This window comes from Ictidomys tridecemlineatus, chromosome 3 (assembly GCF_052094955.1).
Source record: "Ictidomys tridecemlineatus isolate mIctTri1 chromosome 3, mIctTri1.hap1, whole genome shotgun sequence".
Classification (NCBI taxonomy): domain Eukaryota; kingdom Metazoa; phylum Chordata; class Mammalia; order Rodentia; family Sciuridae; genus Ictidomys; species Ictidomys tridecemlineatus.
Window position 1 is genome coordinate 25,105,468 of NC_135479.1, and position 60,948 is coordinate 25,166,415.

Below are 60,948 nucleotides of genomic sequence, written 5' to 3' on the forward strand. Positions count from 1 at the left end.
CTTCCTCCCTTCCCCAGCAGATCTGGGCCAGGCCAGGCCATGCCACTGTCCAGTTCAGGGGGAGGAGGTGGGAGCAATGAGAAGTCAGAGACAGAGACGGGTGAAGGGATGATGGGCCCTGCTGGCAATCTCTCCCAGTCCTCTGGGGACTCCTCCCTCTCCGCACTGACATCAGGAGGTCCTTAAAAAGTCACTTGTGAATTGTAAACATAATAATCCAACATTAAAGGAGAGCTTTTTAAAAAGGAAAAACAATATACAATTGCTCCCTCCTGGTCCTCTGAGCACATGGCATAATGAGTTTAGATAGAGTTGCAATTTCACTTTCTTTTTTTTTTTTTTCCTTTCTGACTACTCTCTCCACACTGCCACTCGCTTCCCGATGGTAGTTTGTGGTTGCACCAAGTGCAGAGAGGGGTACACCATCTTTTGCATCCACAACTCTCCCTGGTGGCTGTTCAAGCTGCTCTTGGTTCATCAGCTCCTTTGCATCCCTTGATCCACACGTTCATCTACCCATAGCCACTGCGCACCAGCCCTGCCGGCCTGCGCCAGGCCAGGAGGACACCAGAGAACAGACACAACTGCCCCACTTCCCGGGTAGGTGTGTTGGGCGGCGGGGGGCTCCTAGCACCCAGGAAGAGAGGAAAGGAAAGCAGTGAGCATGCCACTGTGCTGGTGATAGGCACAAGCGCAGAGTTCTTGAGATTCACATGGGTCTTTCAAGTTGGAGAGCATGGAGGGCTTCCTGGAGGGGGTGAGCCCAGTGCAGCCTTGTGAGAGATGGAGGGAGCCAGCCTCCAGGGTGGCAAGTGAGTGGTATGGCTGGAGGAACAGATAGGGCTGGGAGTTTTCTATTTGGCAGAGTTCCCTCCCCCCGCAACTGACACGTCTTCGTCCATTGGTTTGCCTGGCTGTCCATCAGCTCATTCATTCCTCCCTGCCCTGTTCAGTTCAGTGCTGGGTGCTGTGGGTGCTGTGGGGAAGCTCTCCCTCGGGGTGTGTCTGAAAGTGGGGAAGGAAGACAGGAGGCCAAGGGGAATGCCAGGGTGAAGGGAGCGCTCTGGACCCTGGAGGAAAGGCGGCATTCTGGGTCTTGGGATGGAGTTGGGCTGAGACTGATGGTCTCACCATAGGCCCCCCCATCAAGCATGGGTGACTCCAAGGAGGAAGGGGATGGGACAAGGACCTCAAAAGGCTGAGGAAGGAGAGAAAAGCTGCTGGAGGAAATGACATGTTTCCGAAGCCGCCTGGGCTGCAGTAATGAGAACCAGAAAGGGGCTAATGGAGATCAGATTGCCCAGGGGCTGGCTCCCAGCAGCCCCTCTCCAACATGCTGAAAGGAGAGGCCAGGGACAGGATGTAGGTGGGAAAGAGCCACTCTCCTCACCTGGGCCATCCCTTAATCTCTGCTAGAGTCAAAGAGAGTTGAAGCTGGAGGAGGAGGAACAGGTGGACCTATGCACCCGGAGGAGGCTGGAGGTGGGGAGAGTTTTCTAGAAGCCCAATAGTCAGCCCCGCAGGCCTCAGGCCACACAGGTGGCCCCTCAGTCAGTCCATCGGCAGCCTGCCCCATGCACAGTCTCTGGTCATGGAAGGCTGGGGTCGGGGTACTTACAGGAAGAAGAAAACCTAGGCTGCATCCCCAGGGAATCCTCACCTGATGGAAGCCCCCATCCTGGGCTGGGGGACACACCCTGCCCTCAGGGATTTCCCCCTACCAGGCTAGTGAACAAAGGTCCACCTGACTGAGGGAGATGGGGGTGCCTTTCACCTGGAAGCACTCACAAGGAATGAGATTAAGAAGACAAACTGCCATTCTTACCGGGATTAGCACTCCTGCTACTAGTACTGCTAGTAACTAGCAGGACTGCCAGTAACAATGGCAATCTTGAACTGAGCGCTCATTTCATGCCAGACCCCTGGTTAAGAGTCTTGCACCCATTTAACCTCATTTAATCTTTACAACTGGCTCAGGAGGAGGGAAGAATCGACATTCCCCGTGCTCTGCAGAAGGGTCAGTCAAAGCTGCTACAGGGGAAGTCACTCGTCCAAGGTCATAGCCCTTGGGGAACCCACAGAAGACTGGCCTCCCAGGCCTGGGCAACAGCTGGGATCTGAATACAGAAGGACCAAGGACCAGTGAGCCAGAGCCATCTCTTCCCTCCCCTCCCTCCTTTCTCTGCTCACTCTGTCTTTCTGTCCTTCCTCCCTCCTGGACCACGGCCCCTTTCTTCTCTCTCCTTTCTCCTTCCCTGTCTCTTCCTCCTCCCTTTTTCTCTCACTCAGTCTCTGTCCCCTCCTCTCTTTCCCCCGAGCCCACACTCAGCAGGTCACTTTGTCCAGGAAGGTGAGGAGCTGACCCCTGGGAGACCCGTATGCTCTTGGCCTGAGGCCCTTCCTGCAGGGCTGGGAGCAGGAGCCAGGGCCTGCATGCTAGGGGCTGCCAGGGCACTAGGGTGGGGCACAGAGGCCACCCGGCTTTTCAAAGGACACCAACAGCCCAGGGAGGATCTGAATGGGGGCAGCTGGGCACAAGACAGGACACAAGACTGGAGCAGCCCAGGGGCCTCCTGGCAAGGGTCAGGTCCAAGGCAAGGCTGGGAATGGCTGCCCTCCCTTCTCCCAGTCATTCTTTTCTTCCTCTCCTCCCTCCCTTCTCACCTCCTTACCTCCTTTCTTTCTTCAATTCGATTTGTGGCCCCTCCCCATCCCTCCCCCACATTTATTCCAGAGCTTGCATTTTCTCTGTCTTTCTCTCTCCATCTCTTCTCCCCTGCCCCATCCCTCCTCCTCCTCCTCCTCCTCCTCTATCGATCAGTCTCCCCAGCCTGAGCCAACACCGAGGCCTTGGACAGTACTCACAGTCTTGCTTTAAAATTTATTGCCCAGTAAAGGAGGCAGCAGATGGAAGTCTCCGCCACCCCACCCCCACCCTCCACATCTCCTCATCCCCAACAAAAGCCAATCTAGACTCGAATGTCGTCCATCAAATGCACCAATATGTGGTTATTTATAGGCTACCCCCTTCTAAGAAGGCAGCCTGGTTTTTCCTCCTCTCTCTCTCTCTTTTCTCTGAGCTTTCACGGCTCAGGAGCAGCCAGGGGAACGGTGGGATTCGATATTTGAAAAGCTGCACAATGAGGTTCCCATCCCTCGGATTCTAGGGTAGGGGGGCGTAGAAGTGTCTTGATTGGAAATGAATTAATTAGAAGTGAGGCTCTTCAAGTCTCTGAGTTGAGTTATTTATAGTGTTCGGTTAATTTTGATAATTAACACTGGGAAGGAATAGCGAGTTCCGGGCAACGCAGTGCCCCGCCAACAGAGACAGCTTCCCGCCCCGACGGCTACCCCGCCCCGTGCTGTTCCATTTGGACTCTGTCAAAATAGGCTACTCCCCGAGTCCCTGGGATTTCCAAAAGTAGAACAAAAGAGGGAAGGCCAAAGGCATGGGGCCCGAGGGGACTCAGGCTTTGGGGGGTCTCATGTCTCAGGTCTCCCATCCTGTCTAGCATCAGGCTGATGCCTGTCTCCTCCCTTGGTCAAATGTCCTTTTGGAGAAGCAGGGACTAGGTTGCTGGTCTGGGTGAAAATTGTGCAGTGTAGCCCACTGAACTGGGGCGTGCTGGAGATGCTGTACCTGAGGTCTGGGCAGAGATGCCCTCTCTGTCAAAACAGCCAGGGAAAGAAAGGCCAAACTAACTAAGGTGACATGAACCAGAGATGGACCAGACAGCTACCAGGTTTGGAAAGAGAAAGAAAATAGAACAGGAGGGACTGCAGCAGGGTGGGGTGGGGGGTGGCTTTGATGCAGAACTTCCTGCCTACCTGGGATAGGGAGGGAGTCTTGCGGGGAAGGAGCGATCCATTACCTATAAGGGACAGGGATTTTCAGAGTTTGCCCCCAACATGTCTGTCCAGCTCATTCTTCTTTTGCTCCCCTCACCTCTAGGCTATTCCCTGTTCATGTTCCCGAACCAGAATGGCCTCCTCTGCTGGGGACATCTGCACTCCCTCCTTCTGAGGGCCACCCTTGCTCAAGGTCCAGTTTTCATGCTACCTCCTCTGGGCCCTGTGGAATTGGTGGCCTCTCTTTCTTAGTGTCCCCTAACTATGGCTGGCAGAATTCTTTGTGGTGTCGGGGGTAAAAAGTGCCTAGAAACATGGGCTGGATTCTGAAGGGTCCTGAAGACCTCTCTGTGGAGTTTGGCACCTTCCCTGGAGGGGAGCTGGGGGGTAGGTGGGGCTCAGGGCAGCCCTCTGACAGCAGGATGGTTCTCCACCCAAGTGAAGAGCAGGTGGGACCACCCAGCACAGGTACAGGAAGTGGTGGGAGGTCTTTCTCCCTGGGCAGCTTCTGATAATCCTACTGGAGCGCAGAGGTGGTCCGGAACGTGGAGAGGAACTTCAAACGCCAATGTCCTGTTTTACACTCTCAGAGGGAAGCTCCACTCCAGGGCCTGCCAAGGACTGGAGCCAGACCGGAAATGGGATCTATGACCAAGGGCCACAGGCTCCTGTTGTTCCTGCGGCTGGTGCCAGCTCCTCCACCTCCTCCACCTCCTCCTTCCCTCCTCTCCCTGCGGATGTTCTCAGGTGTCTCCACCAAATCCCGCCCTCCCCTGGCCTCTTCTCTCTCCTCTCCTAATTCCTGGGGGGAAAGGGGAGGAAGAATGGTGGGGCCTTCTGCTGCTGCTGGCTTCTGCCTGCTTTCCAGCTCCTCATCTTTTTAGCACAGTGTGCTGTGTCTGCACACTGCTCCCCCTGCCCCTAGCCTTCCCCGACCTGCCCTCCCAGGCACTTGGCCTCTTCCCCAGTTGCATCTAAAGTCCTTCTGAGGGACTCCTACTCTGCAGCCCCATGGCCCTCCCATTCTTCCAGCCACCCATCTCTACACGTTGGTACCCTGAGCCACCCCTGTGTTGGTGCAGGGGGTTACTTATCCATTTTCTGTCCTGAATTTTGTTAGTCTCAGGCCTCCTAAAGGAGAGTGACTTGATCCCTCCCTCCCCAAATAGGGGACTCCCCAATAGAGTCTATGAATGGCCTTCCTTCTTTTCCTCACCCCAGCCTGCCCTATGCCCCACCCACCTGTCTATGTCCTCTGGCCCTCGTGTCCAGTGGCCTCCAAGTCCCTGCTTCTTTCTCTGGCCAGGGCCTGTGGGTATGTGAATGCTCTAGACCAGGCCCCTTGACCCCAGGCCACCAGGGGACAACCCTCAGACACCTCGGAGTGTTTTCCCCCTGCTTTTTAGCCTAGCGACCTTGGGGAGCCGCTGTTCCGTCTCCAGCTTCCTTTGAAAGGAGAGCACATTTTTAATTAAAGTGGAAAAAGAGCTGAAAATCTGTTCGCATTTAATCATCTTGACGACCTTTTTGCTTAAGAGTTTCCAGCTGAGGGGGGAGCGCTGGGGAGGGGAGGCCAAGGCATTGCTGTTCTGGGCCTGGGTCCGGAAGGGGGAGGGGGAGCCTCTGCAGGGATGAATAATGGAGCAGGGGCGGAGGTGGCTGGGCTCAGAGTGCCGACACAGCACTTCCCCTGCGAGCAGGATCCTCCAGGAGGCGCCCCCCCCACCTCCCTCCTGGGCACCCAGTGGGCTGGACAAGTACCTGACTCAGACCCCAGAGAGCAGGTCAGGGCCAGTGTGGAAAAGATGGTTTTCTGGTTACAGGTGAAAAAAACAGGCCTGGAGGAGCCCAGGGAGTGGTCCCTGTCATATAGGGAGTTGGGGCAAGGCTGAGGGAGAACCCATCACCTGCCTCCTACTCAAGGCCATCTTGCCACACATAGCTGCAACTGCTCTACAAGCCCCTTTCCCTCATCTGCTCCTGTAAGAGAGCTGGAATATGCAGGGCACACTGCTGGCCTCAGTTTCCCCAACTCTAGATACCTCTGGGCTGTTGGTTTGTTTTTTTGTTTGTTTGTTTGTTTGTTTTTTGGTACTGGGGATTGAACCCAGGGGTACTCCCAGGGGCACTCAACCACAGGTTATTTCCCCAGCCCTTTTTTATATTTTATTTAGAGAGACAGGTTCTTGCTGAGTTGCTTAGGGCCTCACTAAATTGCTGAGGCTGGCTTTGAACTTTCTGTCCTCGTTCCTGTCTCAGCCTCCCAAGCCGCTGGGATTATAGGCATGCACCACCACTCCCAGCCTTCTGGGCTGTTCATTTCTGAAATCCAACCGGTGGCCTAGAATGTGTAACTGGGAACCTTATGTCCCCGCTCCAGATGTGAAACACCCTTGTTTGATTTAGGAACCCCTTAGACTAGGAGATCCCCAAGGCCATGGGCTCTGGTCCTGTCCAGCAGAGGAGAGAAGAGAGGAGAGTACAGTTGTAGTTTTCTCCATGTTCCAGACCACCTCTGTACTCCTATGAGCCTAGAGTTTGTGCCTTCCTCCTCAGAGCACCCAAGCAAGGGCTCTGGTTTTTTTTGTTTTGTTTTGTTGTTGTTTTTGTTTTTTTTTTGTTTTTTTTTTGGCAGTGTTGAGGATTGAACCCAGGGCCTTGTGCATGCAAAGCAAGCACTCTACCAACTGAGCTGTATCCCCAGCCCCCAGACTAAAGTTTCCCCCAAGCCAGGGCCACACATCTTCTTCCTTCTCCTAGAAGGTAGCCAGGCAGCATGTGCAGTAGTGATACCAAAAGAACTGATGCAAGAGAAACTGGTGCCTCAAATTTGCTGTTCTGCAGTTCCTAGCCCTGCCTCTCAGGTCTCCTGGAAGAACAGACCCTGCCTTGTGATGGGTGGGACTGGGAAGTGATTCTCCTCCTTCAGTTTCTCCCTTTCCGGCCGCCAAGGGCTCTTCCCTCCAATGGAGGCGGGTGAGATGACTTTGACCAGACTCTGCATCCATGCCCTCTGCCCTCCCCTGCTGGAAACCAACCCAGACAATTGCACTTGACCCCACTTTCCAGACACACTAGAGTGTGATAAGCTTGAGCCTGGGACATCTCCTCCCCCAGAAATTCCCGTGGGAAGCCCAAGGCCTGCCACAGCTCTGGTTCTTATCTGCAGCAGGAAGGACCCTGGCCCAGTCTCCAGTGATGAAATGTCATCTCACCCCTCATCCGGTCTCCAGCCTGCAGGCCAGAAGCCGCCAATCAGTAATAGCATCTAACACAATGAGACTAATTGACATCTCTCTAGCTTCCCTGACTTTCAAAACACATTTGTATTCAATGCTCACTTGACTCTTCAGAGTTATTCTGTGAAGCTCCTACCTTAGGCCCATTTTATGGATGGGGAACTGAGGCCCAGGGCAAGGAAGGGCCGAGCCCAAAACCATATAGCAAATAAATGAAAGGCTGAGTTTTCCAATGGTTCATCCTCTTGGGGGCCTGGTTCATCCTGTTCATCCACTCTGGGCTCACTTCCCACTTGCTGACTCAACCATGGGGCAGTCCTAGTTTGTCTTTAAAACATCTTGTCTGTCCTTGAATGTAGGGAAAAAAGTGAGGAAGAGGACTGAATCCTTCAGAACTCCAGGGCAATTCTGTGATCTCAGGGGCTGGGAAGGATCAGAGGTGAGAGTTGGGAGGAACACCTTAGTAAAGGGCTGTTATTGAAGAAATGAGTGCTCAGAGAAGAAAGAGTGTCTGGGCCACAGGGCCCCTGTATCCCTTACCTGAGCCCTTACCACAAGCCCTGGAACTTTCTATTCAAGGCCTCAGGATAGCACTGCCCACTCTGGGTACCCCCTCTCCAAGTCTGGGGAAAATTGAATCCCTCTCACCTATATTTGAGTGACTCAATCAGATCTTGCTGTTCCTTTGCAGTATGTAGGGGTACAGCAGGAGGCAGGAGGTGGCCTTTGAAGGAAAAACGGTGGAGGGGAAGACCTTGACTTATTCTACTGTTATGACACTGGAAGAGGGAGGGCAATTATTCAGAATGGATGTAGGACACGGTGTCGAGGAATGTGGGTTGGATGGGCTCCTTGCGGGACAGAATGGACCTAGGAAGGTGGCACTGACCTGAGACTGGAGCAGACAGTGCAGAAGGGCACTGTGCAGTTGGTCCACTTTGACACTCAAGTTAAATTAACTGAACTCCAAAATTGCTAACTCCTCCCACCCCTCTCACTACTAATTCAGCTCCAGAATTAAACCTGCTGATCCCAACCAACCCCGGCCCCACCATGGCCACTCATTGGACATCTGCCCCTGCATTGTAGCCTAGAAGGAGGCAGCTCAGAGCAATCTCTGCATCATGCTTCAAAGCCACCAAGCAGGCTCCTCATGGGGAGGACAGGGGGAGTGGGTTTCACTTACCTTGCCTGGCCGCCTGCCCAGGGCAGATGGAAGGCAGCTGGGGAGGCCCAGCACTTCCTCTGTCCCTCTCCTTCTCATTCTCCCTTAGAAATTCTTGTCACCTTGCCCCCCCGTCCCTTCACTCCCTCTCTGGTTGGACATGGGAATTGGGGGACTGGTAGTGATCCCCTCAAGGCAGGAGAAGGGAGAGCTGGCAAAGATCAGTCTCCTGCCTTGCTTCCGCCCATCCCACCAGGCCCCCAAGTGCAAATTCTATAAGGCACCTAGGAGGGAACCTGTGAGTGGCAGCTGGAGGTGGAGTTCAGTCCCTCTAAGATGAGCTTCTCTCTCTCCTGACCCACACAGTGACTGCTCATGGTCCAGTGGGGAGAAGGCTAAAGGAGCTGGGGTAGAGGGCAGGAGTCACTTGGGAATGGTGGGGTGCTGGTGAGAAGGGATACTGGAGGGCCATGCATAGAAGAGTGGGGCAGCAGCAGAAGCAGGGACCATGTTTTCCTTCTGGGCAGATGGCTAACCTTTTCAAGTTTCAGTCTCCTCATCTGTAAAATGGTGACCCCAATGCTGCCTTCATGGAATTGCAGTGGGGACGAGGGAGATAGCTGTGTGAATCTTGTGCTCACAGAATGGTCTAGAAGTAGGAGTTCTCTTGTCTCTTCTCCATTTCTGCTTGGAAGGTGGTTGCAGCTGTAGGCTGGTTCTCCAGTTGCTGCTGGGGATATGTGACAGGCACAGGGAGTTACAAGCTGTGTATTTCCTAGGGACTGAGGTGAGGCGGCTGGAATGGAATGGGAGGAGAGGGAGTGTGAGTTAGGGAGCTTCCCTTCCTGGAGTGCCAGGGTGACAGTGGGGTATGTAGACTAGGGAAGGTGTTGTGCCTCCTACTTGAACTGCTGTAGTTTAACCCACCATGGTCCCTCCCAGCTCCCTGCTAAACTGCACGGATATTCTCTTCCCTTTTCCCTTAAAGCCCCTGAAGGTCCAGGAAGACTGAGGGGCTCTATGTGGGGAGAGAGGGCCTCTCTGTGTGCAGCTCTGTTATAGGAGTCTGTTCTGGGGGACCCTCCAGGGAAACTAGGCTCCCTTGGTGTTCCTGCCTGGTCCCACTTGCTGGTTACCTCCTAAGAGGCTGCTTGCTCTGCCCTATCCCTTAGTTGTGGCTGCAAAAGCTGAAGATTAGAGGGGAAAGGGCTGAGGAGAGGGTCCTTTGTTGGGCCAGAGGAGACATTTTTGAAAACTACTTGTTTGGAGCCAGAAGTCGTGACACTGGGGAGTCAAGCTCCGTCAGGCAGAGGCTCCATGGGGCTCCAACATGCATCCCAAGAAAAAGGATGAGCCAAAACATCCAGTTTTCATTAGAAACAGGAGTCCCTGCAGTTTGTGGCGGTGCAGATGTAGGAAACAGGTGGCGTAGTCATTATGGCAGTGATTGTGGTGATGGTCGTAACTAACGATCAAGTGACAGGGTAGTGACAGTATGACCATGGTCATAGCAGTTGTAGTAGTAGTTGGGGTGATTCTGGTAGTGATGCTGAGGGTGGTGGCATGGTGACAGTAGTCATAGTGGTGCTGGGGTAGGTGTAGGTAGGTGGTGGTGATGATGTTGATGACACTCGTGGTCATGGCAACTGTGGGTGGTGGTGGCCATGGAGGGGCAGGGGTTGATATAGGTGACTGTGATGGTGACAGTGGTAGTGATGAAGGTTGTCATAGTGATGCTGGTTTCAGTATAGGAGGTCATGGTCATGGTGACATGGGTGTCCCAGAAAAAGCATATCCTGATCACAGCTATGCTACAATCAAGACAAAATGCCCCATTAAAAATAACCCTCACATGAAATAACACACCAGGACATCAGCTCCACGTGGGCAGCTGCTTTTCATCACTACTAAATCCCCAGTGTCTAGAAGATTGCGGGGCCTATAGTAGGTGCTCAATACATGCACGTGGAATGAAGAAGGGATTGAATCACTCCCATGATGAACACTATATTACTTCATTTGACTCCTTCCATCCCATTTCATGATCCCCATCTCCTAGATGAGAAAACTGAGGCCCAAGAGATTATATCACCTGCCTACAACCACATGGGGATAAGTTATGGAGGCAGGGTTCTTACTCAGGCCTGTGGATCTCCAGTGTAGGGCTCTTTCCTCGACACACTTCCCAGCCACTCTCCCTACCAGTGCTCAACAGTACATCTCAGTCTTATGCTCTAGCTTAATCATAGAAATATTGCTAATAATAGTACCAATTGCTGTTTGTAATTGTTCAAGTAAAGCTTAAATGATCAAGACCATGGAAATTATTAATAACCCAGGCCCAGCCATAGTGGTGTGGATCATATTAAATTGTGTTGAGATGGATAACCTTGGCATTAATAGTAACTGGGATCATAAATTAATAACAGGAGTATTTAAATTAATGCCACACTGTCAATACCCATGGTAGTAAGCAGCTTAATGCTGCTGTTAGTACTAATGTTGCCCCTTCCTGCCTTCCATGAACTCAGCTGAGAGAAAAGCAGGTCCATAAAAGCAGTGGGAGGAGGAGACATTTAGAAGAGTTCCCCATCCGGGAGGAGGGCATCCTCAGAGACTTCTGAAGAGGTGCTCACTGCCTGGCCTCTTTTGCCCAGCCATGGCAGCTTGTGAACGTTCAAAGCCACAACGATGTCTACCTGTGCTTTCCCTTGGACTTCGCTGGTTACACATGGAAAATTCAAGAGACAGAGTCCTGCTTCCTAACCCTGTGGATGAATAGCTTCCGCTGATCTAGGAAGTCACCTCCCAATGGCCAGCAGGCCCACTTTGTAAATGCTCTCGGTCTTCCCCTTGTTCTATCATTTGGTAGGGGTTTTGCAAACCCCCTACCCCACCAGCTCTGTGCTTCAGGGCCTTGATGGCAGAACCAGGAAAGGGTGGGAACAGGCAAAAGGTGCCTTTCTGGGGGTAGGGTGCTTTCCACAAAAGATTGGTAGCCCACTAACTAGGTTGGCTGGACATGTCATTTAACCTACCGATTTCTAGAGCATTACAAGGGTAATGCTAGGGATACCTACATAGCACATGGATGGATACATGGACATAAATGCATTCAACCACTTTCCCATTGATTCCATTCTACACAACACTACTGAACACCTACTGTGTACCAGGCTTTCGATAAGAAGACAGTTCCTGCCCTCAGGAAGCTTATAAAACTCTTGGAAACAGTCTAATGAAGACTGTTATTGAGAATGCATCTAGGGCTGGGGATGTGGCTCAAGCGGTAGCGAGCTCGCCTGGCATGTGTGCGGCCCGGGTTCGAACCTCAGCACCACATACAAACAAAGATGTTGTGTCCGCTGAAAACTAAAAAATAAATATTAAAATTCTTTCTCGCCTCTCTTTAAAAAAAAAAAAAGAGAATGCATCTATGTGTTTATTATGTACAGGTTTTTGTTTATGGATGTATGTGTACTTATGTGACTGTACACGTGAGGCCTCATGTGGATGTGACATGTGCACATGTGTGTAGACATGTGAATGGCACATCACATGTGCATGTCTGTATGCCTGTGGAGGTGCCCATGAAGGACATGCAGGTTTACAGGTGTGCATGAGGATAGTGTGGGCATATGTGAATGCTATATGCAGGTGAGCATGAGAGTGTGTGCATACTGCTGGATTTTGTGTGCACACCTGTGACCCCTTCAAACCCATCATTTGAGAATTCAAATGATGTTGGGATGGACTCCAGCTCGAATGTCCCCGCTGCTCATCATCTGGTCAGGCCACTGCATCCCTCCCTCCCTCTTGGCCTTTGCCCAGAGATCCCTGCCCTGGGAAGGGGATGGGAGGGGCGTGGTAGAGAGTGGACCTGGATGTGAAGGGCAGGGAGATCAGCGGACATTCTTGCTGATGACGGCTGTGTAGGGAACCAGGCACCCGGGAATAAACTGAAGTCAGAGATGGAGACCTGTGTAAGAGAGTGAACCCTGCGGCGGGCCGCAGCCAGAGGGAGAGGAATGTGAGCCGCACTGGGGACGCCCTGGCCCCTGGGCCCACAGAGTCCGAGACCCATGCGCAGCAGCCCACCCCCGGCATTGAACGCCCGGGTAGGGTGGGCCGGGGCGCGTAGAAGCAGCAGCGGGGCTCGCGGGCGCTGTTCTCCGCAAGCCTCCCCTCCCCTCCTCTAGGCTCCCCACCCGGAGGCTGCCGGGCGGGCGGGCGCGGTTCCGGGGGTGGGCGGGCTGGGCGGGGAGGAGGCGGGGCCGCGGCATTGGCTTCTCCAAGAGGCTCCCGCTCGCAGCCAGAGCGAGCAGAGCCTCGTCCAGCTCCGGCAGGCGGCGGGCGCAGGAGCGCAGCGCAGCTCAGCCCTATCCGCTAGCGCGAACTGAGCTGCTAGCCTAGCGCTGCCGCCGAAAGGCGGTGATGGAGGCAGGTGCTGCCGGCCGCACCATGGACTGGCCGCGCCTGCTGCTGCTGCTGCTCCTAGGGGTGAGTGCGTCGGAGGGAAGCCAACTCCCTTTTCCCGCATCGGAACCCCAAGGGGAGCCAGGCGCCACCACCCAGGATACAGAACAGAACCTTAGAGTCCCAGATGCTGGGAGTGGGAGGCGGGGGAGGAGCTCCGAAGCCGGGACCCATGGCTTCTGAGTGTAGAGGCGACCCTGAGTCCCAGCGCAAGACCCGCGCACGGATGCCGGTCCTCGGGTACCGTGGGCCGTGTGTGGGGGGGTGTTGAGGGAGCTGGGAGGGGTCTCTCAGGAGGAAGTCATGGGGCTCTCGGATGTCTAGGTTCTTTGGAAGAAGTCACTTGAATGCTGGGATCCCGAGGGTCTTTCCGCCTCGGCATCAAGGTCTCTGGGGAGTCGTGCGACCAAACCAAGGCGAGAGGAGGGGTAGTGAGACGGGAACTAGAGATGTGAGGGGCGAGCGGGGCTGGGGCGGGGACCGGAGACGAAGGGATGGAACAATGGGGGAGGAGGTTAGAGGGACTGGAAGCAGAGGGGACAGGGAATGGACAATGGGGACCGGCCAGACAATGGGGGGGAGGGGCGTCGGAAGGAGAGGTTCGCGGAGCGGGAGAAGGGTTTGAAGAAGGAATAGAAGTGAATCGAGGAGAGCAGAAAAAGGACAGCGAAAAGAGAGGTAGAGAGATGGAAGCAAAAAGGAAATCGGAGGGAGAAGCGAGCACGGACTCTAAAGTGGTCGCGGGCTGCCTTCCCACTGACTGACAGTGGGAAGAAAAAGAGGAGAGGCACGAACATTTCCCGCGTGTTCCAGCGCTCTTTCCCGCGGCCTCGCCCAGTCCGGGAATTGCGGCTGGGTATCCTGGGCTGGGAAGGGAGCGCCCACTACGCCTGGGCAAACCCGCTCCCCGCGTTCCCCTGCAGCCGGCTGACTCCGACGACCGCGTAGGCAGTTTGAAGCAGCGTGGAGGACTGGGTGGGATGGAGAGGTAATCCCCCTTATCCGGTCTGGCCGCGGTCACATCTAGGGGTGCGGAGTGCTGGGAAGCACAAGGCGGTGACGGTCCCGGAGCGCGCAGTTCCCAGCTGCGCAGACAGGAGGTGACCCGCAGGGGGCACTGCGGGGCGGGGGATTGACATCCGCAGCTGTGATCGCGCCTAGGGCTGCGCACCGCACCCCTATATCCATTAAGTTACAAGACCACAGCGCCGCGCCCACCTGGTTTCTTGGGTTCTTGAGCACAGCTGGATCGGGATCCTAACAGCGCCCTGCGCAGCTTTGGATACCGCTGAGCCGCTAACAAGGAGGGGGACTCCGACGACTGTGTCTGGAGGCGTTGACTTGGCAAAGGTTGTCAACTTCTCCTCAGGAGCACCTGAGCCCTCAGGGTAGTTCTAACAAGATCTTCAGGAGATGTGACAGGGTGCGTAGCCATGAACTGAATGCCCTGGAAGGTTGGCAATCAAAGTGTCTTCCTCACCCTCCCTGCCACCTTCAACTTTTATCTGAGCACTTGTACCTCCAAGTGCCCATTTTACTGATAATGAGACTGAGGCTCGGAGACTTTAAACGACTTGACCAAGTTCTCAAAGGAAGTTGGGTTAGAGTCAGGGCTGGACTCCTCCTTGCCTGATAACCCCACCTCTCAGGAGGCAGCTCGAAGTCCCAACTCTACCTAAGAGCTGAGTTTCATGGCTGGGAAGGGTTGACACAATCCCAGGCGGTGGAATGTGGTAGTGGATGGACAGAGATGCTCTTCCGGCTCTGGCCCTATTCCTAAAGCTCAGCCCCAGTTACCTGGAGCTGTCAGTACCTGTGGCTTTGTCTGGGGATGTGGGAGTGACTGTAGGCACATTTGCTGACTAATGCCGCTGTATTTCTTGTCCGAAGGCGGGGACCGCAGGTGGAAAGGCAGGGAGGAAGGACTGGGGCGGCCTGTAGTCTGGATCTCCGAAGGGTGAGGGCGCAGGATGTGAACCTGGGCTGGAGAGAGTGTCCTGGTGGAAAGAAGAGGCGCAGAGGGAAGGGAGCTGGAGTCCTGGGGGGGGCTTGAGAAGGTGGACCACGGACAGAACCTGCGGACCGCGGCCCCTGCCTGCGGCTGTCTCCTTGGCCTCCACTCGGGGCTGCTCTGTATGGGCGGGCTCTGCGCACCGCGGCCATCCGAGTTTCTTCTTGGGCCATGGCGAGAGTGCTGAAACCAGAGCGCGTCCCGGCGGGTCTGCTGGCCGGCCGCGCCGGTAATGGAGGCACTTTGTCATTCAGACGTCTGTAACTGGAGACGCTGGGCTGGCTAATGTGCCTAATAGAGATGCAGCAGGGAGCGCAGCAAATGAGCGGGCGTGAGTAAACCGGCTTGGGTGGAGGGTGGGTGGCGAGGCGACTCTGGGAGAGAAATAACGCCAATCCTTCTGTGCCAGCCCAGTCTGGCTCAAGGGCCTCCTTCCTCCCTAGTGGTCCAGGTGGGGAGTTGGGGATAATAAAATGTGTTGAGTGCCTACTACATGCCTCGCACTGCCCTGGATACTTTGTCCTACGTTATTTAATTCTTAGAAGGTGCCAGCAAGGTACCGTTTCCTTTTTACAGTTGAGGTAACAGAACTTCGCAAACTTTCAGGCGAGACCAGGCTCCCCCAGTTAGTGAGGAGAGCCTCTAAGTCTTTAGTGCCACGAATTCAGAGCTGCTTTTCCCCCCACGCAGCACTCCTGCCCCCTCAAGTCTCCGCACAGCGTCGTCCCTAGGCCATTAACTCTTATCTACCACCCACAGTTCAACCACTAGCACAGAGGATGAGGGGCATCTGCCAGAGCCTCCCTTCTACAGAACCTCCAGATACCTGAAAACCTTTCCCAGACCTGGCAGCAGCTATTGCTCCACTCGACTGCGGAGCTTTGGCTAAGGCTTGGGTGATTAGGACTGACCACAAGGAAGCATCCATATACTTTTTTTTTTTTTTTAACTCAAGGGCACTCAACCACTGAGCCACATCCCCAGCCCTATTTTATATTTTATTTAGAGACAGGGTCTCACCGAGTTGCTTAGAGCCTCAGCATTTGCTGAGGCTGACTTTGAACTTGCGATCCTCCTGTCTCAGCCTCCTGAACCACTGGGTTGACAGGCGTGGCATGCATATACTTTTAATAGTTTTCTTGTGTTTCCTCTTAATCCAATTTTAAAAATCAAGGTTCTTAAAAGCCAGTTTATCTAAGGGTACTTCCAACTTAGTTATCAAAAGCCCTGACACGGGGACTGGGGTTGTGGCTCAGTGGTAGAGTGCTCACCTAGCATGCATGAGGCACTGGGTTCCATCCCCAGCACCACATAAATTATAAGATATTGTGTCCACCTAGAACTAAGAAATAAATCTTTTTTAAAAATGCCCTGAAATGGCAGAAATGAAAGGCTGTATATATTCTGGAAAATGGTAAATCATTCCATCAACTCTGAAATGAATAAGGGTCATAAAACAAATTGCAGACAAATGTGTCTGTCATTTTAATCAATCAATCATTTTGGATATGACTTTGGAGCACTTGTTCTTAGCTCTAGTCACCCCCACCCTGCTTGGGAAACACCCCCACCTACTGTGTCCTGCCTGGGGTCAGCAACTCAAAACTCACTAAAATAAGCTTTTTCTTTCTTTTTAAATTTCCTTTTCCTTTTTCTTTCTTTGGATACCAAGGATTGAACCTAGGGGCAATTAACCTCTGAGCCATATCCCCAGCCCTTTAAAATATTTTATTTAGAGACAGGGTCTCACTGAGTTGCTTAGGGCCTCACTAAATTGCTGAGGCTGGCTTTGAACTCTCAATCCTTTTGCCTCAGCCTCCTAAACCACTGGGAATACAAGCAGGTGTCAATGTGCTTGGCTAAGCTATTTCTTTGATAAGGAGCATTTACTGAATTCCTACCATATACTAGACATATTTGCATACATTGTTTCAGCATGTTTCAGCAACCCTGTGATGTAGTCATGAACCCAGTGTTTTAGATAGGAAAGCCCAGATTAGGGAGATTAAGTAATGTACCCAGAGTCAGAGCTATAAGTAGCAGATCTAGGATTTTATGATATAGGGAACATAAAACAAGCACAGGAAACACATAACCACTAATTATGTACCCCCCCCCATTCCAAAGTCTTGAGAGGACAGAGAGTACCAAGTACAGGGAGAGCAGGCTTCTTGGTAGAAAGGCTTGTCTTAAGCTAACACACCACCCACAAGTACCACAGACAGATCTCTCAGTTATCCAGAGCCCAGGTCCCTACTGGCCTCAATTAACTGAAACACAGCCAGAGGCTACAAAAGGCAGCAAGAAAGACATTCAAAAAGAGAAAAGAGGGGTCCCTCATCATTTCCTACTTGCAGCAACCCAGGAGGCGGGTGCTGTCGTGATTACCAAACGGTGTGGATATGGAGGCACAGAGAAATTCAAAACCTGTCCCTTGTCACAAAGCCCCTAAGTGACAAGCTAGGATTCAGAGCCCTGGAGACAGCAGAGGAGGGAGGCCCTACAGCTTACACGTTTGGCTCAGAGAACTGCCCCTCCCTGCTCAGTTCCTCCTTCACACCTTTTCCCCCAGGCCTGTGGAGGGACTCTACAAATTCAATTAGGCCTAAAAAGTTAGGATCCTGTGGGAAGGAGCTGTTTCAGGTCACATCCTGGTAGCTGCTAGGAGTGCAATTGATACCTTGTCAGGAAGGGAAGAGATAGGAAGAAAAAAAAAAAAACTATGAAAAAGCTGACAGGGGAACTCAAAAAGACAAAAGTGTGGCAATTTGGGATAAAGAACTCAAAGAGCATCACGGGCACCAAAGCCTAGAATAACTGCTGGTGTAAATAGCTAGCGAGTCCCCGAGTCCTGAGAAACCAGGAAGGCTTGCTCCTGACACAAAGAAGTGTGCAGCTGCTACCGTGAGGATGAAAAACTGAAGGTGATTACAGCGGAAACCTTAACCCTGAGGGGACTCAGCCATTGAGAATCCCCCCCCCAGTGCTAGTGAATTGAAGTCAAATGATATTTTCATATTCTTATATTCCATAAACATATACACTGGGTACCTATAAATGTGCCAGGAGCTGTGTCAGGCACTGGGATAAACTTATCCCCTGAAGCCGGTGGTTTAGCAAAGGAGTCTGTGAAGTGTCACAGTGAGCAAGGCAGCTCTGCCTCATGTGAGAGGTGTGTGGGGACAATGGAACCATTTCTTCCTGAAGAAAGTGACATTTAAGCAGAGCCCTAAGCAATGAAAAGAAATCACAACAGACTGTTCTGGAGCCTGCATCTTACCCCAGACTCCAGGTCTGCAGATGTTCCCCTGCTGACATCTGGGGAAAGATGGTGGCAGCACCCATGAGTCCCCTTCTCTGCTGCCTGTGTCCTCACTGCCAGACTCCTGGGGACCATGGCTACCTCTTAGGCTGATCAGCTTGTGCATTCTCTGCCTCTTCTCTTTCCTTTCCTATCAAACCCTGGTGAGACCAAAGGATGTCTTAAAAGACTGCAGGTCATGGAGTTTCTTGACCTTGACCTGACCAACACGGAAGCAGAGGAATGCCCCAAATGACCTTGTAAAGCTCCCCTCTGGTCCCACGATCCAAGAGCCTATGCTTCTCAGCATCAAATGGAGGCTGCCCAGTCTGGAGCCAGCAAAGCAGGCTTTGGAATTTTATTGGAATAAGTTGCATTTTTTTATTTTGTTTTAAAGTAACAGAAATTTAAAGCAAGCCTCCAGCAGCCCCTCCCCCTAGGGAGTCTAGTGCTAAATTGTTCCATCCATGAGCAAAGATGCTTCAGTGGCAGGAATCTGACTCCCCTTTCCCCTGGTTCCAGCTCTGTTCCCAGTGGCCACATGGGAGGAATAGAGATGGGGAGGGCTGCTGGCTGGAAATCAAACCCTCGTGGGGTAGGGCTGCTGGGTGGTGAGAGCAGTCACTGTCTCATTGATGACAGGCATCCCTTTCTCTCTGTCTTGGCACCAGACTCCTACCTGTCAGCTGGTCCTTTGCCCTGGCACCAAGCTGTCACCATCTCTATCTATGGAGAGATGATAACTCCAAGAGGGAGATCTGGCCAGGCGGAAACTCCCTAGTACAGAGTTAGGATTTGAACCCAAGACCCTAGCCCTCTGCTTCTGCTCTTGGGCTCAGACACCTCCCCTTTGATATTTAATATGTGGAGTTCAGACCCTGAGGAAGGTGCTGCTAGCCTTTGTTAGAAAAAGGTCCTCCTCTGGGTAAATGTATCCTTGCAGGTGTGAAGCTTAGCAAGTGGAGTCTGGGCCAGATTTCAGCTCTGCTCCCCCCGCCCCCCCATGGCTAGGGTTTCTGTGCAAGCTGCAACCTGTCCATTCATCCATGACACCCTACCGGAAGGCCCTCCATTGAGTCTCCAGCCACCTTCCCCATGTGGTGTGTCCTTAGGATTCCAGGTGGGGCTGTAACCCCAAGGTGAACTTTGCAGAAGGTTCGTATCCCAGGCTCTGACCTCACACTCCAGCAGCCTGCAGGGGCGCGTTGTCCCCTACTGCCTTCCTTCCCGCCAGCTTTGATGTGCCTAATGCTTCCCTGGTGAGCTCATCCCAGCCCAGGTGGTTCCAATAGAAGGCATTAGGAGGGGGCCGTTTGATCCCCCCCTTGGAAGACACCCGCCTTTCTCTTGCCAGTCTGACCCTCTGATCTCCCCCCAATCTAGGTGTCCCTCGGAGGTGCCCAGGAGCCGTGTTCCACAGGCCTGTACACCCACAGTGGCGAGTGCTGCAAAGCCTGCAATGTGGGGGAGGGCGTGGCCCAGCCCTGCGGAGCCAACCAGACTGTGTGTGAGCCCTGCCTGGACAGTGAGTACGGGTGGTGGCCAGGAGAGCAACCCAGGGGAGCCTGAGCGCTCTGCCTCCTCGTGGGGGCCCCTGCCCACCACTGTAGAGCAGAGAGGAGACACTGAGACTGGGTGAGGGAAATGTACTGAGGGAGGAGGGAGGCCTGGTGGGGGACCCCCGGGGGGGGTTGTTCCTTCCCAGCTTCCAAGCAGAGAGGCCAGTAGAAGACTGTGGCCAGGCATCCAGGAGAAGCTGATGCTAAGACCAGCTAAAAATAACTTCTGCACTGCAGAATCAATGGCTGCAACTTACCCTCCATGTATGGGGGGGGGGGGAAGGATCAAATCCTGGCTGTTCTGGAGACTGACCTTGGGGGATCCTGGGAAGGTGTGTCTGCCTCCCTCCCCCACAATGATTCTCCAGCTTTGACCAAGGAAGCAGAGCTTTCCTGAGGCAGCAGGGATGGGAGCTGGAGGCTCCAATGATGGCCTGGGGGAGGGGGGCAGGGGAGTAGGGCACTGTGGCCATTCCTTCCTGGAACTTTCCTCAGGAGGAAAGAGAACCCTTCTTTCCGGGGCTGCTGGATGAGGGAGGCAGAGGGATGATGGGTCTAGGCCCCTTGGCCCTACTGTTGTCCAGGGTCTGAATTCTGTGCCATTTTGAGTCAGAAGTCTGGATCTGTATTGGATACCTCTGTGCTCAGTGGCTGCCATGGGCCCACGGGCTCAAGGACCATTTCCTATCTGCTGCCAATTAGATCCTCCTGTCTTCTTGGCATTCAATACCTACCTCCTTACTTTTTTTTAGTACCAGGAATTGAACCCAGGGTGCTTAATTACTGAACCACATCCCCAGCCTTTTTTGTTGTTGTTGTTAATGTTTTATTTAGAGACAGATTCTCGATAAGTTATTTAGGGCCTTGCTAAGTTGCTGAGGCTGGCTTTGAACTCATAATCCTCCTGCCTCAGCCTTCTGAGCCACTGGGATTACAGGCATGTGCCACTGCAGGGGGCCTCCCCTTACTTTTTAAACTCCCTGGGAACAAGGGTATAAAGCTGGGACCTCTAAGGCCATCTGCTGGCTAGTCTGATCTTGGGATGCCACCTCCCCTGCTCTATCCTCCAGGCAACTCCTATGTTCCCCTGAACACACTATCTTTCCATTGCTGTGCTTATGAATTCTATGATCCTCCAGTTCCATCCCCAGCACAGGAACACCTGATCTGGGTGGGAAAGCTTTGCCACCTTGCCATCTGGCACCTTCCCTAACCCTGGTCAAACACAGTGGGTCTCCATTCCAGGGCAGGGTTAGTCACATGGGTGTCCTGGAACAGCCAAAGTCTGCCTCTCTCATTGCCTACACGCCAGCCTAGGGCTCTCCTCTCTGGACCTATCCCCTAGGATGGGACCCCACTTCCTTCTGTAGGGGATCTTCGGCAAGAGGTCAGGTGGGGAGGACTGGGAAGTCCAAGGTCTTTGTGAAGGGAGCAGAGGCAGTTCAGAGACATTGCAGGAACCTTCCCATTCTCCCCGGCCCTTCTTCCCCTCCCTCCAGCCCCTGCCTCCTCCAGCTGTGTTAACAGGCTGCCTTTACAAGCCCACTTTATGGGATGGAAACCCCAGTGGACTTTCCCTCTACCCTCAAAACGTTTCCACAAGGAAACCTATTAAGCCCTTGCCTTCATGCTGTGCCAAAAAAGACCACATTTTTCACACCACCTAAAACCCTCTCCCAGGAGTTTTCTGCTAATTTCTGTGTTTTACCAGGAGCAGGGCTCTCCTCCTCCTCTCCAGTGTGACTAGAACCTGCCCCCACCTACTGCCAGATAGGACCCTCTTATGTGTACAGATGGGACATCCTGCCTTGGTGTTAGAAGTCCTTTCGGCTACCTACCACCCAAATTCACTGAACTTATCACTGCCCACCCACAGGACCCAACCTTATAGGATCCCTGCTATGTATAAAGTGCTTTTACCATGGGACTTCATTTATTCCTCACTACAACCCTTTGCATGGAGATATTATTCCCTATAATATAGAGAAAGAAAAAATCTCAGAGGGGTTAAGTAAAACACCCAGAGTCACACAGCTAATAACTAAAGGAAGCAAGTTTGAATCAGATGTTCTGCTTCCCAGGAAGAGAAACACAGGGTTCCTCTGGGGGAACTGATTCGAAACTAAAGTTTCCCCACTGGCTCTTTCCCTCCATCCATTCTTCTGTCTCCTGTCCCAAGTGAAAGTGCCTGTTTCACTTCTCTCCAGATTTTCTTTTCTTGTGTCCCCATCCCTGCTCTAAGATATGACTCTGTGCTGCACCCAGTCTCTTGATGCCTTTGGGTACCCATTTCCCTCCCATAGCCTTTCTATTTTTGCTTCCATATTCTGAGCACTCTGTCCCTCCCTGATTCCTCAATCTATGCTCTCCCTACCCTTAGAATCAGGATAGGTGCTCCTGGATTCAGACTGGCACAGAGTTCTCCACCCAGCTCCACCCCTACCCCCACACAAGGAGGCAAGTATCCTGGCACACCCCACCTCCCCTTATTCTGAAGCTCACATCCATTTGTTAAGTGAGCATTAGTCAAGAGTGAGTTTGGAAACCTCCCTTTACGCCAGCTAAAAGGGTGGAGGACCGTATAGGCAAGTCCTTCTTGCTTTTTAATTCCAATCCCTCCTGCTATATTTGAACTTTCTTGCTTAGAGTGCCATCCCCACCCTCAAGAACCAAGCCATGGGCAGGTAGTGTGGGTAGTGCATGGGTGGGAAATTCCACTGTCTAACCCTAGTCACTCCCAGCAGGCCACACCTGAGCCCCCACCTTCAGAGAGGAATGGAAGGGCAATTGAAGCACAGGCTCCCCAGTGGAAGGCCTGTCCTGCCTGGGCTGGGTTCACAGCCTAACTCTGGCCTGCGGGGAGGGCTGGGTGGGAACCAGGCTCAGATAATTCTTTAATCATGCTGTGAAGAAGAGATACTGGGCTGAGAACTCTCTAAGATGATTTGCCAAGGAATTTACAGGCACCAGCTGGGTTACGGGTGACTCCTCAGGGCCAGCGCTTCTGAGCCCTGGAGGATGGGGCTCCTGGCCCCTTTCCCAGTCCCTGTCACCAGCTTTCTAGGGCTGGGATCAGGGTCTCTAGGGAAGAGGGTGGGAATAGATGAAGGGGAGAACTCAGAATTAGAGAGTTAAGCACCTGGCCGGCGATGGAGAGGAAAGGACTCCAGATCCTGCATCCCAAGTGTCCAAAGAGCATATGACTAAGTTTAGTGTCCATTGCTTCCCTGCCGGTCTCCCCACCCTCAGGTGTGACGTTCTCCGACGTGGTGAGTGCCACCGAGCCGTGCAAGCAGTGCACGGAGTGCGTGGGCCTGCAGAGCATGTTGGCACCGTGCGTGGAGGCCGACGACGCCGTGTGCCGCTGCGCCTATGGCTACTACCAGGACGAGATCACCGGCCTCTGCGAGGCGTGCAGCGTTTGCGAGGCGGGCTCCGGCCTCGTGTTGTCCTGCCAGGGCAAGCAGAACACCGTGTGCGAGGAGTGCCCTGATGGCACGTACTCCGACGAGGCCAACCACGTGGACCCGTGCCTGCCCTGCACCGTGTGCGAGGACACTGAGCGCCAACTCCGCGAGTGCACGCGCTGGGCAGACGCCGAGTGCGAGGGTGAGCGCAGGTCGCGAGTGGCGCTGGGGGAGTCTCAGGAAGGGCGCCCTCTGGAGGTCACGAGGGGCCCCGCCAGGTCTTCTAGGACAGGCTTGTGACCTCCAGCCAACAGGCACCCTCCCCAGCCTCAGTCCCTCGTGTGACCTGAGGGAGGAGGTGATTCCGATCCTATCTCACCGCAGGACCCCTTTCGCTATTTTCTTCTTTGGGCACAGTGTTGGGAAAGCCAGCCTTCTCATCTTCTAGGGCGCAGTTACTACATTGTAACTCATGTTCTGGGACCTCATTCATCTGTGGCTGCCGGCCAGTAATTGGATGGGCAGCAGACAGTGGCTGGAAGGGGGCCACCGCCTTCAGAGTCCAAAACAGGGCATGTTCCACGCCGAGGCAGGCTTTCTGAACTGGAAACTGGAGTTGGGACCCTTTGGCTGTGAGTCCTGGGCTAGGTCCATGGGGGCTTTTGGCTCTAGGACCTGGGATAGAATTCACCCTGTCACTTCAGGGAGGTCACTCCTGTCTCTGGACCTCAGTCTCCTCACTAGCCTATGGTTGCCAGGGTCACCGAAGGTTAGGGAACACATGGTGAGGGTGGCCCACTTCATCTTGTTGTGTCTGGGGGCACCCAACAGTGGCGGTTTTCTGAAGGTTGAGATTGAATACAGAGAATAATAAGATCATGGAGGAAGGAGTTCTGTGGCAGAAAGAAGGGTTCTGTGGCAGGCATGGGGTGTGGAAGTCTGTGGACAAGGTAGGGTACAAACAGAGGGGAGCTGGGTGTGCCCGCCTTGGCCAGGTCTGGGGCCTTAAGGAGATGGGAGGAGGAAGCACCCTGGGAATCAGGGCAGAACTGTTTTGTTGGTAACGTTCACTGCAGGAGGAGATGGGAGGCTCTTCCACTGCCAAGAGAGATTGGCAGTGCCTTCACATTGTTTCCATCATCCTGTGGCCACGCACCCATTAAGCTGCTTCCCCTAGAGAGCTAACCTCAGGTTGCCCTCACTCTGAGCAGCAACACTGTCTCCTCCAGCTGGATGGGAGAGAGCTAGCTGGGGCTCCCATCCATCGGATGAAGCAGGCAGGGGCCCAGCACCTAGTTCCCAGCTGGGGCAGAGGAGAGTCCCAACTTCAGAATTCCCAGTCAGATGGGAGCTGGGCACCCTGGCCCCAGGGAGACTTCATTCTACCAGGACTCGGACATAACCAGTACTCTGGGAGGACTGCTGGGGATCCGCGAGCTCCCCAGGGAGGAGGGTGGAGAAGGCTGTTAAAATGGGAAGAGGCGGGGAATGTGTTTGCAGCTTCCTTCATGAGGGAGGGGAGTGAAGGAGGATTGGGGCAGAGACCCCCGGGGGGTTCTGGTGGAGACTGCCAGGGGCCAGGAGACAGGCAGCTGGCAGCTGGCTCCAGGCAGAGCAGGGAGGCAGCCAGGCAGCAGGCCACTGGGCAGCACAGTTCCATGGGCAAGTCTGGGCTAGCAGCGGGGCCACCTAGTCCAGGGTGCGGTTAGAACCAAGAAAGGTGACAGTGGGAGGAGGGGTGAGCTCTGCCTTTTGGAGCATTCACAGCGTCCTCCTAGATGCCATCTGGCTCTCCCAGCCTTGAAGGGAACGGGTACCCCTGAGGGGTATATTTACCCCTGTCTTGGCCCCCTTTCAGCTCCAGCCTCTGCAGGTTAAATGTTAACTCCAGGGCAGAGGGTCCATTTCAGGAAATGGAACTTGATTCTCGGCTGGGTTACCCCCTCCCCTCCAGTACACCACGCTTTCCTGCCTAGACATTTCAGGTATCAACAAGGTGACTCACCCACCCTCAGGGCAGAAGTCTCCCTGTGAAGTTTAGGAGAGGTAGGCTGGTCCCTCCTTCCACCCCCCCCCCAAGTCTGATAGCTTCAATTCCGGAAATGGCTGTCAGGACCTGCCAAGGGCTCTGTGGGTTGGAATGCTAGTGGACTGGCCACATCTGGATCTCATCCCCCACCCATCATGAGGGACCCCAGAGGTGAGGGAAAAGGCCCCTGGCATTCAGCTCTGTCTTTAGCCTGGCCTGCCCCTTGACTGCCCCCTCCTGGCTACTCTTGTCTCTGTAAGGGCCTGGTTCACCCCCCAGCCCCACCCATGCCCCTTCAGCCTCTGGGTCCCGGGTATCCATCCGAGCTGAGCTAGATCTGCAGCCTCTGGGTTCCAGCTGCCACCCAGTCTGCCCAGTCCCTTAACAGGTTATGAGAAGACCCTCCCCAGTCTAGTACCCTGTCTGGGGCTCCCAGAAGAGGGGCTGTGTCTTCTCCACTTCCCACCCCTCCTCCCTCCACCCACTCCCAGGACTGGGTGGGGGAGGGGTGGGTGGAGCAGCAGATGGCAACCCTGTCCCCACTGCCAGTCAAATGGGTCCCAAACTCACATCTGGAGGCCTTACCCCCGAGAAGGTGCTGAAAATGAGGACCTTTGAAGCATCTTGGTCTTGAGCCCAGGAGGCCTAGGAGACTGGCGGACAGCTTAGACTCCAACTTGGGTGGGCACACTGGGGGCTGGGAGGGACTGAGCTGGGAAGCAGGTGCCCTCACTTTCACCCTGTTGGCATGCCCTGTCTGTTTTTGTTCCCTGCCCCAGGTGTGGGAAGTGAGGATGGATGGGGTAGGCACCTTCGCCCAGACAAGTACCCCCAGGCCATTCAGAGCTACAACCCCTAGCACGGCCCCTGGATGGGGGGTAGAATGGAAAGTCCCACCCACTGTTGCCAGGAGGTGCCAAGGCCCCTGCCAGGGAGGCTGGCAATACCTAGTTGACATGAGAAGGCCTAAGTGGGTGGCTGGGCAGTCTCCTTCCCCTAGAGCAGTGGACAGTACCTGCCTTGCAGGCCTCGTTCTACCAGGCCTCGCTCTACCAGCACCTGCTTTCTGCCAAGGAGGGTCCTGGCTATCTGACACAGTCTTCCCTGGGTGGCAGGGCCAGGCCGGTATGGGGACAGGGCAGGAATCAGAGGCTACTCACTGACAAAGGGCTGCTAGGAGGGAAGCAAGCCAGCTGCAACTCCACCCCCAGTCCAGGCCTGAGAGACAGGAAGCTGAACGTGCCCCTCTGGGAGGTGCAACTCTCTGACCAGGCCTGAGTGCCCTTGTCCCTCCTTAGGGCTGTGGTCATCTAGACACTCTGGGGCCAACTTGAGGTTTCCCTGTGGCTCAGGCATCTTTGCATGTTCGCCCCACACCAGGCTCCGGAGTGCTCAGGAGGGGCAGAATGGAGGTCTAGGTCCACCGCCCAAGATGGAAGGGAGCTTAGAGACCATTCCCAATAATAGTCCCATACTCTAGATGGGGAAATCGAGGTCTCACCAGGGACAGAGCTGATAGGGATCCCGGTCTCCTGGCTTGTAACTCTCGCTGTCCTCCACCAGCATGACATCATGCACAACTCCCAGCTCCCACCCTGGAGCACAACAGTTTGGTGCCTGAGCACCCAGAACCTGGGGGTGGGACCTCAGGAAGAAGCAGTGGAGTGGGTCAGACCTAAGGGGAAGGGTCTGGAGGGGACAGGGCCTTCACTCCTGCGCCCTTGTCCTCTAGAGATCCCAGGTCGTTGGATTACACGGTCCCCGCCCCCGGAGGGCTCAGACAGCATGGCCCCCAGCACCCAGGAGCCCGAGGTCCCTCCAGAACAAGACGTCATAGCCAGCACGGTGGCAGATGTGGCGACCACAGTGATGGGCAGCTCTCAGCCTGTGTTGACCCGAGGCACCACTGACAAGCTCATCCCTGTCTACTGCTCCATCCTGGCTGCTGTGGTTGTGGGTCTCGTGGCCTATATTGCCTTCAAGAGGTAAGAGGGGCACCAAGGGGACAGAAAGCAAGGACATTTGTCCTCAAGGAGGGCTTTTCCCTGTCCTTGACCTGAAAACACACACCCTTTGGGGGGGGGGTAACTGAGGATTGAACTCAGGTGTGCTCAACCATTGAGCCACATCCCCAGGTTGTTTTTTTTGTTGTTGTTGTTTTTTTAATCTTTTTTTTTTGAGACAGGGTCTTGCTAAGTTATTTAGGGCCTTGCTAAGATGCTGAGGTTGGCCTCAAACGTGTGATCCTCCTGTCTCAGCCTCCCAAATCGCTGGGATTACAGGCATGCACCGTGGTGCTGGCACGTGAACCCTTTTGGCTCAACCCCAAAGCAGGCTCACCCTTACTCACCCGCCACTGTCCCACTGCGGGACATGGTAGGTCAGGAGGGTGAGGGAAAAGTATGCCCTATGTTGTACTGGCTCCAACCGCCCCCGCCCCACTCCCAAGCTGTTCCCTTCCCTCCCTGACTCTCCATAACCCCAACTGCTTGTGTCCTTATTTCCCAGTCCCGCTCACCCCAAAGCTACCTGGATATACCTGTATGTGTCTCTTCCCATTCTTATGTCACCCCTGGGCTCCTGTGGCCCATATCCAGGAACCTAGGATGAACAAGGACTCCTGGAAAGCATTAAATATATTTTCCATTTTTTAAAAATGTTGTTTTGTAGTTGTAAATAGACTGAATGCCTTTATTTTATTTGTTAATTTTTACGTGGTGCTGAGGATCAAACCCAGTGCCCCATGCATACTAGGCAAGCGCTTTGCCACTGAGCTACAACCCCAGCCCCATTTTCCATTTTTTCAGGTTTGTTTACAAAACTGCAAAAAAGACCAATATCTTATTGTTTTTTCCTCGTGGAACTGGAGGTGGAACCCAGGGCCTCCCGCATGCTCAGCAAGCTTTCCCCCACTGGGCTCCGTCCCAACCACCCCCCCACCCCAGACCAGTATGTTCTAAAACAAAGAGTAACCCCCCCTCCATTATCTCCCCCAATCTTACTCTTCTTTTCTTTGGAATCCGTTTGGAATGTACCCTTCTCAACCATTTTCTGTGCATTTTGTTTATATAAAAAAAAACTTCTTAAAATTGCATGTAAACACATAGGGTTTTTGATTAAAAAAAAAAAAAAAAAGCCCCAGGGGATCACACTATACATAGTCTATGAGGTACTTTTTCACTCCGTCCTCCTCAGGAGAACGAACTTTCCTTGGGACGTAGATTATCTGGACGTTTGGAACCATGCATCCGATAATCTGGATGGACATAGTTTAGTCATTTTCCTCCTGATGGACATTGGGTTTGTTTTCGGGTTTTTGTTATTGCTTATAAGTGCAGAGGAGATCCTTGGACATATCATTGCTCACATGTGGGAGTATTTTAGAAGGGTAGATTGGCAAAAGTGGAATTTCTGGAAAGTTGTTTATGATGCCCCACAGATTCCTGAATGTTTCTTGCCCACTTGCAAAATGTCCCCTACCCTTACGGAGCTTTCCCTGTGTGCAGGGGGTGCAGATATGTAAGGCAATAAGACACTGTGGGGACCTTCCACGCCCCCCAGGCCCCTCCCCACACATCAGGGTACCTCAGCTATACTGGCTAGTCCAGCCACTCACTCTGAGACCTGGCCTGTCCCCTGGCTCCAGGTGGAACAGCTGTAAGCAGAACAAGCAGGGCGCTAACAGCCGGCCTGTGAACCAGACGCCCCCACCTGAAGGAGAAAAACTCCACAGTGACAGTGGCATCTCTGTGGACAGCCAGAGCCTGCATGACCAGCAGCCCCACACGCAGACGGCCTCAGGCCCTGGTAAGTGTCAGGGTAGGGCAGGCGCAACTGAGGCAGGACACCTGGCATGATGGAGATCAGACTATAGGAGGGACTGCCAGAGGGGCTGGCTAAACTGCCTTTGTACAAGGCTGGGAGAGGCTGGGAGAGGGGAATGGGAAAGAGAGGTCTTTTCCAACGGGGCATCTTGGGAAATGGAGGCTTTTACTAGCTGAACATTCAGACTCATCAAGCTAATTGTCCCCCCTGGGGGCTAATTACTGCCCAAAGTAGCTGCAATTAGCCTCCTGCCCTGGACTTCTGGGGAACAAGTGGTTAAGTATGTACCCTAATTAGTGGCCCACAGCCGGACTCCAGGACACTCGCTGCAGTTGTCTGGAGCTGAGGAGCCCCGTCTCCTGCTCTGCCTTGGGCTCTGCCTTGGTTAATTGCGGGGTGGGGGGGTATAGGGGGCAGGGGAGCTGTGGGTGAGGGAGGGACGGTGAGTCAGCATCCCCCAGCCCCCACCTGGCCCTGCTCGCTTCAAGGAATTCATCTTGGCCATCCCTCTGCCTCTTGCCCCAGATTGTGGTGAGAATGTCTTGGCCCTTCTGGGCCCCCAGGCCCACTAGGGCTGGGGCGGGGGCAGGACCTGACTTCTCTGGGTTCTTGGCAGCACTCAAGGGTGACGGAGGCCTCTACAGCAGCCTGCCCCCAGCCAAAAGGGAGGAGGTGGAGAAGCTGCTCAACGGCTCCGCTGGGGACACCTGGAGGCACCTGGCGGGCCAGCTGGGCTACCAGCCTGAGCACATAGACTCCTTCACCCACGAGGCCTGCCCTGTCCGTGCCCTGCTTGCCAGCTGGGCCGCCCAGGACAGCGCGACGCTCGATGCCCTCTTGGATGCCCTGCACCGCATCGAGCGACCCGACATTGCGGAGAGCCTGTGCAGCGAGTCCACGGCCACGTCCCCTGTGTGAGCCCACCAGGGAGTCCCTGCCCTGCCCCCACGTTCTGAGGATGGATGCTCCAGCCCACCCCCATGGAGCCCATCCCCCCTGGGGTGGGCCAGCCTGGCAGAGCTGAGCTCCTCTGGGCAGGGCCTTGAGCCCAGGCCCCCAAACCACAGCCCTGTCACTGCTCCTGTGTGGCCCCCTCGCTTCTGATCCCATTCCCTCTCCAGCAAGAGAAGGGAGCCTCCCTACCCCTGCCTCTCGCCATCTTGGGCCTTCTCCTTCCTTCTCCCCACTGCTGGGTGGGCCAGCCCCTCCTACCTTAGCAGGTGTCCTATCTGGGGGTCTGACACCAGGGATGGTATTGGCAGTGGTGACAAGCCCCCAGAGACTCAGAAAGAGGTACTAAGGAACCAGAGCCATGGACTCTACACTGTGAACTTGGGGAATGAGGGAGCATTCTAGTGGCCTAAACCCCTCCAACCCTCCTGCTCCTCCCTTCTGGCCTAAGAGGAAGAGGATCAGAGAGGCCTGTCTGTGCTGGAAGCAGGTTTGAGAGCCAGTCCACCCCCTTCCTCTTACACATAGAACAGAGGCCCAGAGAGGCAGAGACTTCCCAAAGCACCCAGCAATGGTGAGGTCAAATACAGGCTGACCCTATCCTCTTGAAATGAGGGACCTTAGGTTTTACTTGAGGCTGGGTGAGGGGGATCAGATGACCTTCAGGGAAATGTCTTGAAGCCAAGTTCATTCCAGCCTCCACCATCTCCAGGCCCCTAACCAAAGTGGAGATGGATGTCTTCCCTCCATCCTGATGGAGTCAGGTCTGGGGGCTGGGGAAAGGGGTTCCACCTCCCTCTTCCTGTTCCCACTCAGGCTTATCCATGGGAAGTGGCCTTAGTATGTTGGTGCCCTCTGCCCTGGCACAGATCTGGAGCCAACACTGGCCCCTAGAATCAGCCCTAGGGGTCAAGGACTAAGGACCCCCCACTTTGCATTGTGCGTGTGCACAGGAGTGCGCATGCGTGCGCGCACGTGCACACCCGGGATGGGTCATCTTGCTTTTCCCCACAAGTTTTCTCTCTCCGGCCGAGACTGAATTCTGTCAGGACCATTGCCAGAGAAGCAGGAGAGGGAGCTGAGCTCTGCTGGGGCGGTCTTCCGTCGCCCCCAGGTTTGGCGGGCCAAGGACCGACCGACCGCTGAGGCTTGAGCTGGCGTCTGTCTGCCAAGGGCCTGTGCGTGGAGGAATGCACCCCATCCTCCCCTTTCCAAAGCACGGGTTTGGCTGGGCCCAGAGCTTGCAGTGAAGAAAAGTGGGCCAGTGGGGGTTAGGGTACAAGAAGGGACACAGTGGGACCAGGAGGACCCTGTGAGGGAATGTTTTCCTTAGCGTAGCCAGAAAAGGACCACAAGGTCTCACTGACGTCTTACCCCCTCCCTGGCCTTTTGTGTTTTGCTTGCTGTTGGAATGAGTGCGGCTCCCCCTATATTTAGCATGAAGGAGCCCCAGGCAAGGTGTGCACCCCTCCCTCATCCAGGGTTCTCCCAACCCTGCGAAAGGGACTAGGAGCATTGCACGTGATGGCATTTCGTCGACCTTAATCTGCGATGAGAGGAGGGACCCCCATCTCCTGGCCCCTCACCTGAGCACCTGGGGAGTGGGACAGTCCGAATGTATTTATTTCCCTCCCCAGAGGCGGGGGAGCTGGTGGGGAGCCGCGAGTATGTTTTAGCATGTGTTGGTTCTGGAGCCCCTCCTGCCTCCCTTTGGGCTGGGATTAAACCCTTTTGACCCTACAGCTGGGGACTGAGCTCCAGACCCCCCTGTCACCCTCCCTGTCACCTCCTCTTTGCATCCTGTGTAATCATTTCTTGGGCCCTCCTGAAACCTACACCTAAAACATAAGTGATGAGCATTAAATAGCAAAGAGAAAAAAAAAAAATAGTGCAAAGAGATTTTCTGGGAATCCCCGTGGTTTGAGTTGTTTGGGGCTGTGGGATGTCTGGGGCCCCGGGCATCATTTCTAACTCAGTGAATTCCTCTCCTACTTTTTCCTCCAAGAAATCGGGGGGGGGGGGGGGGGGGCTTTATCAGGAATCCAGCAAGCTCACATATACAGCCCTGAAGCTCATTTAAGTGGGGGTGGGGAGGAGTGGAGGCCCTTCGCCCCCAGATTGTAGAGAGGGAAAGTAAAAATGGCCATACAGGAAGCTAGCCAAGCTGTGAACTTGACCAGATGTCAGAAGTGAAACTGACCACAGGAGAGCCAGAGGCTTGCTAAGAAGGCCAGGTCACCACCTCACAGCTCCCAGCCACCCACGTGGCCTGTGAGACACGCACACACAGAATCTGGCTCCAGATGGCCTGGTGGGAGGCTGGCTGGCCTGGCCTGGAGTCAGACAGGCAGGTCCCTCCCTCCTGGCTCTCCTGGGCAGGTCCTAACCCCAGGCTGCTGCCTGCCTGGCTGTGGGACCTGCCTGGCTCAGACCTGGGAACTCCTGGGGCTATAGGGTTCCTGGTCCCAGGCCTGTGCCCCACTGTGAAGCTGGCTGGGCAGGTGATCAGAACTGCTTGGTCTCTGCTGTTGTTTGTCCAGGTCCTCTCATGGGACTGGCTGTGGTCACAGGGAAAGGCTCTGGGAATCTTGTTCTTCCCAGGAAGAACAACACAGCCTTCCTGATTTCCAGATCCAAGGAGAGGGGCCAGCAAGGCCCAGCCAAGGGGTGGAGGGGAAGGCTTTTGTCTCCCACCTCAGCCACACTGAGACAGCGGTGAGGAAGACATGGGTGTGGCAGGCAGGGACTCAGAGGACTGATGAGAAATGATCCTGGTACTTGGAAAGCCCCTGGTGTGATGGGAGTCTTTTTGTCTTGAGGGAGCCTCCTGACTGATGGAGGAGGCAGTCTCAGACCTGAGGATATTTCTGATCGGATGAGAGCGGCACAACTCCTGTCCTTAGAGAGACCCACTTTCAGATGAAAGAAATACAGTTGTCGCCCTAAAGGAGCCTCTTGTCTGGTAGGGATGGCCAGATGCTGACGGGTGGAGTAAAGTGATACAAATCCTGCCTGTACCTTTCCATTTTGGTGCTGAGGATTGAACCCTGGGGTGCCTCATCACTGAGCTACACCCATGTGCAGCTCTGTTTGTTATTTTTAAATTTTGAAACAGGGTCTTGGCTAAGTTGCTCGGGGCCTCGCCAAGTTGCTGAAGTTGGCCTTGAACTTGTGATCATCATCCTGCCTCAGCCTCCCCAGTTGCTGGGATTACAGGCAAGGCACTGCAGCTCAGCTTATTTTATTTATTTTGAGATGGGGATCCTGCTATGTTGCTCAGGCTGCCTTGGTCTCCCAAGTTGCTAGGCACACACCAACAAGCCCAGATTATGATTGGACATTCTTTAGGAGGATAGAGAACAGACGGGCCCTGGGTGATGTGCACTGCCATATTAGGGTGATTGGGGGTCCCAGTCCAAACCTACCCACACCCGGGGTCAGGGAAGAGACATGGAAGCTGAGCTCCTGAGGATGAGTGGGCTAACAAGCCAGGGGAAGAGAGTGTTTCTGGCTTTGGAAACAGTTGGAGCAAGAGCCCCGGAGGTGGAGGGGACAGAGCCGGCCTGGGGAGGCTCCTGTGTCTGGAGCCCAAAGAGTGAAGGGAGGGAGGGCAGCAGGCCAGATGGGCCAGGGCTTATGAGGAGTCTGGCTGAGGGGTCTGGACTGCATTCTTAGAACACTGGGAATGACGAAGGGTTCAAGCTGTGAGCTGCTGCCCTTACATTTGCCTTTTTTTTTTTTTTTTAAGTTTTGTTTTTCACTCTTTAGTTGTTTTTTTTTGTTTTGATTTGGTTTTGGTTTCTGGTGCTGGGGATTGAACCCAGGGTCTCTGACTCTACCACTGAGCAATACCCCAGTCCCCATATTTGCATTTCAGGAAACCTTTGCTGCTGCAGAGTGGAGGGGTGGGTTAAGATAGGCCGGGGAGTGGAAGTCAAGGAGCAGAGGTTTCATGTGACAGCTCCTCTGGGCTAGTGAGGGGTAGAGGGCAGGAAGTGACTGACACTGGCCCAGTGCTCTCATGGGTATGGGACAGATTCTTAAAGACATCTTACCACAGTCCCTCTTTACCCTTCCCCAACATGTAAAGAAACCTTCTTTGCCCTTCTCGGCCTCACCTCCATCCCTCCTGCAGTTTCCCCTCAATAGTTAAAGGCTTTGTCACCTTTCCATCTTTGCTGTAGTCTTCAGGGCTGCCAACTTCCCCAGATGAACTTACTAATAAATTTAACCTTAGCACTGCCTGGCTCCAGCCATCCTCCTCACTCTCTGCTTCCCCAAACTAGCCTTCGTCGTCGTCTTCTTTGTTTTTGGTATTGGGGGTTGAATTCAGGGTCACTCGAACACTGAACCACATCCCCAGCCCTATTTTGTATTTTATTTAGAGACAGGGTCTCACTGAGTTGCTAAGTGCCTCACTTTTGCTGAGGCTGGCTTTGAACTCACAATCCTCCTGCCTCAGCCTCCCAAGCCGCTGGGATTGCCAGCATGCGCCACTGTGCCTGGCTCAAACCAGCCTTCTTCTTCTTCTTTTTTTTAAAGTTTTTGTTTTGTTTTGTTTTTTAACTCCTTTATTTTTATTTATTTACTTTTACGTGGTGCTGAGGATCAAACCCAGGGCCTCGCACATGCTAGGCGAGTACTCTACCATAACCCCAGCCCCCAAACCAGCCTTCATATAATCTAAAAACTTTACTATTCCTTCTAGCCACAGGACCTTTGCCCATGCTGCCCTTCTGTCTAAAACACTCTCCCAAATTGCCCAGTCCAGCGCTTCCTAGGCCCAAATCACGTTCCTTGATTCCAGCTTCAGAGAATACTGTGTTCCACTCACTCTTTGCAATCAGGCACCCTTCTGAGTGATTATTTGATTACTGCAAACTCCAGGAAACCAGAGACAAGCTCTGGTTTTGCTCACATTTGAGTCCTCTGCACCTTACCTGGCATTCAGCTGGCACTCCATACAATTAGGCTGAGAAAAAAATGAATGAGTGTGCTCTGAAGCAGTTTTGTCCAGTAGAAATATAATGCAAATGACATGTAATTTTTAAAAAAAAATTTTTTTTTTGATAACCACATTACACAAGTAAAAAGAAACAGATGAACTTAAGAATAAACTTAACCTAATAGATCTAAAGTACTGTTTCAACATATAATCAATATTTTAAAAAATCATTTATGAAATGCCATAGATATTTATTTTTGTCCCACGTGTCATCAAAGTGCTCTGTGTGCTGATTCTGATAATACACCTCAGTTTGCACCAGCCACATCTCATGGTGGCTACCATACTGGGCAGCTCAGCTCTGGGGTTTGGTTTGGTCCCTCCCAGGACAGGGACTTATTCTGAGCCCTCAGGGCACTCAGTGAACAGATGGAGACTCCCTCCTCCTGTGTCATCAGTGTCCCCAGGCCTCAGGCCTATAGTCCTCCCCTCTGGCTTCCCTGCCTCCTGCCCGCCACCCACAAGGTATCTCTCCCCTGGCTCTCTGCCTCTGTCACTCTCTGGGCTGGAGGCCAAAGCTCTTCATCTCTGCCGGTCGCAGGGCCCCATCCCTTCCCCGGTGCCCTCTCCCCTCAGTCAGGGAGATGGAGCCGAGATGAGCCTTGGAACAGTGTGAATGGCCTCGGCATCCAGAGGGGAGGGCCATGGTGGGGGGCCCAGAGACCCTAGCCTGTGCTCCAGGGGAAGAAGGAGCTGGGCCAGAGCTGGGGTCAAGAGATGACATCTCCCATGATGCTTTGCACTGAGGGTCTGCCGACCATATGCCTGGGGGAGGCAGCTCTTCTGATAATTCAAAGCAGATTCCTCCCCAGCTTTGTGGCAGCTGGTGGGCAGAAGGCCAGGGGACAAGGCTGGGCCTCCAGGCGTCTGGCTATAGAAGAGCTGAGGCAAAGAAAGCTTCTTCAGCCGCCTGTCCCTACGCCTCCCCCAGCTCCTCCCAATACCACTGCCCTCCTGCTGACCCCTCCCAGCTCTACCAGACTCCCCTCTGCAGTCTGCACCTCGGACCCAGATTGCCCTCCATCTTCCACAGATGGGGCCTGGCAGCCTCAGCACACAGCCTCCCACACCCGGGTGCGGTACCCCACTCAGCCCCCCAGGGGTCCTCACCAGCCCCCACACAGGGTGTCTCCCCAGGCCCAACAGCTTTTACACAGTGATCCCCGTTCTCTGCGGCGCTCTAGCTGGGGCATCTGCTTCTTCTATCCCCACGACCACCCAAGAGGTGAGGCCAGGAACATTTTCCCAAAGGTTCCTTCCTGGAAGAACGTTCAGGAACATTCCAGTTCACATCCCCTTTCTCTCTCCCAGGACACTCGGTGTTGCCCTCTTCCCACCACATCTGGGCACTTTCCAATCCTGGTGCTCCCTTCCCAGCAATCTTTGTTCCAACTGTTTCCAGCAACATCCCCAAGGGGCGCCTGAGAGAAGCGGGGTTTGGTTCTCCTCCCTTGACTGGGAGTGCTCCCTTCGGAAAAGTCTAGGAATTTTCCCACCCACCCCCCATCACATTCTGGTAACTCTCAGAATTTAAGGGTCCTCTTGAGTGATGCAGCATTCAAGGGCCCGAGAAGCCTTTGGCTTAGGGCTCAGCGCCCACATTCTGGGGCCCCAAGCCTACCCTCAGCAGACCAGATGGTTCTCATTCGGTTCCGACTGACCTTGGGATGCCATTGTCCTCACAGGATGTGCAGGCTGGGGCACAGAGCAGCGTGGCTTCCATTTTTCAGTCCTAGAACCAAGGGAGGCCACTCCATGAACCTCCTGTGGAGAGCCCAGAGCTGGGGCGCTTCCCTCCCCTCACCGTGCATGCTAGTTAGGACTCTTCCTGTTGCCACAGGAGGAAACCCAACCCAGGGCAATTGAAGGAATCTACTGCTCATTAGAAGTGGAAAGTCCAGGGCAGGCTGGGTCAAACAGCATCCCCAGGACCCAGTTTCTCTCACTCGATGGTCTTCTCCATCTTTAGCCTCCCTTTCCTCATAGAGGCTCTTCCCTTTTAGAGGCAAGAAGGCTGCTGGACTTCAAATTCTAGGCTGTGGGGAAGAGACTGGGTTGGTCCTAATAATCCCAGCAAAATACCCAGGTGTCCTTGGTTCTGATTGGCCCATCCCTGGGACCAGAGAAGGTGATCACCTGCCGCAGTCTGGCTGGGCACAAAATCACGAGCCACTCACAGCTTTGTAGATTCAAACAGCAATTCTTTATTCCCGAACTCACACGGGCCTCTACACACACGTTCTGGGGAAATCCAAGTTCTGCCGCGCAATTCACGTCCCAAATACTTTCTGAATTCCACGAGAACTCAACGGGGAACTCAGGCAGCAGGATACACCCTATTCCCAGCAGGAATAATCTTAAACCCAGAACTGCCCTAAACCCAGATTGTCTTAAACCGGGAATGCCCTATACCCAAGGAGCGGGATACTTCCTAAAAACTGCAGGATACACCCTAAACCTGGATCCACCCTGGTCCTTGAGCAGGGTCACCTTTCTCAAACACACATGCAATGTCACAGTGAATTTCCAAGGCAAGTCCATTTAACATGGGGTACGCTGGCAAGGAAATTTCAATGCGTCATTCCTACTTGGCAATGGCCCTCAGCAATCACCAATTTGTGAAGGTGGCAATCACACACTCCATCCCTGAATCTGGGATGTCATCACACCCACAGCTTGAGTACTGCAAGAAGAGAAACAGCCGGGTTGTGCTCAGTGGCAGAGCACTTGCTTCACACATGTAAGGTACTGAGTTCGATCCTTAGCAACAAAATAAAAATAAGTAAACAAAATAAAAGGCTGGGGGTATAGCTCAGTTGGTAGAGTGTTTGCCTAGTATGCACAAGGCCCTGGGTTCAATCCCCAGTACCACCAAAAAGAAAAAAAATAGTAAAGATATTGTGTCCACCCATAACTAAAATTTTTAAAAATATATTTTAAAAAAGGAGGAGAAACTCTGGTAAGATTACCAAAAGGGGTCCCCCCAAACCACAAGGGTAGCCCCCCATTCTAGCTGAACACTTGGGCTCTTTCCTCCTCACCAGGCAAACAGAGTTTGAATTTCTAGTCAGAATCACCCGGAAACCTCATGGGTACTGACTGTGGTGCAAGAGCACCGAGGGGGCACAGGGGCTCCAAGGACGGAGGAAGTCACGGCTGGGGGGACCCAGGGAGGATCCTGCAGGGCATGCACTTGAATCGCGCCTTCAGGGTTGGTCAGGGCTTGGATTGTGGAGTGCAAGAGTGCAGAGAAGACAGCAGGCAGAGGAAACAGCTGGAACAAAGGCAGGAGAAGAGAGAAGGAAGGGGCTAGCTTTGACCCCTAGAAAGAGTCCTGAGAGAACAGGACGGGAACAGGGCCAGGTTTAGCCAGCCTGGCTGGGAAATTCAGACAGGAATGGGAGCTGCTGAGGTTGTCTGAACAAGAGAGCGCGGAAGGAGCAGAGGCAGGAAACCAGCTGTGAGGTTGGTGCTTCAGGCGCAGGAGCCAGCAGTGGGGAGGAGGGCAGGGAAGCCATTCAGGAAACATGAAGAGGAGGCAATGAACTAGCCTTGGCACCCGCTCCAATGGGAAGCAGCAAAGGTTCCAACCTTGGCAATGGAGGGGATAGAGGAGCTGTTCAGAGAGACAGGGTGCCCTGGGGAGGAGCAGGCTTTCAGGGAAGACTAGGAATTCCAATTTGGGGTGGAGGGGCCTGGGGGCTATGCAGGGGACAAGGACAGGAGGCCTTGTCAGGAGCTCAGGGGGAGTTCCAGGGTTCCAGTGGAACAGTTTTGCATCATCCTCCAGCCACAGGGTGAGGTTTCCATGTGACAGAGGAGGTAAGGTTACCAAAAGGGGTCCTCCCACAAGCAACAAATGTCACCTCCATACGGTTACATTAGGATAGGCCTGCTTAGGTAACCAGAGGAAAAAGACAGGGAAGGTGACCACAAAGTGCTGGGCAGTAGTTGGATCTTGCAGCAAAGGAGAAGTTTCTAAGGGAGGTAGAGGGAAATCCTCAGAGCAGGGAGGACAGGGGCCCAGGAGGGAGACAGCTTCATGAGACCACTGGTTGTCCTGTGAAGAGGATATTGGAGCCAGGGACAGAGTGACTGGTGAGACAGTGGAGGCATGCCTGTATAAGTCTCCCTCTGGAAGCTTTGCTGAGAAGGAGAGAGGTAAGGCTTTCCCTGGGAGGAGGAGGAGGGACCTCACTATGGAGAGCCGGGAGAATGGGATTGATAATCGGGGAACTTCTGGTTGTAAAGTGGGGCTACCTTGAGCCACACCCTCTCTTTTTGGCTGTGCAGTCTATGAAATTCCACAGCCTCAAGGTCTCAGTCAGTGGAAGCAGGTGGCTTTGGTCCTCAGGATCCTACTCCTCTTATTGCCCAGCCACCACATCCTGCCCGCTCCTCCCTCAAGTCCATCTCACAACTGTTGCTGCTCCAAGTTCACTTAAAACAGAGAAAAATCACCTAAAGTTCTGCCAAGAAAACCATGGTCTAGATCTCTTGTCAAAATGTCACCTCTTTGGCCTGGGGATATAGCTTAGTGAAAGAGCGCTTGCCTAGCATGCACGAGGCCCTGGGTTCAATCTCAAGCACCAAATTAAAAAAAAAGAGAGAGACTTGACTTGAGGTTGAATAAGCAGCCATCAGGCCCTGCCAGCCCGGGAGGTGTTCATGCCATCTCTTCTGGGTGGATGATTGGCCGGAAGCCAGTGCAGGACTGAGAAAGCTGCCAGGATCACAAGTTCATGCAGAAGCCACCTCAGCAGCTCTGGGCACCAAGCTCCCCCTGCCTGGGGTAACACATGGGTTGAGCACGTGTCCAGAGAGTGCCACATGCCTATCAGGCCAGGGCCTGCCTCACGCTTCTCCAGGGAGGCTGCCAGAAGCCCTGGAGCTGGGCAAACCCAGAAGAGTGACTCAGGGAAGGGTGGAGGAGGGGAGGGGAGGGAAGGCTCTAAGCCAGGCCAGATTGTGGTACCACCCCACCAAGTGCCTGGCTAACCAAAGGACAAGGGAAGGAACATGGTGGGCTGGTACCTTCCATGGGGCAGAGGCTTGGCTTACCTATCTGGAAGAGTGACAGGAGGAAAGTCATCTTGGCAGACTGGCATAGAGGCTGTCCCATGCAAACCCAAAATGCAGCTGATGGCCCAATGTCAGGCAGCCCTCTATCAATGAAGACCCTCTATGGAGAACAAAAGGGCAGCTACCATCCAGGCCGGTGGGGGCAGGGGGGGGGCCTGCCCTTCAGGCCTCAGTAGAGAGCAGATAGAGGTTGTTACCGGGATCTATAGCCTTCTTCCCAATACTCTGGGCCCAGAGTCTGGCTTAAAGGGAAGGGAAGGGAAGGGAAGGGAAGGGAAGGGAAGGGGCCTGAAGACCCAGGGACTGGGAGTTAACATAGATGCCTATAAACGGAGGCCCCTGCATTGGCTGCTTAAAGACACCAGATGAAGTTTATCCAGCATCTTAAAGTTTACAAAGCACATTCACAGGGCTGGGGATGTGGCTCAAGCGGTAGCGCGCTCGCCTGGCATATGTGCGGCCCGGGTTCGATCCTCAGCACCACATACAAACAAAGATGTTATGTCCGCTGAAAACTAAAAAATAAATATTAAAGAATTCTCTCTCTCTCTCCTTTATTAAAAAAAAAAAACAAAGCACGTTCACAGCTGTAGCTTCATTTGATTGTCTCACTAGTCCTGCCAGAGAGACATCATCGGACCCACTTTACAGATGGGACAACTGAAACCCAGAAATTTGTCCAAGGCCACCTGAGAATAAGTGGCAGAGCTAACCTGGGAGCCTCCCAGCATCTTAAACACCTGTTTTCTGCCCCATGGCAGGTTCTCTGCTGCCAACAGGCTGAGGGTGGTGGTGGAGCCGGGGCTGGGGGTGCTAGGTGGGGTAAAGATGGGGACGCAAGCAGCTGACCAGGGCAGTGGGGAGCCTGGGGTGAGGCCTGGAATTCAGGAGGTTGAAGATAAACTGACGCTCCTTCAATTTTGCCAAAGGCTCTTTCTCCCCTTCCAGGGTCCCCTGCCCCCTCCAAAACAGAGTGGCAGGGACAGCTGGAACCCATGAGGGGAAGAAGAAAGGGGATCCCAGTTCAGGGCCTAGCGTCTTAATCTTGATGCCTCTACCAGCACCCCCTCCCCTCTGCTCCCAGCCCTCTCCCCAGTCTGCAGGAGCCTGACATCCTGGCACAGAGCCACAAAGGCCAGGCTAGTGGGGAGGGCCAGAAGACAGCACTGCTGTGGCCACACTGTAGACCCCACTCCATTCCAACCTTTCAACTCCTTGGGAGACACTTCCTCGCATCCTCAGCCACCTACCACTCTGCCCGCCCATAGTGTCCCCCAGTGCCTGAGACCTTCTTTGGGGATTCTAAAATCTGCCTTTTCAAGACCCTCCACCCTTGGTCAAGGCTAGATCCTATTGGGTAGCCAGCCTCACAGGGACCCTCCCCAGACCCCTGAAAAGAGGTCTCCAGGCCCACCTTCCAGAACACTCTTCCCATCTCCCTGTTGGTCATTTTGGCTCCATCCACCACCACCACCACCACCACCACCACCCAGGACACAAGGGGAAGGTATGTGGACCTTAGAGCCACACAGTACTGGACTCAAAGCCAGGGCCTGCCACTTACTAGATCTGGGGTCTTGGGCAAGGTGGTCACAAATCCTATCTGAGTCCTTATTTCTTAAGCTGTAAAAATGGGGATAAACAGGAGCTACCTTGGCAATTTGCTGTGAAGCTTAAAGCTAATACTGTATGCGTGAGATTAGATCTAGCACAACCCCATCAAATTATATTTATTAGTATAATCATTTTAAATTATACTTGAGTCATTGTCATCCCATCCTGGCATGAGAGGTCCCTACATGAGAGGTCCCCTTGCCCTCCCTTGACCCCTCACTGCAGCCAGTCTGGGTGACAGGGCTCCCTGAGCACAGTCCCACACTTCCCCTCTAGGGCCTTTACTGTCACATCTCCCAGATGGCAGCCACCTCAGCTCTGCCACTCCTCCTTCCTGGGTCTGACTTTCACTTGGCCTCTGGGACCTCCTTAGTGCTTTGCTTAGAAAGGATTCTAGTCTATTTTGGATCCTAGCTTTCTATCTTTTATTAAGTTACATGCTAACTTATCTCTGTGGCCTCCCTACCCCCAGAACCACCCCCCCCACCCAGTGCCCCAGGCTCTGTAGGTGCTCTGAAGCCTGGGAATGCTAATTGTCCTCTTCCACAGAGAACAAGCTCAGCCCAGCTCCCTCCTGCCGGCTGGGTCCCACTTCCACCCCAGCCTTCACTATAGGAGGGCTTTGTCAGCCGAGAAGACTAAGCATTGCCTTTCAAGGAGAATCCAGGCCCCACTGTGCTCTGATAGACAAATAAAGAAAGCGGGACAGCAGAAAGCTAAAAGCCTAGTAACCAAGGGGGGTGGCGAGCAGTCCTGTGACTTAATCCAGCCTGACACGGTTTGGCAAAAGCCATTCACGGTTGTCCCTCGGCTCCAGCCAGGCCAGCAGCTTGCGCCTTCCCCCATTCTTGGCTGACATGGAGAAGAAGCCACCCACAGGCACCAATTTGTGAGAAAGACACAGCCTGGGCCTCCAGGCGGGAGCTGGAGGAAGCCTGGGGCTGGGGCGAGGGGAGGGGAGGACTGCTGAGCCTGGTGCAGCTGATGGGGCTGGAGGCTAATGCCTCAGACACCTGTCTGCCTTCTGCCTTCTGCGTGGCTCTTCCCTGACGCGCCGCTCCAACCCCCTTCAGATTCGTAGAGAAATCCCTACCGCACCTCACCTGTGCTCCATGCCAACTCCTGAGACCCCGGGACTGGCTCTTACTAATTAATCTTCCACTTTAAATGCTGCACCTCTCGGGTGATATTGGTAAGTCACCCCATTGCACAGATGAGGGAGCTGAGGCTCAAAGAAGCACAGTGACTCTCCCAAGGCCTCATCATGGATGCACAACAGGGGTGGGAACCCACTGAGCAGTTGGATCTCGAAAGAGTCGGCCGGCCATGTCCATGAGTTCCACATCCACAGATTCAACAAACCACAGATTGAAAATTAAAAACAAACAAACAAAACAACCTCATAAGCCCTAAATATTATTCCCTAAAACATGCATTATTCCCTAAATGACAGAGTATAACAACCCTTTACTTAGCATCTACATTGTATTAGGTATAAATAATCTAGAGAGGATTTAAAGTATTCAGGAGGATGTATATAAGTTGTATGCAAATGCCACTCTATTTTATCTAAGAGATTTAAGATCCATGGATTTTGGTATCTGCAGGGGTCCTAGAACCAATCCTCTAGGGATACCTAGAGACCACTGTATTCTGGATTTTTCTCGCAATGCCATCGTGTGTGTGCAGGGTGGCAGGGGAGGTCTCAGGAGCAAGATACTCTGCAGACAACTCATAAGGCTTGGCTAGCTAGCTCTGGAGGACTCTGAATTGGGAAGAAGACACACTACGTGCGCATCCCTAGGTTTCCAGAAGTGACCTCCTAGCTTAGAAAAAGCTCTGAGCAAACTCACTTAGTCACTGACCAGAGAAGTCTCTCAGGGGTTTTACCCCAAAGCCCAACTCTTCATCTCCTTTGGTTGCCCCTGTGCTGCAGAAGAGCCAGGCCCTGGAGGTGCCTCCAGCCAGCCACGCATCCTGGAGCCCAGGCCTCTGGTCCCAGGTTCTCCCTGCACTCTGAGCCACCCCCATAGAAATGACAGAGCTCTGCACACTCCCTTCTACCTGCCTCAGGTCTAACCTCCTGCCTTCAGCTATTTACAGCAAGTAAACGCTGCTCTAAGCAACCTTTAAGCCCCCCAAACTGGTGGGAAAGACATGAATTTTTGTCTCTGATCAGCTCCTGATGGTGGAAACAGGTCACACATGGAGGAGGGGACAGAGACAGAGGCTGGGCATCAGTGCAGGCTGCGGCTGGGGGTAGGGACCAAGGGAAGGTGACATGTACCATCCACAAAGTGGGGATAGGGGAAGAAGGGCGGGATTGAGGGGAAAGTTCTTGGCTTGAGGAGAGGCCTTGGGGAGAGGGGAGGCTTGCGTGGGTGGGGGACGGATGGAGGCTGCCTGCCAGGCCTAGCAGGGGGAGCTGAGGGGCTGGGGTGGGGGTAGGGGGTAAAGACGACCCTGGCGCTGGAAGCCCAGGATCCTGGACCCGGCTCCAGTGGAGAAACCTTAGCCTGTGGGCCCTCCTCCTTCCCAATCCCCCCGGTGCTAAAAAGCCCACGACATTTACGACTTCAGGAGGGTAAAGAGCCTGAGAAAAGAATCGCAGACCATATGGATTTGTTTCCTGGGTTTAAAAAAAAATCCCCCTAATTAGGCCGGGAAAAGCCATCGGCCTCTGCCTGTCTCGAGGTCCCTGGATTCAATTACTCCCGCTTCCCCCACTTGCGCTGCATGGAGGCCCTCCCCGCCCCCTCCACGCGCGGGGGATCAGGGTGGGTCCCAGAGAAGGGGTGGCCGGAGGGGAGAGAGGAGGCGGAGAGGGGAACAGACCCGGAGCCAGGCCCTGGAAGGGGTAGGACGATCCTCAGCGCCCCGCCTGCCCACTGCCCGTGCCTCCTGGTGGGGCGCAGGCGGACCTCCTTGCATTTCCTTTCCCTTCTGTGCCAGGAAAAACTTGACATCAGCATAAAACCCGAACCATTGAGCAGGTCGAGAGATGGAGTTATGGGTGTTCTCAATTTCTCTTACCCTTTCTTTTTTCTTTTTTTTTAATAGTGTAATACATTTTTTTACAATAAATCCAAGTAATCCATGAAAAAGCCTCTTACTCCTTCCACCTGCGCTCTGGCTCCTCCAGGACTCCCTCCCCGTCAGTCTATAAACACCATCCCACTTCTCTCATCCTATAAACACCTTTCCTAAGCCCTGCACTCTCAAACTTCTGTCATCTTGCCTGGACTGCCAAACTCCAGATTATGGGGAAAAGAGGCTCACCCCATTGTCCCCTCTCAACCAACAGCACCCCCTTCCCTGCCAAAGCTGGGCCCTCTCCTTGTGGGATCCCATTATGGCTCCTAAGCCTCCTTCCCAGCCTGGGTGGCCCGCGAGGCCTGAGTGCGCCCCTCTCAAGCCACCAGGACACAGAGTCACCTCTCCATCTGCTCCTCTGCCCACAGCCCCAAAGCCAGAGCTTCTGGATGCCCTTCTTGGCCTTTTAGTCCCTCTGGGCCATACTGCCTTCCTGGGTAACACTAATCCACTACCCAGCAACCCCTATCCTCACTCCAGATGGCTCCCAAGCCCAACACCTGGACACCACCTCTCCCCTAGACCTGATTTTCTGGTGACCTGTTACATACACCTTAAACCCAACATGTTCCATATGCCACAAGAATTCATGCTTTATCTATATCACCCCTATAAAAGCAAAACAATAACAAAAGTTCCTCCCTTTTGATCTGTGGTTGTGTTTTTTTTTAATCTCTCTCTCTCTCTCTAGATGGACACAATATCTTAATTTTGTTTTATTATTTTTATGTGGTGCCAAGATTGAACCCAGTGCCTCACACATGCAAGGCAAGTGCTCTACCACTGAGCCACAATCCCAGCCCAGTGGTTGTGTTTTTAACAAACTTTATTTTTCAAGAGCAGTTTTAGACTCAGAAAAATGAAGCAGGAAGTACATTATACAAATGCACAGTGAGTTGTACCCCCTTGTAGTATCATCCAGAATGGCTTTGTTGCCCTACAGAGCATGGGTGCTACACCGCCACACTTCTATACCTCTCTCTCCCTCCCCCTGCCAACCTTTGACTGCCTCTGTAGTTTCACCTTTTCCAGAATGTCATATAGTTGGAATCATACAGTACAGAGCCTTTTTACATTGGCTTCTGTCTGTTAGTAATAAGCATTTAAGTTTCCTCCTTGTCTTTTCATGACTTGGTAGCTCATTTCTTTAGCAATGAATAATATCCCATTGTCTGAATGTATTATAGCTTACCCTCCCCCTAATGAAGGATATCTTGGTAGCTCCCAAGTTTTGACAATTATGAATAAAGCAACTATAAACAGCTAGGTGTGGCAGTGCACACTGGTAATTGCAGAGGATCAGGAGGCTGAGGCAGGAGGAGCATAAGTTCAAAGCCAGCCTCAGCAACTTAGTGAGGCCCTAAACAACTTAGCAAAACCCTATCTCTAAATAAAAAATAAAAAGGGCTGGAGTTGTGGCTCAGTGGTTAAGTGCCCCTGGGTTCAATCCCTGGCACCATAAAAATAAAAACTACAAAAACTACAGCTCTAATTATTTATGTGCAGGTTTTGTGTGCACGTCGTAAGTTTTTAGTTCACTTGGTTGGATAATATGGTGGGAGTGCATCTTGTTTTGTAATAACCTAGCAAGCACCTTTCCAAAGTGGCTGTACCATTTTTGTATTCCCACCAGCAGTGAATGAGCATTCCTGTTGCTCTACATCCTTGACAGCATTTGATGTTGTCAGTGTTTTTAAATTTTGAGGTGTGTAGTTGTATCTCGTTATAGTTTTAATTTGTATTTCCCTAATGAAACATGATCTTGAACATCTTTTCTTATGAACATCTTTTATTTGCCATTTTGCCAAAACACTGATAACAAAAACCAGATTTTCAAATGTGGAACCAGCCTTGAATCCTTGGGATAAATCCCACTAGATTATTTACACATTTTTGGATTTAATTTGCTAATACAGTGTTTAGAATTTTGCATCTATGTTCATGAAAGATATTGGTCTGTAAATTTTCTTTTCTTGAAATGCTTTTGTCTGGTTTTGTTATTACAGTGAATTAGAAATAATTCCCTCTACTTCTAGAATTAATTCCCTCTATTTCTGGAGCACACTGTAGAGAACTGGTATAATTTCTTCCTCAAATGTTTTGTTGAATTCACCAGTAAACCCATCAGGGCCTAGTGATTTCTATTTTGGAAGGTTATTAATTATTGATCCAATTTCTTCAGTAGATACAGGCCTATTATTCTTTAGTACTCGGTTCTTAGTTTATGAGACTGTTCCCCTCAGGCTCAAATCTTGGTTATCATTGACTCTCCCTCTCCCCTACCTAAAACTGAAAACCAAATGAGAACTACCTTGATTCAAGTCTCCCTCCCACTAAGGTAATTGAGGATTTAGAAGCTGGGTTTGGGGAATGTTTTAATCAGCTTTTTCTCTGCTGTGACTAAAAGTTCCTGGCTAGCACAAATGTAGAGGAGGAAAAGTTTATTTGGGGGTTCACAGTTTCAGAGGTCTCAATCCATCGACAGCAGGCTCTATTCCTAGGGGCTCAAGATGAGGCAGGACATTGTGGCAGAAGAGTGTGGCAGAAGGAAGCAGCTCATATGATGATCAGAAAACAGAGAGAGACTCCATGCTCCATATACAAAATAGATACCCCATAGTCACGCCCCCAATGAACCACTGCCTCCAGCCACACCCCACCTGCCTCCAGTTACCACTCAGTTAATCCCACCAGGGATTAATTTATTGATTAGGTTAAGGCTATAACCCAATCATTTCTCTCCAGACCTTCTTGCATTGTCTCACATGTGAGCTTCTGGGACACACCATAATGAGATTCAAAATGTTTTTATATCCCTGCCAATCTCAAACTGTGTGTTCTTCTTTTATTTTCTTCTTTCCTTCCTTCGCAGGGATTGAACTCAGGGGCACTCGACCACTGAGCCACATCCCCAGCCCTATTTTGTATTTTATTTAGAGACAGGGTCTCTCTGAGTTGCTCAGCACCTCACCATTGCTGAGGCTGGCTTTGAACTTGTGATCCTTCTGTCTCAGCCCCTCGCATCTCTGGGATTACAGGTGTGCTTTGCTTCAAGCTATGTTTTTCAATGAGACTCTGAACCTCTTTGATCTCAATTTCCCCAACCACAGAATGATGAGGATTATTTGTGAGAGTCGTGTAGGTCATAATGCTAGCATATCGCTTTCAGAGGTGAACATTTACATGGTTAAATGCTGTTTTTAAATTTATTTTTAAGGAGGACCCACTGTCAACTTGTGAACAAATCACAGGAGATGCGTGCAGGGTTATATCCTAGAAGGCAAATGTTAATGACTTGGTGTCAAAAGCACAACTCGCCGTGGCTGGGACGAAGTAGAGAGAGAAGGGAGACAGGGACCCCCTTACCTCCAAGGTGAAGATTAAAGAGATACTGTTGAGGGTGGGCTGAGCAAGACATGGAGGTTTTGCTGTGATGCTGCAAGAGTGAGAAGCAAAGGGTCTGGAACAGGGGCGGTGGGGGGTTGGGGGGGGTGTTGTTGAGAGCTAACTCTTCAATCCTCAAAGGCAGTCAGTCAATAAAGGTCTAAAGCTGACAAGTCAAGGAAGAGACGTAAATAAAATATTTTTTAAACTGTATTAAAAATTAGAGGTAAGAAGGCAATCACCAGAATTTCTTTTTTTATATATTTATTTTTTAGTTTTAAGTAGACACAATATCTTTATTTTGCATTTATGTGGTGCTGCGGATCGAACTCAGTGCCTCAGGCATGCTAGGCAAGCGCTCTACTCCTGAGCCACAACCCCAGCCCCAGTCACCAAAATTTCTAAAAATAAAAATGGTTAAAAGTTTTCCCTGGGGAGCTGGATGCCAGATGGGACAGAGAGTTGTTTTTTACTTTAATCCCTTCTGGGCTATTTAATTTTCTAACCAAACGCATTCATTACTTAAGTAAAACAAAAAGTTTAAATGAATTGTTTTAATTAGAAGTTTCAACTGAAGGACTTTTTTTTTCTCTTGTTGTTCTTGTTATTTAATGTGGTGCTGAGGATCGAATCCAGGGCCTCACACATGTTAGGCAAATGCTCTACGGCTGAGCCATTACCCCAGCCCCGGATTTTTTGAGTTTTGAGAGTTTTATTTTTTCCTTTATTGTGTTACAATTGACATAATAAACTGCATGGAAAGTATACAATTTGACAGTTCTGTTTGTTGTGTGGTGCTAGGGATTGAGCCCAGGATCTTGCACAGGCTAGGCAAGTGCTCTACCACTAGGCCACACCACCAGCCCTATCATTCAGTAGTTTTGACATATGTATCCACTTGTGAAATTCACCACCATCAGAATAGGAAATATATTTGTCACCCCCAAAAGTTTTCTCAAGCACTTTGTAATTCCTCTCCTCCTCTCACAACCACGGAGCTGTTCTTTGTTACTACGAGCTAGTTTTTATTTTCTGGAGTTTTCTATGAATGGAGTCATCTAGCATGCACTTTTTTTAGTGTGGCTTCTCTCCCTCTGCATTTTTTTCCTTATTTGAATTTCATCCAGGCTGTGTCGCCCTTATCAACAGTTTATTCCCTTTTTTTGCTGAACAATATTCTGTTGTATGGATGTGTCACCAATGAGTCCCTCATTCACTTGTTGCTGTGAAACATTTGTGTTGTCTCCAGATTTTGATGATTGCAAGTGAAGTGAAGTGAACAGTCGTGTTGTTTTTCCATGGACATACATGTTTTCTTTTCTTTTGGATGAACAGGAGTGGAATGGTTATGTCATAGGGTAGGTATATATTTAACTTGAAAAAAAAGAAAAGAAAGAAAAAGAGCCGGGTGTGGTGGTGCACACTTGTAATCCCAGTGGTTTAGGAGGCTAAGACAGGAGGATCGAAAGTTCAAAGCCAACCTCAGCAACAGCAAGATGCTAAGCAACTCAGTGAGACCCTGTCTCTAAATAAAATGTAAAATAGGGCTGGGGATGTGGCTCCCTGAGTTCAATCCCTGATACTCCCCCCCACCCCACCCCCCAAAAAAAAGAACTGTCAATCTATTTTCCTAAGTGATTATGCCAATTTATTCATTCATTTATTTATTTTTGGTACCAGGGATTGAACTCAGGAGCATTTAACCAGTGAGCCACATCCCCAGCCCTTTTTATTTTTTATTTTGAGGCAGGGTCTCACTAAATTGCTTAGGGCCTGGCTAAATGGCTGAGGCTGGTCTTGAATATGGGATCCTCTTGCCCCAATCTCCAGAGTCCCTGGGATTACAGCGACCCATTCCCCCGCCCCCCCCCCGCCCCCGCAGCCGTCATGTCATGTTGACTACCCCCCAACGACACATGAAAGTCCCAATTCTTCCACATCCTTGCCAACATTCCGTACAATTAATTATTCTGTGTGTTGTTTTTATCATTAACATTTGGGTAGTGGTGTCAGTGTTTTTCTAATTGATGTTTCCCTAATGGTGTTGATCATCTTCAAGTTTTTTTTTTTTTTTTTTTAACTCTGGGGCACTCTACCACTGAACTATATTTCTTTTTATTTTTTTATTTGGAGCCAGTGTCTCACTAAGTTGCCCAGGTTGGGCTGGAACTTAGGAGCCCCTTCCTCAGCTTCTGGTGTGGGCCACCACGCTGAGCTACTTTTCTTATACTTATTGCATGAGAACACGCTGTGTATCTTCCTTAGTAAAATGTCTGTTGGAGAATATTCCCCCTCGACTCTCCACCCCCTCCACATTGGGGATCAAACCCAGTGAAAGGGTGAGCACTCTACCACTGACCTGTGCTCCCAGTCCTGGTTTTGCCCACTTCTTATTGACTTATTTAAAAATATTTTTCTGTGTCTGAATTTTTATTTTATTTCCCCCATCTTTTGGGAGGGTATAATTGACAAATAAAAACTGTATATATTTATACTATACAAAACAGTAAAGTATACAAGAATAATGATATATGTATATTTTGTAAAGTGATTAAGTAAGTCAACAGTTAATACGAGATGATTGTCTCATATGGTTGAGTTTTGAAATTGTTTATATATTTTATATATTGATGAAATATTATTGAAATATTATTTCTCAGCCAGGCACAGTGGCACATGTCTGAAATCCCTGCTGCTGAGGTGGCTGACAGGAAGATCACAAGTTCAAAGCTAGCCTTAGTGAGACCCTAATCAACTTAGAAAGATTTTGTCTCAAAATAAAAAATAAAAAAGGGCTAGGCGTGTGACTCAGTAGTTCAGCATCCCTGGGTTTAATCCCTTGTGCCAAAAAAAATTATATATCTTATGTGTGTGTGTGTATATATATATACACAAACACATATACATATATACATATGTATATATGTATACACATATATGTATATATAATATATATGTGTATATAGAATTTATAGTATATATATATGTATACAGCTCATCTCATTTTTAAAAAATAAGATCATTATTTTAAGACAGATGTGGTTGTGCACATCTGTAATCCCAGTGACTTGGGAGGCTGAGCCGGGATGATTGCAAATTCAAGGCCAGCCTCAGCAACTTAGTGAGAACTTGTCTAAAAATAAAAAATTTTAAGGACTGGGGGCTGGGGTTGTGGCTCAGCAGTGAGCACTCATCTAGCACGTGTGAGGCCCTGGGTTCAATCTTCAGCACCACACAAAAATAAATAAATAAATAAATAAAGGTATTGTGTCTAACTGCAACCAAAACATAAATATTTTAAAGCAGGGTGGGGTGGGGATTTACCTAAGTGGGTTCAATCTCTACTAACGAAAGATTAAAATAAGATTTTTATTTTAGATAAGTGATAGATTTGTAGAAAAATCACAAAGACAGTAAATCCCATATAACCCATACCCAGTTTTCTCTATTATTAACATCTTAACATTAATACTGTGCATTTGGGGGGCCATAGTTGTGGCTCAGTGGTGGAGTGCTTGCCTAACATGCAGGAGGCATTGGGTTTGATCCCCGGCACCACATAAAAATAAACAAATAAAATAAAGACATTGTGTCCATATACAACTAAAAAAATACTGTTCATTTGTTTGGTTGATGTAATGAACCAATATGGTACATTGGTATTAATTAAAGTCCATGCTTTATTTAGATTAAATACCTAAGGTTTTTGCTTTGCTGTTCTATTCAGAATGTTACAATAGGTAGTCATCTTTCCTGAGGCTTCTTTGTGACAGTTTCTCAGCCTTGCCTTGTTTTTTGATGACCTTGGCCAGTTTTGAGGAGTACTGGTTTTGTGGAATGTTCCTCCAGTGGGATTTGTCTGATGTTTTTCTCATGATTAGATTGGGGCTATGAGGTTGGGGAAGGAAGTAAAATTTTTATTTTTGTTTTATTTTTTGGTACCAGGGATTGAACCCAGGGGCACTTAACCACTGAGCTACATCCCCAGCCCATTTTTGTATTTTTATTTTAGAGACAGGGTCTTGCTGAATTACTTAGGGCCTTGCTAAGTTGTTGGGGCTGGCTTTGAACTCAGCTCCTCCTGCCTTAGCCTTCTGAGCTGCTGGGATGCACCCCTGTGCCCTGCAGGAAGTTCCCTTTTTATCACAACATACTCAGAGTACATACTGCTAACAGTGCTTTCCACTGTTGATGTTGACCTTGATCACCCGGCTGAGGTATTTGTCAGGTGTTTCCAATGCAAAATTACTCCTTTCCCCCTTTCCATACCGTACTCTTTGGAAGAAGCTTGCGTTGGGGAGCAGAAAGATGTGCTCCACCTCAGAAGTGGAGTCCATTTGCCCCTTGATAGCTATGGGGCACACTCCAGGATACCGCATAGATAACAAAACCCAAGAATGATCAAGTCCCATATATAAAATGGCTTGGTATTTGCACACAACCTACATATCCTCCTGTAAGCTTTAAGTCATCTCAAGATTACTTATGATGCCTAATATTATTGTTTTAGTCATCTTTTTTTGCTACTGTGACTAGAACAATTGTAGAGGAGGAAAAGTTTATGGGAGGGCTCATGGTTTCGGAGGTCTCAGTCCATAGACAGCCAGGTCCATTGCTCTGGGCTTGCAGTGAGGCTGAGCATCTTGGTAGAAGAGTGTGGCAGAGGGAAGCAGCTCACGTGATGATCAAGAAGCCGAGAGGGAGAGAGGCTCACGGGTCAGATACAACATATATATACTCCAAAGACACGCCCCCAGTGCTCACCTCCTCCAGCCACGCCCTACTGGCCTTCAGTTACCACTCAATTAATCCCATCAGGGGGTTAATTCACTGACTGGGTTCAGGCTTCAGGGGATTAATCCACTGACTGGGTTAAGGCTCTCATAACCCAAGGTTCTCCTCTGAGCCTTCTTGCATTGTCTCACACACGAGCTTCTGAGGGACACATGACATCCAAACCATAACAACAATGTAAATGCCATGTAAATAGTTGTTATGCTGTGTTAAGGAATAATGGCAAGAAAAGGTCTGCACGTGTTCAGTTCAGACACAATTCTTGCAAATCCGTTTGATCTGTGACTGGTTTAATCCACAGATGTGGAACCTACGGGTACGAAGGGCAGACTGTAGACACACATATTACTTGAAGTTCTTCCACACCAGAGGTTGGTCTCCACTCCCCCGTTTATTTAATTTATTCAAACATTTACTGACATCAGCGTGGACTCACAGATCTTTATTTTATACACTGAGTTTTAGCCCAATACTCCTTTATTTTTTTGCTTAAATTATTCCAGCTTTGGCTTTTGGGGAATTTTTTTTTCCCCCAGCACTGGGGATGGAATCCGGGACTTCGAGAATGCCAGGCAAGGGCTCTACCACCAGCAGCTCTCTGTAGAAGCTCTTTCCTTAGTTCCCCATGTTCCGTTGACTTATCTCCATCACTGGGGGTGGGGTGTTTGTTTGAGCACATCTCACCCCTGCTCTCTGCCACCACAAGATGCTCCAGGCACAAGTCCTAAAATAAGTCATTCTCCAAGGATTCCACGTTGGAATTGTTTGTAAGAAACCAAAATAGGGTTGGGAGTGGTGGTGCACACCTTTAATCCCAAGGGCTCAGGCAGGATGATTGTGAGTCCCAAGTCAGCCTCAGCAACAGCGAGGCACTAAGCAACTCAGGAGACCCTGTCTCTAAATAAAAATATAAAAAGGTCTGGGGATGCGGCTCAGTGGTTAAGTACCCCTGGGTTCAATCCCCAGTACCAAAAAGGAAAGAAATAAGAAACCAAATAGGTTTCTAACAAGCACTAGGTAGGCTAGTTTCCAACAGGGCATGGGTGCTTCTAGGCCTTCTCAGCTGACAGAGCAAAGAAATCCATGAACCCATCTTTATCTCTAGGAGGCCAAACACGAGTTTACACTGATGTCTTCATTTCTAATCCATAGATCATTCTGTCTTTCTCACCCTCCTTCCTTGCGCACCTGTAACCTACCACTGAATAGTGAGAAACCTGGCTCCCACCGTTGACTTGATTGTTTACCTCTAGGGCACCCGTAGGGCAATGTCAGAATGCTACCCATACACTGTGGGAACTGTCTTGATCGACTGGAGTGTGGCTTTAGCATAATCTCTCTTGACTTTGATCTCACAGACGCTGCTTATTTCCACATTCACCTGGGTGGCACCTTTCTCCTTCCCTCCTTTAGGGAGGTCGTTTGTACCTCTGTGATAGATTGGATGGTCACATTCTGCATTCTCTCTGGTCATCCCCACCCTTCTTTCACTTAGAAATAGGCATTTACAATCCATCCATGTTTTTTCTTTTGTCATTGAATCATATTCCCCTGGATGGATGTACACAGTTTGTATATTCACTCACTTTCTGGAAACATCTTGGTTGCTTTCAATTTGAGGCAATTACAAATAAAGCTGCTGAAACAATAAATGTTGGTGAGAATGTAGGGAAAATGGTACACTTATACATTGCTGGCGGGACTGCAAATTGGTGCAACCCTATGGAAAGCAGTATGGAGATTCCTCAGAAAACTTGGAATGGAACCACCATTTTGACCCAGTCATCCCACTCCTAGGTTTATACCCAAAGGACTTAAAATTAGTGTACTATAGTGATGCAGCCATATCAATGTTTATAGCAGCTCAATTCACAATAGCTAAACTATGGAACCAACCTTGGTGCCCTTCAACAGATGAATGGATAAAGAAACTGTGGTATATATACACAATGGAATATCACTCAGCCTTAAAGAAGAATGAAATTGTGACATTTGCCAGTAAATGGATGGAAAATAGAGAATATTATGCTAAGCAAAATAAGCCAATCCCAAAGAACTAAAGGCTGAATGTTTCCTCTGGTATGCAGATTCTAATTCACAATAAGTGAGGGGAGAATAGAGGTATTTTGGAATAGACAGAGGGGAGTGATGCAAGGGGAGGAGGCATGGGGATAAGAATGATAGTAGAATGAGTCAGACATTATTACCCTAGGTGCAGATATGGTCACATGGCCTGCATAACTCTACATCATGGACAACCAGACAAATGAGAAGTTATACTCCATTTATTTGTGATGTGTCCAAATGCATTCTACTGTCATTTTAACAAATTAGAACAAATTAAAAACCAAAAGCTGCTAAAAACAAGGTAAAGGATTAGGAGCGTTGACTGCTGGGTCACATAGATTTAGCTTTATATCAAACTACCAAACTGTCCTCCAAAGTGGTTTCACTGTGGCTGGGCACGGTGGAGCACGCCTATAATCCCATTGGCCAGGGTGGCTGAGACAGGAGGATCATGAGTCCAAAGCCAGCCTCAGCAAAAGCAAGATGCTAAGCAACTCAGAGAGACCCTGTCTCTAAATAAAATACAAAATAGGGCTGGGAATGTGGCTCACTGGTTGAGTGCCCCTGAGTTCAATCCCTGGTACACCCCACCCCCCAAAAAAGAAAAGAAAACAAGGTGGCTTCACTGTTTTGTACCCCACCAGCAACGGATGAAAATTCCTTTTGCTCTGTGTCCTCGTTAGCAATAGACATTGTCAGTTTTGAACTTTGGGCCATTTTGATAGGTGTGTAGTTGTGTCTCATTTTTGTTTTAATTTGCACATCCCTGATGACATATAATGCTGAGACGCTTCTCATGCTTGTTTGCCATCTGTGTCCCTTCTTTGGGAAGTGTCTGTTCAGATCTTTTGCCTATTTTTTAATTGGTTTGTTTTCTTTTTGTTGATCTTTAGAGTTCTTTGTGTATTTTGAATACAATTCTTTTTTTCCAAAAATGTGTTTCGAAAATATTTTTCCTCGTCTGTGGCTTGTCTTTTCACGTTCCTAACAGTGTCGGTGGAAAAGAAGAGGCTTATTTTGATGAAGTCCAATTTGTCAACTTGCTTTTTCATGAATCCTGGTTTCAGCCTCATATCTAATAAACCTTTGCCTAGTCCAAGGTCACAATAGTTTTACTGGGGATTGAACCCAGGGACACTTTATTACTGAACTATACTCCCAGCCCTTTTTAAATTTTTATTTTGAGACTGGGTCTTACTAAGTTGCCCAGGATAGCCTCAAATGAGATCTTCCTGCCTCAGCCTCCCCAGTAGCTAGGATTATAAGTGTGTATCACAGCTTCACAAATATTTTTTTCCTAGAAAGTTCATAATTTTAAGTTTTGCATTTGAATCTCTTAATTTAAAAAAATTTTAGTTGTTGATGGACCTTTATTTTATTTATTTTTATGTGGTGCTGAGAATTGAACTCAGTGCCTTACACATGCTAGGTAGGTACTCTACCACTGAGCTATAATCCTAGCCCCAGATTTCTGAATTTTTTTGAGTTTATTTTTGTGTATGGTTGAGATATATGGATCACCGTTCTTTTTAGCTCTCCTTTCTCTTCTGAACTGCCTTCAGACCTTTGTCCCAAATCAGTTGCCAATGTGGAGGTGTCTATTTCCGGTATTGATCTATTTGTCCATACACCAACACCATCCTGTCTTGATTACTATAGCTTTATAATAAGTCTTGAAACCAGGTCGAGTTAGTTGCCCAACTTTGTTCTTTTTCAAAAACAGGTCCAGAGCAGTGTTGGGTCTGGGGCTCATTATTCCCCATGATTAAAGTAAAACCTTCCTGAGTATTCTGCACAATGCCACTTGAATGATGAATTTTTCCAGTCCGGCTGGTGGAAACAGGCACAATTCCCAGCCCCTGGTGAACATCAGGCCCTGTTCTTAAATCCTCTGGGATCGGCTTTTCCAGCCGAGGGAGGTCTCCTGACACACGCTAAGCACTACTCTGCCACACACCCTCTGCTCATCCAGGGCTGACCGCTCTCCAGGCCTCTCCTCTCCACGACTCCGGCCTGCTAACTCTAGTCACCGAGGTCCCCCTGACTCTCTCCTCCATCTCCTCCTCTCTGGGCTCCCCCTCTCCACTCTGCCTTGGTTCCCTCCCTGTGCCACAGTGGGGGGCTCTTGGGGCTCAGCTCATTGGCTCCCCGTCTCTCTAGGGGACCACTGTTCTTCTCTGCCAGGTGTCCAGTCTCTTGAAACCACTCCTTGGTACACTCCCTCTGGCTGTCTCAGTTGTTTTGAAGAGGGGACAAATTCAATCCCAATTACTCCATTTGGAGCAGCAGCCTGAGTCTTGCAGGTAACGAGGACCTCTGCCTGGTCTTTCTGACCCAAACAGGTCTCCTCCCTGAAGGGTCAGACCGCCAGGGTGCAAGAGAACAAGGGCGTCTATGGCAGAGTGAAGGGGAGGAAGCCCAGGGCAGGGGGTGTTGGGGGCATAGGAATAAAAAATAAAAGAAAGTAAACTTGGGGGGGGGAAGTTCCATGGCTAGAGAGAAGAGGAGCTGGCAGAGGGGTGGGACTCAGAGAAGATCTCAGAAGTTGAAACCAAGGGAGACCCGGGGGTCACCCCAGGCTCCAAGCGGGTACATGGTGAGGCTGGGGCTGGGAACTGCTTGCCACCCTGCCTGCCCTGAGACCTGGCAATACGTGAAAAGGGGAGAGGGGCCTGTCCGGGGCCCCGTTCAGTTTTGGACACTGTCTGAGGCTTGCAGCCCCCAAGGGGAGCAGCAGAAGAGGACAGATCTGGGGTCTCCTGGAAAGGAGAGCCCCTGTGATGTAAGGGGCTAGGCCCTGGAGGTCTGGCGGGAGTCCAGAACTCCCACCCAGTCCCTGCATGGTGCCAGGACCTGGGCGAGGAGGTGGCTGGTGATGGATCCATCGCTGTGTCCCTGAAGATTCTGGGAGTGAGGACAGAGGGGTCCTGTGGCATCAACTGGGAACTTGCTGAATGTGCACATGCCTGGGCCCCTCCTGTAATGGGTTCAGTGGGTGTGGGACAGGGCAGGGCCCTGAGCCCCCAGGTGACCCCATTGCAGCAGGTGTCCTGGGACTCTGTTTTGAGTGGCTCTGCTCCATGCAATGGGTATCTTTCCCCCACAGAGTCTCTGGGAAGCTGGAGGGCCTTGGAAGTCAGTGCCCTGAGAACCTTCCAGCCAGGGTCCTGACGGGAGCCCAGGGCCTGGGGAGAGGACAATGGGCAGATGATGGGGTAAAGCTGGGCGGGCAGGCAGAGGGAAGGCCGGAGAAGTGGGGCCTGTCGGCACCCTTTCAAGTCCTTTTTATCCTGGGCTCCTTCCCATCCCAGATCTTATCTCTGGGTGCCTGTCCCTGGATGGAGCTCCCCCACCCCGGGGCACCCCAGAACCCCGAGCAGGAGGAGGGGCAGATCAAAGGGCAGGCGCCTCACAAGGGAACCTGAGATGGCTTCTTTGTCTAGATCCTGGAGAGACAGGATGGACGGGAGCCCTGGGCAGGGGCTGGCAGGGGAGGGGGTCAGTGGAGAAACTGAATCCTGGTGTATTCACTCTGAACAACAGGAAGGGGCTGGAGAGGGGTCAGCCTCCTCCCACCAGCTGCTCTGGCTGGAGGCTTCCAGCAAGGCCTTGGGACATCTGGGTCTGGTTCCCTTCAAGGGCAGGAGGGAACCAAAGCAGGTGGTGGTTTGCACCCCTATTGAGTGAGGATCCAGCTCTCCTTCCCTTTCAGCAGACGGCAGGTTGCCCACACCCAGGAGGGGCCCAAGAGCAGAGCTGGGGTGAGGATAGGGTAGGAACCCCCCACTCCATCCCCAGCCACCCTAACACCCCTGTCCCTCCTGGGAAAGCAGACCAGCCACTTGGGTGTAACACTATCCCGGGCTCTGGGCTCCCCCACATCTGGAGCCCCAGCTGCCGACCCGCCATGGTTGACTGTGAACTCTTCCCCCTGCAGCCCGCCTGGTCACAATAACCGGAGAAGAGCTGAGGGGAGCAGCAGCTGTCTGCTCGGGGCCTGTCTGGGCCACAGGCGGCGCCAGGGCCCGGTAGGGGGGTGGTGAGGGTTGGGGATCCGTGTTTCACCTGCCTCTCTGGTAATTTGGGGCTTACAGTTGGTGTCAGTGTTGGGGTGTGTGTTTGGGATAGGTTTAGTGTTATCCTGATGTTGGTCTAAATTCAAGGAGACCAGAGCCTGGGACCCCCAAACCGTATACCCCCTAGTCACCCACTGAGGCCAGGTAGCTTTCACATGGGCTCACTGAGCCAAGCACTGGGGGTTGGCAGGGGTGGGTGACTCCAGGAGAGGTGCAGGTGGGTGACTCCAGGAGAGGCGCAGGTGGGTGACTCCAGGAGAGGAGCAGGTGGGTGACTCCAGGAGAGGTGCAGGTGGGTGACTCCAGGAGAGGAGCAGGTGGGTGCGTGAAGACCTGAGTTCAGCCTCCTGTCCTCCAGGGGTCCTTGCACCCTGCATGCCTCTGCCCCACCCTGGCTCCCTTGGGGCCTCTCCTCTCAGGCCTCCCTCCCGTGTCCGCATCAATGTCTCCCAGGTTCCGGGGTCACAAGTCTGGGTGCTGTCCTCAGGCCCTCACTGGCTGCAGTCAAGGAGTTGGCCAGGATTCCTTTCTGGACTTCCAGGGACCAAAGTCATGTGGTACTGGCCACAGTTCAGTGAGGAACTGAGGTTCAGGTTTGTGGGCTGCTCTTGGCTCCTCAAGGCCTCCCCCAGGCCCTCCCACCACAGGGAAGGTTATTTCTTTCCACCTAGTGGGTAACTCTGACCTCAGGGAGGGCCTCAGTCCTTCTTTTAAGAACTTTCACCTGATGAAGTCAGGCCCACCCAGAGCACCCTCCCTCTGACAACCCAAAGGCAGCTGATGTGGGGCCTTCGTTGCACATTTGACTTATTCTGCTGACTGGAAGCTAGTCACATGTCCTGCCTCCACTGGCGGGGAGAGGATTATAGGAAGGGGGTCACCTCACATGCCTCTGCCATACCATCCCACTAAGGGGCTTTGTCACCTTACTACCCCTCCTTCTATAGACTCCTGCCGCCATCAGTCACAGAGACCTGCCAACAGGCCAGGGCGGGGGCTGGGTGTGGACCCTTTCTTCATCTTTGACCCAACAAAGGGCTACTGAGCGTCCCCCAGGCACGCTCAGGGTATGGCAGGTTGACGAGGCTCTGGGACCCCCATCTGCAAGGGGAAGGGCCACCCCAAATGAAGAAGTCACCTTAGATCCTTCGGGGACTCTGGGAAAGCGTCTAAGAGTTGGGGTGCTCTGAGCTCCGCCTGGTGGGATTTTGAAGGCAACCGTGGTGGGGGTGGGGAGGGGAAAGGACCGTTCTAGCAAAAAGGCAGCCCCAGCAAAGCTAATCTGGTGAACAATGTCGCTGTTGATTGCAGGGCCTTAGATGGAGAGATCCGACTGGCTGGGGGCATGGGCAGCTGTGAGCATTTGTGGGGCGGGAGGACATGATGATATCTTGTCATGGACACCTCCGAAAGTCCTGTTTCCTTCTCTGAGCTGGGCACTGGGAATGCTTTATTGAATCAGCAGAGAGGGGACCTCAGGGATCTTAGTGGGGACACAGCCACTAACCAGACCATCAATGACATCTGGAATATAAACTGGACGGAAAGAATGGGGGCTTGTAAATCAAAGCACCGGCTACCTGACCTAGTGGCGAGTCCTCGGTGGGCACGGGGTGGTGTCAGGACGCAGCCTGGCTGAGGTGGTGCCTCTGGACCACACCCCAGGAAAGAAGATGGTAAGCGGGGCACAGCACTTCTCCCGCTGGCCACGACGCGCTCCGTCCAAAGGCAGCCTCCTTTTCTCCCTCTCTCTCCCAACAAGGCCACCAGCACAGACTCCTGGCTGCCCACAGACTCCTGTCTGCCTGCTTTGAGAATCCTCCCTCCAAGCCGCACCCTGTGAAGGGAAGCGCCCAGCCCGCGGCCAACCTGCAGGGTACAGAGACCCGCAGCCAGACAGACACCGCAGTGGGTTCCCGGCTGCGGGAGTCCCCTGTGGTTTGCCCTGCTGTGCCGACCTCAGCAGGCCCCACCGTCCCCCGGTCCCATGTCTTCCCTGTTCTGCTCACCCAGCCCCAGAT

General features: G+C 51.7%; 1 protein-coding gene and 1 non-coding gene across 2 annotated transcripts; both read left to right on the forward strand.

Moving 5' to 3' along the window:
• Positions 1–12,560: 12,560 nt before the first annotated feature.
• Ngfr (nerve growth factor receptor) lies at positions 12,561–34,054 on the forward strand. The gene is made up of 6 exons (XM_013356941.4): positions 12,561–12,753; positions 19,425–19,566; positions 22,850–23,209; positions 26,769–27,021; positions 28,683–28,843; positions 29,478–34,054. The coding sequence occupies exons 1-6, from the start codon at positions 12,688–12,690 to the stop codon at positions 29,777–29,779; spliced, it is 1,284 nt and encodes a 427-aa protein (XP_013212395.2). The 5' UTR covers positions 12,561–12,687; the 3' UTR covers positions 29,780–34,054.
• A 3,564-nt stretch (positions 34,055–37,618) lies between these two features.
• Trnat-agu (transfer RNA threonine (anticodon AGU)) lies at positions 37,619–37,691 on the forward strand. Its single transcript has one exon. It is a non-coding gene; the product is annotated as a tRNA-Thr (tRNA).
• The last annotated feature ends 23,257 nt before the right edge of the window (positions 37,692–60,948 follow it).

Coding starts and splice junctions, on each gene's coding strand:
- Ngfr (XM_013356941.4), top strand. CDS start 12,688: ATGGAGGCAGGTGCTGCCGGCCGCACCATGGACTGGCCGCGCCTGCTG. Junction 12,754..19,424: donor TGCTGCTGCTGCTCCTAGGG/GTGAGTGCGTCG, acceptor CCCCCAATCTAG/GTGTCCCTCGGAGGTGCCCA. Junction 19,567..22,849: donor GTGTGAGCCCTGCCTGGACA/GTGAGTACGGGT, acceptor CCCCACCCTCAG/GTGTGACGTTCTCCGACGTG.